The 72,089-nt window shown below is 32.5% G+C and overlaps 1 protein-coding gene across 1 annotated transcript; it reads right to left on the bottom strand.

Moving 5' to 3' along the window:
- Positions 1-24,116: 24,116 nt before the first annotated feature.
- LOC148600698 (metabotropic glutamate receptor 6-like) lies at positions 24,117-69,913 on the bottom strand. The gene is made up of 10 exons (XM_088556274.1): positions 69,544-69,913; positions 60,885-61,042; positions 43,618-43,788; positions 40,342-40,486; positions 39,280-39,422; positions 31,560-31,844; positions 30,595-30,700; positions 28,664-28,803; positions 27,045-28,182; positions 24,117-24,660 (listed from the first exon to the last, which is right to left on the bottom strand). The coding sequence occupies exons 1-10, from the start codon at positions 69,911-69,913 to the stop codon at positions 24,476-24,478; spliced, it is 2,841 nt and encodes a 946-aa protein (XP_088412400.1). The 3' UTR covers positions 24,117-24,475.
- Between the last annotated feature and the right edge of the window lie 2,176 nt (positions 69,914-72,089).

The raw sequence follows: 72,089 nt of genomic DNA, 5'->3' as shown, positions 1-72,089 counted from the left end.
AATAATGGTGAATAGTTTGTAAACTGTTTGTTTATATGCATTTTTCGAGTATTGTAAGAGTAATCAAAGGTTCTAGCAGTAATAAAAAGAATGTAGTCAAGGGACAAAGACCAGACATGGGAAACAGACATACACAACGAAGAACATAAAGTAACTAAAATAATACACACTAAGTGATATAAGCAAATGAGCAACTCTGACTCCACTAAAAACTGGGAGCATAGACCAGATGCACTGGTAGGTGAAGCGTCCTATGCTTTTATAAGAACACCCGCCGAGTAACTCATAAAAAGTCAAGTCCGGGTAGACGAAAGAGGAAAGAGGAACTATGACACGTTGAACAAATCAGTTTTCATGGCACAGATGGATACACCGTAACGATCCACGAGTTCGTGATGACGACCATAAAACTTCTGTAGAGGTTATGTCAATCTTGTAGCAAAATTATCCTGTTCCAGAAGCCTATTTGTTAGAATTACAGGGCGATACAAAAAGTCTGCGTTCTTTCAGCAAGCTCTGGTTAACGTATGAATTGTGATATGAACACTCCATACGCAGACGCTAAAGGGATGTTGCCACACACAGTAATTTATTAAACACTCACCTTTTCACTTAACACCTGTTTATAACTACCCATATTTGTGTCATCTAATCCATAATCCCTATTCCATATTTGGACACATGGTTCGTTCAGAGGTTGGCCAGGAGCCCAAAGGTTTGGATCCACGTCCTGTCTGTTTGTTTTCCACAAGTATTTACCGTTCACGAAATCTATGCCAACGAAGGCACTTTCTAAAATAAAATATATGTTTCTTAGTTAAACCCCTATATTTATTCAACCCAGACAGCGAAAGTTTAACTTTTACATACCCTTATTGGTAAAACGGTCATGGTCGTTTAATCGAGTACAAGCGGTTTTGGCAAAGATATTAACGCAGTATAGGTTCAAGTTCCGCAGAGGGACAACTGCTTCATAGATTTGTTAGTTGGTTACAGCATTTCAATTATTGATACCAAACGGTTCCGTTATGTTTTAACTACATTGTGGACCACTTAAATTGATCGGTATACACCTAGGGGACTTCACTTTAAATATCGGGAGAGGAAGATTCATTTTTCCGCTAAGGTAATGCCAAAACAAATCATTGAAACTGGCATTTTGTTGGCATCTACAACAATTTTTTTGAGTAATTATTTTATTTCGTCCATCTTTTTGTCAAGCCAAAAATGTTTAAGTCTTATACATTTCACCCTCAGAAATTCATGTTACTGCTAATTTTGCAAGACATCCAAGTATCGGAATTAATGTTTGTCCACTACTATTTTTTTCTGTTTCATGTCAAAGTTCATTAGAGGTATGGGGCCAGTTCTAGAATATGGCAAACCCTTACATATACAAAGTATAAAAAACGCTACCAAACAGAAAACTTGATAAACAGTAGGTATCATGACACAGCGTAATCAAGCAAATTATATATTATATATGTCTGGGGGATTTTACAGCGATACCGATTGAGATGTTATGCAATCAGGAAATATAAATAAACATACTATTTTTCAGTCAACTCATGATATTCTTCAGTAACGTAAACTGAATGTTAAGGATAGTAATTGGTTCATGTATATACACAAATTATGACATAAACAAATTAATATATGTGACATATTGATTTTTTTTTATCTATGGTGAAAAACTTTGATTAAAAACATAACTTTAAGACGGTCCATTTTTTTTTTGGGGGGGGGGAGGGGAGGGTTAAAATGTAACTAAAAACATAATTCAAAGCATTGAACAATACATTTTTTTAATTCTTTTTAACGTTAAATCTGAGTTGATGTATTATCCTATTTACACGGCCGACTGATTTACCTCGATCAAACTCGATTATACTTGACGACGGAGTCTAGCATTGGTTATGATATCGTGACTTATCTACAGCGGTTTGCAAATTGAGTTCTTGGTGGTCGTGAGTTATCTACTATGTTCGATTTGGTAGTGTAGTGTAATCTCAGAAATCTTTCGGTGTTATAGAATTCTCTGTGGACGTCTTGCAGCTTCACGATCTAAATTTGGGCCAGTAGAGCTCGGCTTAACTGGTGTGGAAGATCGAACAGTTTGTCAAGAGATCTTGTTTTATTTTATTCTCGACTGTACAAGACCTTCATTTGATTATTCCGACATCCCTGACTACGCTCAATACAAACGACACGTTCATTTTAGTCAAAAGGTGACCGCTAAAGGTATGTAGTTGACCTCAATTTGAGTGCAGGTAGCCTCTGTTATAACCTCCAAGACTTCATTTCGAGCAACATCGACATGTATTCGAGTACACCCGACCTCCAATCTTTCCCGCTCGATCTATATTTGTGTAAACTCGATAATCACAATTACATAAAAAAAATAGTCAGGATGCCATGGTTAATTAATCTTCAGAAATTTTAAGTGGAAAAATTTCATCCAAGAGGAGAAAAATCAATTAAATCTGTTGCTGTTACAGACAAATTTCACAAAAGGGAGACGACCCAATATTTGCATCAGGTGAACTTAATATTCTAAGCTGAAAACGACAGATGTTCTAGCATATGGAAGGACTGAAAATAATTGACAACCCTTTGAAATTCGTGTTGTTCTAAATACACCAGCGAACGTCCGTAATGCATTAATGTCATGCATAGTCTTACACATTTTAAGTTTTACATTCATTCTTTTTCCAGCAGTTTACTGAGAAGAGAAAGCAGTTTCTAGTATACGTATGTGGACAGCATATAACACCGTCTTTTCGGAATGTGGTTCTAAAGCCAATTATACACACTTTCAGATCCCTTGTTTCGTCGCAGTCAAAAATCGAACTTCCCGGCTTTGAAAACAGTAATTGAATTTCATTATAATCTGTATATATGTATTAATATATCCATTCACTTTTTACAGATGCAACAAACGGAGAGAAGCAGAGACCCCCATCCTGGTAGCTACGGGTTCATCCAGCAAGTTCCAGTTGATGCTCTACCACAAGCAGTAGGTACAGCATGACTTCTAAATAGCACTGCAGCTACATCAATACCATCACACCAAGCTGCTTAATGTCAAGCTTAAACTACATACAGGTATACCTCCATCAACATTGTAAGTTTCATCCATCTGCTCCATCACAAGACAGGCAATGAATATGTTTGTTTTTGATACACTGGGGTCTTTGAACACTGATGTAACATTGAGACTCATTGATTTACTTAAAAAGTACCTACAAAATTAAAGACCTCAAAGCCTTTACCTACTCTTCTCCTTTTTCCCGTCAAAGAGTAATCAAGGGAACCAATGTTATAGCGGTAATCAAAAGAATGCAATCCAGGGACAAAGACCAGACATGGAAAACAGACATACACAACAAAGAACATAAAGTAACTAAAATCATACATGCAAAGTAACAAAAGTAAATGAGCAACTCGGACTCCACTATATTTGGAAGACGATTTGGAATTATTTCTTACAAAGTATGAGGAATCTCTACCAAGAACTATATATTTGTATCTAGGTGTACCATCTTGTTTGGAAAAAAAAACAACGATGCATAATGTTTTTAACTCGGGATTTTAACTGAGTATGGGGAATAGAAGTATACAGTGTTGAAATATCATAGGTTTTAATGCTATTATATTCAGATAATAGTCTTGTACTGATTATCTCCAAAAGATCTTCCGAAGTTTTCAGGATCCACATTGAATTAATACCACTACGGGAGTAACAAGTGTTGTGGTAGGCCTGTATACACCCTTTGACAGTTGCAAGTATAGAAGTTAAAAGTTTGGTGGTACAGTTTGCAGATCCAACTATGAAACGTTGTTTGTATGGATTCTTGTGGAGCTTATATCAAGTACATAGACGGTAGGTCACAATCATCGTCATTGATAGAGAGACCAAAAGAGGATAGCACAATTTTTTTACACAATCTCTTCTTTGGAAATTGTGGTAGCAGTATAGATCTTATCACTGCTATTATTTTCAACGTCTACCTATGATAATACATATTTGATGTAAAACGTTTTGCAGACAAAAACAATGTTGTTTTGGGTTTGGTCTGCTGGTACGACAACATACTTGTCATGTATAGTAGACAATGTTTTTGCTACATCGGGGTGTTTGAAAGCTGATGTAGCTTTGGCATTGATTGACTTACTTGAAACTTTCATTCGTTTCAAAATTAAAGACCTCACGGCATTTAACCACTCGGACAGAGAATCAATGTCTTCTTGTTCTCGTTTTATCCATTTTCTTGCATAGTTCTTGACGGCATCCATAAGAACTTTAAAGTTATAATTCCAATTGATGGAGCGTGGTTCATGGTACTTGTGAGTTGCTCAGTTGCTTTTATTACTTTGTATGTATGATTTTAGTTACTTTATGTTCTTTGTTGTGTTTGTCTGTTTTCCATATCTGGTCGTTGTCCCTGGATTACATGCTTTTGATTACCGGTTTCCTTGCTTACTCTCTCAAAACGTTTTCTATTTGGTTGAACAGAACAAAAAGACCATGACCGTTGAGTCGCGCTGATTGAATTGATTAAGTACATATCGGGTTATTAGCGGATAAAACGAATAGAGGTCTAGCTGGTGTGCAGAAGTTGTTGTGCATTTATCTGGAATCGATCTGGTATGGTCTACTTTGTTCTGGAAGAGATTCAGTTATATTTTCGTACTCATTCAAGTAATAGGCATTAGTCAAGGTTGATCCAGGCACTGAAATCGGTGGTTAAACCAGGCACAAGCCACGCAGTTCTTTTATCCGAAATCCAGTTCACTCTGTGTGGATTACCTCACGACTTTGATTTGCATTTTGTTTTAATCCTCGAGACAGTAAATTAGTAATCTACAATGTTTTCCTGGAGAATGTTTACGACCGGATCAAATGTATGTAGCAATGACACATTCTCTATTCTTTAGTTTTACTGTGACAAGCTATTCACTGGAATATTATGCATTTGATGGAAACCTTTTGTTTGGTAGTGTTTTATTTTTATCCCCTTCTTCTAAGCATGTTTATTTTTTGGTTAAGTCAAATGTTGCTTGAAATATTCTTTACTTCAACAAACGCCTGAGACCAAGTGGACTAGATAGTATTCGCTAAGTTAAGTTTGGTGAATGATAGCTCTTGGGCATCATATATTGGTGAGTGTCTGTTGGTTTGTAGTATGGGTCTGTTGACAGAAACTCACCCTCTATATATATTTAACAATTTTTCATACACATATATATATATGAAGTAATCTATGTCCTCTCTAATACAAAAAATCTAATAAATATTTACAACTATGATACATCAGTCACAAAGAATACATACGAAGTATCAAAACAAAAGTAGAAAAAACAACAAAAAATACGGACGAACTGACATACGGATGTCTTGATTACTTCATCTCCATACGACCACAAAATACACCACAACTAACATATTCTGTATGCATTTATTTCATGATGCAAAAATGCACATTTTCATTATTTTAACGATTTTTCATTTTTTTTTTTTTAAAAAGGTGGACATACCCCTAGATTATTTCATTCAATACGGATACAAATTTGTCAACACCTCTCATATGCAAAATATCCCAAATGTGTTATTTCTGGTAAATATCAGGCATGATGTGGTGAAATGGCCTTAATTTAGGATAACAAATAGATAAGGAATCCGTTATTCAAATCGTTAACCAAGGAATGACATGTTAAATTTGTTTTACTACACATGAGTTTCAGACAATCTTAATTGGTAAGTGCAAGGGTAATCAAACCAAGATTCTCGGGCAATCAAAAGAATGTGATTCAGGGGACAAATACCATACATGGGAAACAGATACAAACAACAAAGAAAAAAAATAACTAAAAGAACACATACAAAGTGACAAAAAAATTATGAGCAACTCACAAAAAAATGGGAGCATGGACCAGGTGTACCAGTCAGGTAAACATGCCCTGCTTTTCTAGAAACTCTTGCCGGGTAGACGTAAGAGGAAAAGAAAAGTATCACACATTTAACAAATCAGTTCTCATGGTGCAAATGGACAAACCGAAACGATCCACGACGACGACCATGAAGTGTAGTGATGACTTCAATCTTGTAGCAACATAACATTGTTCCAGAAGCCTAATTGTAAGAAGTCTAGCGAGATAAAAATCATTCCAGAATATTCTCCGGTATTTTGAAACCTGGATAGTTAAAATTAAAACGATTGGAGGTACCTCTATCAAAGAAAATGGGACATTGCTTTTAGAATAACCAGTTTTGACAACAGCGAGGTATACACATTGCGAGCTACATGATACATAAATGGACTCTATGAGGAGAAAGAGTAATTCATACCTGTGATGAACGAATAAGCATTGTCCATTTCCTGAGAATTGTGAAATTCTGCCATAGTACCATTAATGGATTGACATATTTCCTGGTTATAAAATATATTGATTACAGTACTTATACTTGGTAAACTGTTAATTCAGGTGTTTGTAAGCGATGCTGATTGGTCAGGGGAATTGGAATTTGGAAGGGGAATTTTGTAAAGGAGATTAATTTGTGAATTGGGATAATGGAAAATCAATTAAATATTTGTACAAAATCTATGTCCCCTAATTAAATTGTTATGTAATGTTAGGACACCGTACATACCGAGACTGAAATTTGGTATGGAAAATGTTTGATTGTGGAGTATAATAATTATTTGTATTTGTACATATGTTTTACTGGGTACACTTGATCAAAGTTAAAGCAAATAGATGATTTTGGGAGTGAGGAATACGATATCCATGCCCCAGAGAGAAAGTACATTGTGCAAATATTTTTTATACTTACAAGGCTTAAATTGTACCATCATTGCATTTCCCGATATTTCTCGTTCACATTGTATAGAATTATTCTTCTTTGTAAAGAATGTACACTGAATCTCGTTCCCAGAAAACAAAACACAGTTAATATCATTGGAACATAATGCGGTTCCACGTAATATTGTATTACACTGGCTGACAAACATTGGTTCATTTACATACGACACAAAGTCAGTATTGAAACAGTTAGTAAAAAAAATAACAAATGCTCTCCTTTCTAAAGTAAACATTACAATTCCGAAAATTACTACAAATAATCGACGACCCATACAGCTTGGCGACATTTTATTCGAATATATGATAGAAGAACCTACAATTCTAATTATAAATTCGTTTATATCCATATAGTTCACCTTGATGTATGTTATTGAAATAGATTTTTTTTAAAGAATTTAGATTGGATTATCGTGTTTCTTTGAAGATATTGTTTCCTTTACAACACATGACCACGAGCCAAAACTGGCACAGAATTCCAGTATTTTGTTTTAATTTGATACAGTAAATGTACATGAATTTCTTATCAAAGTCATTGCCCCACAACCAGACTTTCTATTTTACTTCTTAGTGCGAACGATATCATGCAAAATCTTGGGTTTATTACAACAGTGGCATTAGTTGTTATTAGATGTTGGCTATTTTTAATCTGTTCAAATTTTTGAAATTACAACCCAATACACTACACTTCCAAATACTCTCATAAAATTAAAATTTGGCATACCTTATCAAATAGTTTTCGATAAATCAGGATGTGAATACATTTGTGCTAATTGATTAAGATCTTTTTTAAGTGACGAAAAACATAAAAACTTTGGTAATTGAACTTCTTTAGATATGCTTTCAGCACTCGAATTCCTGTTTGACAACGTTCCCTATGGCGATATAGCTTATCGTCAAGGTATTGGATTTCAAATGGGGACCAACTGTGGACTACTTGATGCAGACCCCTTTCTTTATTGTTACGACCACAAGTTGAAATAAAAAGAGGTCCTATTATATTATATACACATGTATCTATAACCGAGAAATGACTGCATCAAGGTTTTCAATAGCACAAACTCATAAAGCATTCATTTATTCCAAACGAAACAATGAACTCATTATCAAATACAGATGAACTTGTAAATGAGTAAAGCGTATGGGTATTTCCAACCATATGGTAATATTCTTAACAAAACATTAGAAAGGTCAATACTCACCCAATAAGTTGTTTTTAATGTTGAATAGGCTAATTTGTAAGGGATATAGTTATTATAATGTTTTCAAAGATAAACGTTAAAGATAGCATTTTTTTTTTTATTTTGGTATTAACATTGATTCGCATCATAGGGTCTTCACATAGAAACTAACCCACTATGTATAGCAATGTAGTTTTCGGCATAGCACGGGTTGTGTCCTTACTGCTTGAACTATGTTTTACAGTGGTTCTCAACCTTCCATGGGAAGAATTGAGATCGATATTATATACGATTAGAGCATAACGTTTTGGGAGTTTTTAACTGGTCTGGAGCTGGAGTGTCAGTTACTTGCTTGAAGTCTTTTATTTGCGCTTTTGTGGAACATATTATACGTTTCTTTATATTTTAACGAAGGACTCACACATTTTTTAACTATTTTTTTTTTTTTTGTTTCTCTTTTGTATAACTGTGTACTTTTTTTCATTTTTCAATAATAGCCTATGTGTGACTTTGACCTAATACTATTTTATTCCGGTGGGTTGATGTCTCTATGACATATTTATCATACTCATTCTTGCTATATCTAAAGGTTTATTAACATGTGTCAATATTTCGTACACAATAGTAATACAAGTAAGATGCAACAATTCTTAAACAGATTTTTGGTAATATAAAGTGAACGTTGAAAGATATGGCAAATACAATAGAGAGACAGCAGTAATAAAGAAAACAGCAATTATTAATCATATAGAATTAAGTACAATAAGTTTAATCCAGCCTTGGAATAAAAGGGCACACAGTTTAGGTAAGTCCTTTAATTTTCTAGAACCCTTATACTATTGTTCATAGAATAATGTATGGCAAAATACCACAAATGCATTGAGTATTAAAACATATTTTACATCAGTCCTAAAATAGTGGTCGTTAGCATTTATGGACCCTCAGGTAACGTACTTCAGATACCATAGCATATTTGTAAATCAATTAGTTTGGCATAAAAGTTTTTAAATAATGGATTGACTAAATGGAGATATAATGAATAAAAACTGGAACTGATATTGAAAAAAAAAAACAAACAAATTCTCCATTTTTAAGCAGGCATTCAATGATAAGGACAAGGTATTGTCTATATAACCGAGCACCATGAGGTTAACCAAACATTTAAATTTTATTTCAACCCTTACAAGCAGCACCATCGATATCATCCCTTCTCTGTTTGGTTTAAGATCGGCAGAAAAAAAATATCAGCAGTGGGATAATTCAAATACGTCAAAATTCAAAAGCATGGTCTGAATGTAAACACACGAAACAAAGCCAAAAAAAAAAGTTTACACATAAACACTAAAGAAGAGGGAAACAAGACGTCATACAAAACACTAAAACACTAATTTGCCGCAAGGTATATTGGTGAACCTTTGAAGATTAAGATTCATGAAAGAATATCACTAGCTATTAAAAAGTATTCAACCCCTGCAACGGAAAGCTTGAAAATTACGATTTACGTAGATTTTTTATCCTTTTTACTATCGTTTACCATTGAATACATACACATCAGCAGCAAGGAAAAATAAAACAAGCGATGAAATGAAATAGTCGTTACCTTTAACCTCTGCTGTCCATTTATAAGTGATAATAGTTATCGCCCTTGAAGTACGTGTGAGTTCGACATGATATTTTTGCAATCACGCAAGCAAGCTTCCAGTTTGATAATATATTTTAATTCATTGTTACATTTTAATTCAACTTAAATAACCCTGTTCTTCATAAAATATCAATTTTAAGTTTATACATTTTATTCCAAATGCAAACAACCAAATCTGAATACGACAAAAATGCACGTAAATGATTGACAAAAAAAAATTATACAATACAAAATCTATCCTCTGGCTGTTTATTTTCTTTCATCCTTTTCATTAATTTTAATATGTTTTTGTTACTATGTACAAACTAAAAAGAAAGAAAACAATAAAGTTAATGTTTCCATGCATGATATTAATGTACAGTTGCGATCACTTCTAACCTCTCTTAAATTCTGTCAGAATCTGTCAGGAAAACTGTTCAATGAGAGTAGTCAGAACAGAAATCCTGACAGATCTTCGAACGGTCTGACAGAGGCTGTCCAGGATCAGGTCACATTTTGCCCTATTCCCTGACAGATCCTGACAAAAACTGTTCTGGGTCGTGACAAAGAAAATACGAAAAGCTGTTCTAAACTTTTATACCCCTTGACAGTTCCTGGCACAATTTTATTTTTTATTTTGTGTGACGTAATTTAGAACAGGGAGTCCCCAATTAATAATGGAAAGTGTGCGACTAATGTAAATTAACAAATCCGATTAGGAAAAAAATCCTGATTTCAAAATTTACATTGTCGTGATCATACCACAATCACTAAGTCGTTGTTCATGTTCCAATTTTCGTCGATCACGGCCCAGTCAGTCATCATTCAAAAGTTATCATTGTTACATGTATATTTTTTTTTTACACTCCGTCATAGACCTGTAATTAAATTAAATTAAATTAAATTATTCAGTTATAAAATTGAAGGTCTTGATACTTAATAAAACTCCATCCAGACAATCTCTAGCACTGTTGGAGTAATTAACAGACCATCCTATTTAATAGGCCTAAACATATGTTATGTTTTGGTCACCCTACCGACCCTCCTTCAGACCCCCACCCAAAAGTTTTTATTTGTTATTTTAACAAAATAATAATTATAAAATCTGCCAATTGTCTTTCAGAAAAAGAAGTAGAAAATAAAGTCCTAGATGTTTTTTTTATTCTACCCTAGATAGCAAAACCAAGAAAAATATTGATTTTTTATATTTAGATTCGATTGTAAACACACAGTGTACTCTTGGTCGTGGATAATCCCTTTTGGGATTCGGCACTGGAATTAAAAATATTTGTTGTTTTGACCACCACCGCCAAAACAAAAAAAAAATATCTCGAGCGCCGAATCCCAAAAGGGATTAGGCCGTAGACTAAGTCTATTAGTTTTTGCATATTTGGTTCATTGTATTGTAAGTTTGGTGTCACTAAGACTTATTCCATTTTAAAAAAAGAATTAAATATAAATAAATCCCTACCTACCGACTCGAAAACGTTCTAGAATGGTGATGGAAAACATAACATTATTTTTTCGGCCTTGGAGATTTCTCATCAATTGCATCAATGAGTTGACCTACCTTTCTGTCTTACATGCAAATGGAAGTGTTGATTTTATCCGAAAACGTATTTTGCTGGGTCAAAGATTCAGCAAATGATGTAGGCCTACAATATATGATTTAATGAATGAACGTGGTCACATGACAACTAATTTCCGCGAATACACCATGACTCACATTCATGGGTATGACAATGTCCGGGGACTGTGTAAACGCTTCAATCCGTGAGGGACCCCAAATGACAGCCAAGGGCGTTAAGAAACCCCTCTGCGCGTCATGTATTACAAATGCCCCATATAAGTGCAAACCGGATCTAACAGTATGTTAGCACGAAAACGAAAATTAAACCAAGTATAGGAACAGTCAGCTGAAGGTCGGCGTCACTCATATCGGGCAAATGATTGGCTAACAGTGTCGTACGAAAGATTTTGGGGAATTTTTGTATTTTATTTTCACAAAGACAGTCGAATTATTTGCTGAAAGTAGCGATGTCCTATCTTTATAATGTACGAAATGAAGGGTGTAATTGACATCCAGAAAAAATACGGTTCGAATCTACTATCTCCGGTCCAAGTATCCTATTTCCTATTTCTGTTGAATTCTTATTGGATTTTCTAATTTTTAAATTAAATATTTTATAAAGCTTTTTCTTTAACCAAAGCACACAAACTAACTCGACCCTACCAAAACCGATATGGACTGAGAATTGACGACTGACATTGACGAGAGACACCAACTGTATGTTCTTTCGTTTTCATTCATATTCTCTTTGTCTTTCATTCTTTATGTTTCTTCACTTGATAAGCCAATGGATATTGCTGTGTTCGTCGGTGTCTTATCTTATATTTTTAAATTGCGAATTAACCTTTGCTTAATTATACAATGAAAGAAAAGGTTTATCCATTGGAGCTCTGTTTTTCCATTTACATATGTCCCAAGTAGATTGTAATTTTGATGATTAATATCAAATTAAAGGTCTGTCCAAGTACAAATCAAGCAGATCTTATAATATAGGCGGTACAAGGTATTTGTTACCCCACTAAATTTATTGTTGCAATGTAATATATACCAAATGTATGTATGGCTGGCCCTAAAAAATCATTTAAAAGTTCCTTAACAAAGCTCAAGTAAAAGAGTTATCTCCTTTTGTCAACGAATTTCAATGCTTGTATGTAATTAATTTATCTTTAATCATTGAAGATAACCAAAAAACAACATTCAACTTCGAGAAAAGGTGCGTTTGTGATATGAAATGGTTTAAACATTTTTTATGTGTCACCAACTAGCTAGCTTTTGCATGGGCGCCCTCTTAATACATCAGCGCTGATATTGAATCAATGCCTGATATGTCTGATGATGTACTTTAATAGCAAAGAGTGACACAACCATGCAAAATAACATAGAAAGTCTAATACTGTAAACACTATTCCGTAAATCTTTAACATTCAGACCAAGTAAAAAATATTTGTTTAAGGTGACCTGTTCTACCCTAGCATTTTTATGGACATTTTTACAGAAGCCACGTTAAAATTAGATTTCTTCCCATTTAACTCAAGGTCAAAAGTATTGGAGAAAAAGCTTTGCCATCTCATTTTCAATGTATGAAGCCAGACACAGACATATTGTTCCTTTTGGTCTTATACAATTTCAATTGTCATTTAAGGTTGATTTGATTATAACTGACCTAAGGGTGGTACATGTATGTGGCGTTCACGTTCGTTGGGTCGACAGAATAGCAGGAAAATGTACATATTTTTGTGGCGTTTTAAATATTCATGTATCTGTTTTTACATTCTCTGCTGAAGATCTAAAACATATCTCATTGTTGAGTCCGAATTTTCCGTTATAATGTAAGGATAAAGTTGTTACATATAAATCGTATTAAGATGAAATATTCCATATCGTGGTAATAACACATATTTTCTGCCGAGGCATGCATGACGTAGTGCGTGTTGATTGACAGTTCTCCTGTCTACACATATTTGTGCATTCCTTTTCATTCAAATATGTACGAACACTAGGACCCATGTAAGGTTCTTCATATTTAAAGTTACCTTTCTCTAATAAACATGTATAATTCCTAGTACTTATAATTATGTAGATATGATAAAATATGATTTTCATGCTGATATGCATGCATGTTTTCAAATCATCTTTTGAATTGTCTTCTTCAAATTTTTCTGTTTTTTTTCCTTTATATGTCCTGCAAAATTTTAAATTCCCGTGTTCTCTTTGCTTTCGTCTTCCATCTGACATCCGTCTTTATTGCTTTTCTTTTTTTACCGTCATTATTGTTGGTCATTGTTTTAATCATTTCATTCATACTGTTGTATACATGTACGATTATCAACTTCCAAGCTTTGTTAAAACAAACTACAAGGTAAATTCCCGCTGAATTACGTTTGTAACCGAAACGCATATAACAAAGACTATCAAACTTAAGGACCATGTTAGTATATGAATGTTCAGGAGACTAATGTAAATATTACATTGTCACTTTCACTTAAACATATTTTAGTCGCTAGATTTGTTCTTCCTATCTTGATTTTTTTAATCCTCAAATCATTAATAAAATATCGTTTTTCTTCTGCATTTGAGCTAAACACACGACTTACCTATGAGGTCATCATGGTGGATGTCTCGGCCATACACTTTTACCTTACACAACGTTAGGTAGTTGGTTCCCCTAAGACGAACTCTTACGAATTGTCCAGTAGTACCCCATGGACAAAATGCATTTAGCCCCGCTTCAGAAACTTTCTCAGATTGATAATAGCATTGTTTCTTAACGCCTTGGTCGAAGTTTGTTAATGAAGGTGTCATATTTTTTTTGTGACTGGAATACCTGGATGTGGAAATTATGTAAACGTTCAGCTGGGGGAAAATAATTTAAAAAGATACTAAGGTAAACAATGAAAGTGTACAATGGTTACATTTTTGATACAAATGTAATTTGTATACCTAAAAATAGAAAGAGGATTAATCGTTAGGATTTTACTTACTTTAGATTTGATTGTAGAGAAATCATTCCGAAGAAAAAAATAAGAAGTCTTTGGTCTGACTGAAACTGTACTGTGGAAAATCCAGGAGGGGGATTTCGGGTCGAAACTTTCCAATTTTGTTAACGTTCTTGCAACATGGATAATACAAGCAAAAGTTGACTCCCCTCCAATCCCCTTTGAAAATTGCTGGGTCCGCCCCTGGTGTGCATGATTTTATATCATTTTGCACAATGAAAAAATAAAATACATGTAGGAGAAAACTTTATCAAGCATATTTTTGATTGGTTCGTTGACGATGTTAAAGCAAGTATCTACAACAATGTATTCAGTCATACTTATACTACAACAGTCAGTCCGGCCGTATATAACAACGTTTCTGATGAGTATACTCCACCAAGGTCAGCCACCCCGCTTATTGGGAGCACACCTTGGATAGTCTTTTTGGCAAACATCACCATCAACTCCAAGTAAGGAAGATTTCATCCCATTTTGATATGATTGCATTGTCGGCTTGTTCAAAGTCAGGTTCTTTTCTTGTAATGGAGACAATGCGATTAAAAAATGGACTTATATAATGTCTTTCTGGTAAATGCAGAATTGCGCAACACTAATTCTCATATAGCAAAATAATTCTGCATTACATTTATATATACATGTAGATGTAATTAATGTGTAAAATGAATCACATTTTTCTGTAGTTTTAAGAGTATCGCTAACTGTGCTACGATTGTGTCCGTGTAATACCCCGACTGCATGCGGATACTTTTTTGTACTTGGGTCATGTGACTAACATTTGCACTTTGCTTCTGTAAAGGTCAACTCTTTCAATTCTGTTCGTACAATGTATCATATGATTTATTTACGTATCAAATGTCAAATCGGCTTTCACCAGTAGCTTTTTTGTTGACTTTTTGGAAGAAATTTAGAGTGGCAACGGTATCACCTTTTTCTTGCACATTTTCAGTCCGTGACATAAACCGTTAACGTAGCCTAACATGTATCCACCATGTAAAAAACATAAAATGTAACTTTACATTTGTATTTCAGGATGTTTCTCATTTCTTAATATGTTAAATTTTGTTCATTAAAATTATACATTGCTTGGTGGTCGTAAAATTGTGTAGAGCAAAAATATGATGTGAGAAAATTGTACCCAGGCAAAGTGCCATAGAACGCATTCCTAAATCGTAACTGTTCCCGACACAGTAATTTCCATCATCCATCAGTGTCGGGCTGTCGCATCTCCGTACGATAGGAATCACACCTTTCCCACAGCTAACACTGCAGGTCCCAAATTGTTCCCATTGACCCGAACTGCCATCGACTTATAAAACAAAGGTGTAAACTACATTTCAATGCAACGTTTGGTTCATTTTGTTACAATTCAGACTTTACAAGATAATATTAAAAAGAACCCCCAAAAAATAAATAAATAAAATAATGATAATAATTACAATTTTATGGAACTAAAAACGTATTTAGGAAAATAATATTAGGAAGATGTTTACTACACGTAATACATTTAGATTCTCCTTCAGTGATGAAATGGTTAAATTGAATCTGGATTCGAAAGAGTAAAATCCAAATTATCTCATAGAGAGTGGATAAATAATTCAAACCAAAAATAGGCTTAATCAGTTTTTCCCATGAAATCTGAAAAAAAAAAGTTCGAAATTGTAAAATTACATTTTGAGGAAATTGAATCACCGCCCGATGGTTAAAATGTCATGCACGTGTATTTTAGTCACTGGCATAGAATGGGATTACATTATTAAAATCCTGTTCAACCTTAACACAAAGTGGTAAGAATTTAATTGTAAGCATGAGTTCCTTTCAATAGTTTCCTTTTGTTTTTTTAGCTGAACTACCGAATTGTGTTCCTTTGTAAACCAGGTGTTATTGGACCAAACGACTCAAAAGTGGGATTAGTGAGAAACGGTTCGTAGAAGATAATATTAATTGGATTTATTAAAAACCGAGATCGGTGCATATCAAGCAACCATTCGATATAAATATCAGGGAAGCCAAACATGCTTGCTTACAAATAACAGAGAATGACAATAATGTCATAATCAGTGTGGCAAAAGTCCGACTTTCATTTGGTGTTTTATAATAAGCTTCAATTGACCTTCTTTGCCATTGATTGAGGGGTACAAGTTCGCCTTTTAGAATGTCGCTGGACTTTGTGCAGGCGGTGTTGCCATAGATGTCATAGCGGTACGAGTTAGAGTCCCGCGGAGGGAACGACCAAAATATTTGCACAGCAAACTTGACAGTTCTAACATCGTTGGGAATTTTTCAGACTCTTCTATAAGTTTACATTATTTTATATATATATTCAAGTATTTAAATGCATTTATTAATGACATGTAAATATGTTGACTTATCACGTTTTCCTTTATAAATTGGCCACATGAGAATTCATTCAACAATCATACATCTTTCAAGCTATTACATGTAGCCAATTTTAAGGCATTTTAAAATGTTTTAATTGACAGTGCCATGTGTTCTGTGCTTGTATACGTAACACGAAATGAATATTTAACTGATTCCATTTTCAAAAGGGAATTTTTTTTCTTTTCCCTTTTAGTAGTTGTTAGCAATGAACCACATAAAACTGCATAAAACTGTAATTAAATGAAGTTTTGTCTCTCTTAGTATGATTTCGGTTGCAGGCTGGAGATGAGATGCAATATTTTTCTTAATCTAAGGACTAATTTGGTCTAAAGACCAACTAGAAAGTAAATTATTTCGTTTCAAAACACTGGATATTACAATTAACCCGACGATATAAACTGGTCTGTAGGCCAATAATACATTTTTTTATAGATGACGTTTCTTCGTAACAAATAAAAAAAAAAAACATTTTATGGTCTTTAGACGAAATTCGACAGATTCTTGGTAAAAGCAAGAGGCACAGAAATTGATCGTAAGACCAGAAATGTAAACATAAATGTTATCAAAAAAGTTTTATTTACACGAAGGCTTTGGTCTATGGACCAAACTTTTCATCATAGTGATATTCAATAATATAAATTTTACGAATTTTGTAATAAACTTGTACTAATCAAACCCCTGTCGTACAGGTTGAGAATTGAAATATTAAAAAAAACACTCAGAATCACGTTGAACTAAAACGTTGTTATTAATGTTTATTTTATTTAGTATTAAACATTAATTTTCTAAAATATCAAAATTATCAATTTTAACAACAGCATGTGTATACAGTTCGAACTGATTATAAATCGGATATCAGTGTTAGGAAGATCGAACAAGATTATTTATTTTTAGTCAATAATGAATTATTGATGATGTTTCGATCTGGTTTTATTCTACAACTGTCTGTCTCAAATATTTCGGACCAAGCTCTCTTGTGATTCCATCAAAATCATATTTCACTCCATAACCTGCAAAAGTAATTAATTCTTACTGAGAATTACTATCAATTAGTAAAAATGATACATTTATATTTATAAAATACTCATTAATGGTTGTTAACTCTGGTTAATAGTATGAGCAATCAATACCTTTACAAACACTTTGATGGGGGTTACCATGTGTAAATACTTGGTTAATGATATAAAATATATTTCCTTGTTCATATGCCACACCTTGTACATATATTTATTACCCGATTCTAAGACGGAGAAGTAGTTAACTATAAAGCTGAACTTCTGATTATTAGACATGCCTGTGTATATTTAAGTATCGGTCCACATAAAATTCAGACAATACCCATGGTAAAGTTATTCATGGTGTGAAAAAAAACACCTAACAAACAATGCTTTTTCAGTCTACTTAATATGCTATACATTCACATAATGATTATTATTTCTGCATTCACATCTGCACTTTTTAGAATATCATACATTCATCTCCCACTAAAATCAACCAAATAATTCCTGTAAAGTGCCAATTTTATGTACAATCTATTTGTTTTTATCTCAAAAGCGCAACATCCAAATGAAAAACTATGGCTGGTTATGTGATCAGTAAATGTTTCTGAACAAGAAATAAAACTAATTCAGTTGGTTTTAGACATGCATGAATCACCTTCTGTCTGATTTTATAAAGACTGCTTCTTAAGCAATGTATCATCTACAAAATAAACACATTAAACTGTCTCTGATTATTCAAATAATTCTGTTGTTAATTGAAATGTATGAACAAGGGCATTGTTCTTAGAACGAATGTGTGTGCACGCGTTTCGAAAATAAGATTTATTATTAAGCACCCTAAAACATAGAATGTGTTCTGTCCAGTTCATTACTATTATACTTGTAGTGGTACTTAATCTTAGTATGTGATACATGTAATGTGCGATACTAGAATTGACATTTTATTGATACGTGGCTATAAAATTCGAGTATCATTGTGATAGAAATCAACTGCTTGCAAATAAATCTACCTATTCGTAATGATCTATGAATGATTACTTCGGAAATGAAATCCAAATCTGAATCCAGATGATTCATAAAATACATGTAACATAGTCATAAAAGGCGTTCCCTGTATCTCATAGAAAGGGTACACATAAACATGGAGATACATGTAGTTTTGTACATGCAGTACATGTACATGTAAATGAAAAATAAGTTGGTTTTTTTTGGTGCTATATCATACACCAGTAAATACACACCGTTATATGGTTATACAGGGCCGGATCCAGACACTTTGAAAAGGAGGTTACCTGCCGAGTTTCCTCAGAAAGGGAGTGCCATGACATTATTTGTCATTTTTGTCAATTTTACACATAAATGACCAATTTTTCAAAAATAGGGGTACCAACCCTCTCCACACCCAGTCTTTTTATAGATGGTTTACTGCATTGTGCATGTATTAGTCATAAGAGAATACATGGCTATTTCCTTTAGACTTTTAAATGATACTTTCAAAAAGCTGTTAAAGCAGAGCCAATTTCTTATCTCTTCTAAACTGGTTTCTTAGTTTTATTACTGGGTGTATGCTATTTCATGTAATAGACAGTTCATTTCTATCTAAATACAAGAAAAAAACGTTCTCGGTTACCGAGGGTGCCACCGTCGCCTACTGTGTACTACTGCATCTACTTTTCTCCGTTTTAGCTTCGGGCACGCTGATTGACATCATCACATTTTTGTAATGGGTATTTCTTATATATATAAAAAAAAATACAAATTTTCTTTTTAATTATAGTTTTATTTATCCCTTGTCTCTTAAGTTAACAGATTTTTAATTACCATTTTAAATTGTTTCCTTTATTTTATTGTAAGTAAAACTAACATTCCTCATTTTATTGGACGAATGGCAAATGTAATTTCCATTTATTATATGCAGATATATGTAAAAAAAAACTAGATAAAACACGAACCATTCTAGATCTCAAGGGATTATAAATAAAAACAAATTAATTTTAAAATCTAGCAGGATGCATTTTAAAGCTCCACCATCTAGTAGTGTGGTAAAACTAATTTCATGAGATTCGATTCATATCCTGACACGAAGTCTAGGTAAAAATAATAATTTCATGCAGACAAGTTTAACCACATCAATTTGAAATTGTAAAAAAAGAACTCATAGGTTCTGTTTTTGTTTGCTCTCTCAACGTTAATGGTAACTTTTTTTTCTCCATCAAGCCTTTTTCTTTACGAAATTTGACAGTGGCAATTAATATGTTAGGGACCAAGCATGTCTGGAGAGTTCACAGACTTCAAGGACATACCATTTTTCTGTTGGACGTTGTCAAAGCTCTGGACCTTCTTGCAACACATGTAACTGGAGTTTTGGCCCACGGTCAGAACGGATTACATGTAATATGGCTGATATAAAACTCTTCGCACCAATGTTCTATTTTTGTTCAGATACAGCTGAATGTCATTAAAGTAAAAAAGAAAATTTCAAAATTTGATTTAAGTAATTTTCATCGTCGACTAAATCTATAAGGTAAAAGTCTTTTTCTTTTTTTCAGACAAAACAATATCAAAGAAAATTAGAAGGAACCTTAAAATACTGTACCAAACACATGACATTTTATCTATTTTATCTTTTGCTTGAGTCCTTGTTATGTACTTTTATCTTACAAAATTTACTCAACTAGTAGTAAGGACAAGCCTACAGACATTTTGCTATATACATGGAAAATTATGATTGCATGCCATTAGTATCATGCTAATTGAGAATTTTCTATTCCTAAAAAAGTAGAACTTTCAAATACTGGATTATATATCTTAAAAAGTTTTGCCCATTTTGCTGAATGCAAGATGTCATCAGGGCTAGACATATATTGGAGTAATACCATAAGATTTCTGGTCTATAGACCAAATTCATTAGCAGCATACAATGTATGATATATTTGTATCAATTTTCATATAGTACATGTATAAAGGTTCTGGTCTTTAGACCAAATTATAGAAATAATAGTATTTGTTGTACATGGGTTTTTTTTTTGGTCTTTAGAACAAGTCTATAATTCAGGTTCCTTTACCTACATTAAAACCAAGTGTCTCGCTCAATGATTTTACTGCTTGAAGAAATCTGGTCTAAAGGCCAACAACTGTATCAGAGGAATACACACATTAACAGTCTGATTACTTCGTTTCTGGTCTAAAGACCAATTTATATCACTCGATTTCATTATAATCATATTTTAAGTCATATACAATAGAGATGTACATTTAACAGTAAAAATAAAATTAAAATGATCAATTATGTTAATATTTTATTTGGTTTTTAGACCAAATTAGTCCTGTGATTGACAAAAAGAATAGATTACGTCGCTACTCTGTTACCGAAATCACATAATGTATTACAAAACACTATTTATCTGCATTTTAATACAGTTCGCTGATAACAATTAGTAAAAGGGAAAAGAAAATATATTCCTTTTTGAAAATGGAATAAGTTATTTACGCTATTGGTATGTCTTGCTTCGCAGTAACTACATGTACCGACTCTGGAAAAATGCAGGGACGTGTCGATTGTCAAAAGGCCATAGGGAGAACATACAATTATGTGTAGAAATTATAAAACATGATTTGTGTTCACGAAAAAAAAAAAAACAAACAAACAAACTATAAGTTGTTTTAAGAAGGTAGACCTTGGGTAAGGACACAACTCTTCCGAGTCATTAGAAAGTTTATATTCGGTATTTTACAAAAAAGCACCTGTTTTGTATTACGAAAATTAAAATTTAACTGAATCTGAAATTTTAGAAAACAAACTATATCTATCTTATATTCGACCATTATTAGAATATGTCAGCAAATCCAAACGGAGGCGACAGGAATTATAACTTGGTGACCGGTGTTAACAAAAATTGAAAACATACCAAGAAATAATTTGAACACTAGAAGAACGTCGAAAACGCAGAAAATTACAAAACTCTATAAGTCGATCAAAAGCATGCCCCTTAATATTTGTGAAATCTTGTTCCACCTAAGGTACAGTCTATTTCCAACCATACATTACGAAACGGAGAGGATATTTGCGGTATTGTAGATTGTCTGTTACAAGGGAATCCTTCCTTCCATCTACTATGAAGGAATGGAACGATCTTGACATTACAATAAGAAAATATGATTCAGTATCAAAATTAAAGTCGGTTTTAACTAGGAATTAGGATCGATCCATTGTAACAAAATACTTTTCATACGGACATACATTGTAGAAAGCTAAATATACGGATAACCCAACTAAGATATTCTGCACCTTTTCCCCAAACTGTTTTTCTCTCCAAATGACTTTTAGTTTCACTCTTTACAGTAATGTTTTATAACAGTTCGTATATTGTTAACGCATGTTCTCTTTTTCTATATGTATATATTGTATTTAGGAAAGGACTAAATGAGTACGATTTACTTTTGTCCAATCCATTTTGTTTCAGAGCCAATAAAATATGTTATGATAGCGTGTCGGAAAGATGCATTATTGTAGCAAGGCCCTTTGTTACATGATTACATTCACTGGCAATGTTACATGCACGGGTGCCGCTGGAGGTAAGGACGCGCTTACGTGTCATAGTTTTCCTTTCCTCCTTCCTCTACCCCTGACTTCACTTTTTATAAATAACTCGGCGGGTGTTTCTAGAAAAGCAGAGGACGTTTACCTTACCGGTGCACCTTGTCCATGCTCTCAGTTTTTAGTGGAGTCCGAATTGTTCATTTATTTTTGTTATTTTGTATGTATGATTTTAGTTACTTTATATTCTTTGTTGTGTATGTCTGTTTTCCATGTTTGGATTACATTCTTTTGATTACCGCTATAACCTTGGTTCCCTTGATTACTCTTTCAATATGATACAAAAACATGTAATAATTTTGCTCTTTTATCAATGGGATTATACCAGTGCTTTGTATTTTCTTTGCGTTTTATCTTTTTTTGTTTTGTAGTTTTAGTCTATATATGTTTTTAAAAAAAATGTTCTGAAAAATATGTCAAATATTCTGTCAATTGATGTTAGAAAAATTGCATCTTTAGAAATGTTTAAACAAATAACTAATATTCATATTCCAATTAAAATATGTCTGTTATGTTTTGGGTACATGTAAGTGGACATCTTTTATTTCGATGATTTTTATAATTTGATTTGTGAATAATGTTTATAAAACAAGACCACATTGCAAACAAGTTTTTGCAAATACATGTGCTATATGTATTTATCATATCAAATTAAAAAGAGACATTGTTACAATGTAATATCATTGTAATTATTGTACTTTCCCAATGCAATATATACGTGCAGGGGCTTAATTAAGTAATTTTGTTTCTTAAGGCACGAATGCTGCTAAATTGAATATGACATGTACAACAATGTAATAACTTAACGATTCAATGTTTTCGTCTCAAGACAACATGTTTTGGTATAATTAACGTGGCTGTTTAATTAAGATATAATTTGAAAACGTTTTATGATTTATGATAAATAGGCGGAGAGTTTTCTTACATATGTATTAAAGGAGCACTCCAACTAAGGATCATGCATTCATGGTTGGAAAGCCTACATATTTTTATTTTTGATATTTTGTATAAAATGTTATAGTAAACAGGAATTAATATGTAGCTTTTCATTTAACCCTTGTTCCTAAGAGATAACAATTATATAGAATATACTGTAGAATTCAAAATTAAGGGAGATAATTCTGTAAATGACAATAAAATACAATAGAAACTTTAGGATTTTCAATGTGGATTATTCACTTAGATCGGACAGATTGGAATGAATTATAACACACTTCATAATATAGACCCTTGAAACAACTTAATTTCAAAAATAAAACTATGTAGCCTTTTTTGGGGGTGTATCACATTATTAAGATTTTGCAAGATTCCTACAAAGACAGCAACATAATTTCTTCTGGAGAATTTTGTATATACTTTCCCCATATACTTCGAAATTGGTTTTCAGTTTTATACTAGACAATGGAGGGATATCGAATTTGAAAGCTATAAGAACGGTTATACTTTTTGTCATTAAAACACAAGGAGTTTTCAACGTTGAGAGTCAGTGAAACTTCAAAGGCATATTTCATTAGTTACATGTAGCTGACGTCATTTATGATTCGTATCAATACATGTAACATAAAGGCTGACAACTATTTCAACTCCCTTTTATCTTGTTTTACCACGGGCGGCCCATTTATGTCGCATCGTTTTTTACCCCAACCGATAGCGTGGTACAATAATAATAAAATGGAGTTTCCGTGATATATTTCGTTTCTAATAAGACTAGTTTCTTCATATCTTTGAATAGACGCAGCCTATGTGTTGCATGAAATGCTGGTCGTGTGTTTGTCACTTTTTTGTCATGGCTATAAGAACGATTGTAAAAGGCCATTGGCATGCTGGCTTGGAATCTCATTGACGAAGATTGAATTTCTATGGTCAATAATTTACTTTCAGCAGGACAAAATAAAAAAGTCAATACACAAAGTATATTTTTACTTCTATAATATTTATGCATGTACTTTGAGCGATTACACAGACTACTGAACACCTTCAAAATATAAAATGTATCAATTTAGACAATATGTACATTTAATTTTCAAGTGATAAGGCAAGAACGAGCACGGTGGAAGAAATTATCGATTCAATATAGCATCAATATTTTTTTCATATTTTCTAAACGTATTTGGAAGTTCAGCGATCATATTTTGTGCAATACTCCTACAGTGTAGACTGCAAGAATACATACTCGCATTTTAAGACATAATCATTGTAACAAATGACTTAATTCGGCTTTATTATCTCCATATAAAAAAATCAGAAAAAAAAATATCGGTATTGACTAGAGTTCGACATCCATATTCTGTAGGTTTTGCTGGTCATTTTCTAGTTTGAGCTTGAAAGGCAGGTTTAATGTCTGAGTACTAATACTGATACCATTAGCTTGTGTCAAATTCGTTGAGCGACTACACAAACTATTACACGAGCCTGAAGTCCGAAGGCGATGTGTCAGTTCCATTTCTGAACCTGAAAAGAGAAAATGATCAATAATAATTTCTGAAGAAATAATTTATAGCACCAATTCATACACATGTGCGTGCATGTACAATAATTTCTTTGCAAATCCGTGGTTTCTTTTGTCAATTTTTGCACATGTGAGCAAAACATTTATACGGAAGCGTATTCGGGCCATCTTTTTGATATATTTTTCTTCAAATTGTTGACTTCAATCTTGGAATTGTCAAATTTAATCTAGGAATTTCAAACTTTGATCTGGAATTATTAACATTAAATTTGGAATTATCAACTTTAATCATGGAATTATCAACATTAATCTTGGAATTTCCAATGAGTGTCGAATTTATGAGTGTAGGACTTATCCTCGTCGGACTTATGAGTGCCGGACCAACGAGCGTCGGATTCACGTGTGTCGGACAATCGATGTTATCTATAACATCATCAAACCGGAACAAAATTCAAATTCGTCTTTATGAAACTACATATCGCATCAATATCTTCACGACGAAAATTAGAGCGAAAAAACGTTTCGCCAGCATACTTCATTTCCTTCTTAAAACAGATATAACCAATGTCATGCAGATTTTGATATGTTTTAAGTTATCAATATATTAAAGGACGATTTATTGTTTTTTGCCTATTCTTCCTATTTTTAGTCAAGGCTAATCTCCCTCCCCCGTCAATTGTACATTCCCGTAAAACCTGGATCCGCACCTGAACGTCATAATATTCTCTTATTTAGTGACGGAAAACCGAGATAATGTCATAAACCCGATACTCATTGGTCCGACACTCATAAGTCCGACACTTATTGGTCCGACACTCATAAGTCCGACACTCATTCGTCCGATGCTCATTAGAAATTACAAATTTAATGTTGATAATTCTAAGATTGATGTTGACAATTCCAAGATTAATGTTGATAATGTTAAGATTAAAGTAGGAAATTCCAAGATTAAAGTCGACTTTAAAAAAAATAATAAAATAAAATAAAAAAAAGAATGGCCCTAATACACCTCCGTACATTCAGATGGACATGTATAATCCTTTAAATGTTTTAATACATGCACTTGTATGCAATTCTTGATCTAAAATACATCTTCATAATTTTTCACTGATGCACATTATTCACCAATATTCAGCGCTGTAATAAAAAAGTTAAAACAATACCTTTAGAGATGAAGGTCTTCCATAGTTGGAAAACACCTTCACTGGCCTAGTATCTAATATTACACAAACTTGAGTTGTGATGTACATGTACATGTAGAAGTGTATTCGGTTCACATTCAACGGTAATTAACTCTGCTGCAAATGTACATGTGGGAGAGAGAATTGTTATGCGTTTTACATTTTTGCATAGATTAGGTCGATTTGCGTCTTTTGTGAATAGTTTCACATTACATATTTTGGGGCCTTTTACAACTTGCTGTATTATAACAGAAAACAAAACAAAACAAAAAATTAAAGAAAAAAAAATAAAAAAAAAAAATAAATAAATAAATAAAAACCCGAGTGTGTAGGATGGACGGGCTGACGGCGAAGAGAAAGGATAATCATTCAACGCGCCCGCAGTAGCGGGGAAATAGACTGTCAATTTATAGAGAAGATTCTTTTTAGATAAAAAATCAATGAATGTTGTATGGTGGCGTACATGTAGTTAACCGTGCATATAGAAATCGGCAAACAAATAGTGAAGCGTTAGCAGTTGCATGATTCAAATACGACAAAAGCATCAAAACGCAACCCTAACAACAGTTGTCAAACACAGACAATCTAGTACACACACAATGTAGCGAACCGAATAAAAAAAAAGATAAAAAATAATATAAGGGAAACAAGATGCAAGACAAAAACCTGAAGCACACTATTAATACGAACTCTAAACATTCAGGTGCCTCTGGAAGGGTTAGTATATCCTGCTCCACCAGCGCCACCCGTCATATTGCAAGTGATCCGTTTTAGAAACTTCACGTCGAAGTAAAATAAGCAATATGTGCATTAGAATTGAAGCGAACAGTGGCGTATTCAGTAAATTAAATGATCCGTATAATTAATGTTTACCCATTGGCGAATCGTAACTTGCGAGTTCAAGGACCACAATAACATTACTACATATACATGTCTATATTTTCAAGATAACTGATACAGTGATGTATATTTCACGGCGTGAATTAAAAAGTTAAAATTAAAAAAAAAAAAACAACAACAACAACAACAACAAAAAACAGAGATAACATACAAGTTCGTGAATCAGAGGCCACTAGTATATGTACATGCATTAATGAAATTTTCATCTATGGGGGTTGTTCATCTGTGTCGATCCACACTTACCCTACATACATTGTATGTAACAAAAGACCGTTCGCCTGTGTCCATATGTGTGTTTCACTTACCCTGATTAGACCTTTCATCTGTGTCCACGCGTATATTACATTTGGTTGCTCTATAATTATTTTGAACTACAGGACCCGACATTACGGGTTTGGCTGCCATGAGGGATTGTCGGACATTCCTTTCAGGATGAAATACAATTATGTACAATTTTGGTGCAAACATGCACGCTAATGCTACGGTGGCACTTAGGCTTATTGCAAAAGACATGGTTGCTATTCGTATATAAATTTCATCCGCAGTGCTGAAGTATATTGGTACAAATGCTAACCATATAATGCAAGTTGTATACATAGTCAGACCTATGTGTTTTGATTCATTAAAAGCTTCTGGAATGTTCCGTGTCAAAAAGGCATAAAATGTACAAATAATTATTAAAAATATGGGATAGGTAAATCCGACCATATACCATGCTTCTACAGCGTCGTTACAGACTAGCTGATGATCATCTCTGTTTGAGAAGTAAGGTTTTGTTTTTGGTGGTCGTAAGAGAACCCACACAATACCCACTGCGTTTTGTACAGCTACTAAAGATCCACAAATAACTAACTGAGATTTTGGACTTATGAACTTAGGACGTTTTGTAGTTCTCTTTCCAGCTGTGAATATACGATATATTCTATTTGTTTTTGTTAGTATTGCTGCATACACTATCGCAAAACACAATCCCATTCCGAATTTTTGAGCACCACAAGTTATTTCTGAAGGTTTTGATACTAAAACAAACGTCATCGCAAAGCACATAAATATCCCCGCTAGAAGTACAAAGCTAAGCTCCCTTCCAGAAGCTTTAACAATAGGAGTATCGCTATATCTAAGAAAAACAATCATGGCAGACACAGTTGCCGCCAAACCTAGCGTAGCAACGCACATAGCTGTCATGCTTATTGTATCACCATAGTCCAGGTATCGTTGCGGAATCGTCTTACAGTAAGATTTATCCTCAACAGGCATCATGCCCCAAGGACACGTGACACATTCTGATTCAGATGGCATATATTGATATAGATGACATTTCATACACGTCCAACAGCAGGAATCTCCTTCCACGAGTTTGATTGCCTCACCTGGACCACACGGATGACTACATACTGATTGTGGATGTAAAGGTTCGTCTAAACGGAAAGTCAGATTTCCCATCTAAAGAATAAAAAGTAATTAATTTAGCTAAATACTTGTAATCTGATTGATATGTTATATACACTCTTTTTTTGTTTTTATTTTTTATGTTTTCTATTTTCTATTTAAAGTAAAATATGTATTCCATTTGATGCCGAATATTGCAATATGCTCATACAAGTATACACGTACAGTTGTCACATGGTGGTCCACAAACAACCCTTGAAAAACACATTTTGATGCATGCATTTACGCATAGAAATACATGTACGCCATTTTTTGAAATTTGTCAAATTGATTTTCGGGGGGGGGGAGGGGGGGGGGTCCTCACGTCCCCACCCCTTGGATCCGCTTATGGACATTTTAATGTGTTCATTTATGTACACCTGTAAGGTAAACACTCTCTGCCTTTCTAAAACGACTATTTAGTTGCTTATATATGTAAGTATGGTATAATTTGATAAACAAAATAGGCGATGTTTTTTATTTGCAAAACATGTACTTCAGTGAGATTGCCGTCCTTGAAGAAACCAACAGTACTCCAGGTATAGCTGCCTTTTTCTGTTTGATGGAAGTTGAGTATGCGGTACCGAGCCGGACCGTCTCCGTTCGACAAGAATCGGAAATCCTCTCCAGACAGCCCTGAAAAGATAGAGCCGAAATAAGCAGACCGACTTTATATATGTATTTGTCGTAGAACCTGTAAGCATAAGTAACTTATAATTATAATTTATATATTATATGATGCTAAGAGTAGGGGTATACATATAATTTACTTATCGTACAGGGTATACAGATATTTACTTATCATATCATACAGCCTGTAAGCATATACATTGTATGTATGTAACCTTTCTGGTGAGTTTGTCTCCGTTTGGAAAGTAACATGTACACACTGGAATCTCCGTGATACAGTTTTTACAAAAATGTAGTTACATGTATTTAGAATATTCTTGTCATACACGTACATCCGTTTTTAAAATACATTTAATATAAAATTAATTAATGTATGACACATAATGGGATTTCCTTATATTTTGTGTATTTGTATTTATTTTTAATAGTTTATTTAACAGTGTTTTTTTTGTGTTTTTGATTGTTTTTTTTTTAAATTGTACAGTTGATAGACGCAATCAAAGCATTTTTCCGCTCCATTGTATAACATATCTGCAACAACGTTCATGCCCAATTTTAAATGCATGCGTCAATACTATAGTTTTATTATTTTACATGATATCCGCATGAATTTCCCCCGAATGGAGCACATCAAATTTATGACAAATTTTATGTGAAATTACCTTCACGTAAATTTCGTGTTGAAATTTCACGTGATGTACGTGTAAAGTGAATTTGACATGCAAATTATATCAATTTCATGTGAAATTAACGTAGATGTCACGTGAAGCCCGATGGTTTTTGTACAAATATTATTGAGTTTACATCAGAGTTTTTTTCGGTTTATAATTTTTAATTAGGATTTATATGGTAAATACTAGTATGTCGAAGAAAAAACATCCCCCCAGAATGAACAATGTCAGTTCAAACTTAAGGTCACCCATGAGTCTTTAATGAAAGATAAGGAAGCTCTCACACCACACTGTATTACCCCAAAACAACATTATACAACAAAATCGCCTCTTCAACGGTTTTGTTGAGCTTTCCGTGTTTTGTGAAGAATATCACCATAAAAATATAGGGTGGAAGATATCCGCACGTATCAATTGTCTTCAAGTGCATCTGTATTTGAGAATGAATTCCTTGTTTGGACTAAATAAAACATGTGAGTGCTTTTACGAGCCTTTGATATCGAAATCATTGATGAAGTAATTTCTCGGTTATATAAAGATGTATTCCGTTAAAATCCAGAAATACAAATACGAGCAAATCGAACCAATTGTAATATGTAAATATGACATGCCGTATTTATATCTATTCCAATTTGTAAATATCTTATATAATTTAGTAGATATCTTCTATGTTTCAAAACATGTTTTGGCTTTGCGAACATGAGGTACTGTATTTCCATTTTGAACATATGCCGGGTTCGGTTTCAATTGGGAGGAAAACAAGAGTTATCGTTCTTATACTGAACTCCCCACTAGTCATTATAAGATTATTTTGATCGTATAAATTACCAAATATAAATGCGTGATTTTTTCTCTCTCTCTCATGATAATAGTATCATGGAAATCTGCATTGTATCATGGAATTGTCACAAAGGTTTTGGTTCATTTTGACATTTTATATAACGGTTAATGTATTTTTGACATTTACTACTGGAGTCGACAATTTTTGTTAGGAACATCATTTTACTACGGACGTTTTTTTACATGTCTGTCTTTTGAATTAATTTTCGCTGTTTTAAAGAAGTGTCTTGTAGACATGATTAACGATTTCCTTGGAAAACTTTAAACAAGAAACAATTTGACTTACCATTAAAGTTAACAGATAAAAGATATTCTTTTAGTATTTCGCCATCAACAGGTACCATTGCAGAACATAAGGTCCTTTCTCCTGGGCACAGTGACTTGTGCATATTCTAGAACAATTATTACATGACCATCATATATACATATTGATATAAACGTGTTGTTCCTTCGACAATTAATTACATCTTTCGGAACACGATTTTTTTCACATATAGAAGGGCTATACTGATTGTGATTTATTCGTTACATTGTTGCTAAGATTGTTCCCGGATTACACTAACTTGCAATATTTACGGGTGCCGATGGCGGAGCAGAACATGCTTACCCTTATGGAGCACCTGATGTGACTGCAGGTTTTTTGTGGAAGTTCATATTTTAATACATTGGTTTTTGTATGACACCTTGTTTCCCTTACCTTAGTTTTATGTGTAATCTTTATTATTCGGTTCGCTACATTGTGTATGTAGATTGTCTGTTTCATGTGTTGACCTTTGGGCCATGTTTGTTAGGATTTTGACGTATTTGAGTCATTCCACTGCTGACGCTTCCATATTTTTTTTTGCCGACATTTTTTTGATACTTCATGTATTTTTGTTGTGTTATGAATGTATAAGGAGAATATAGATCACTATAAGCAAATCAATTTTCGTTGTGTAAAGATTTGTGCTATTTTCGCGGAGGACAAATTATTTCACATATTGTAAAATACCACGAAATTGATTTTCTACATTAGAAAACACTCATTATTTATATTAACAAAGAAAAGCAATACCCACGATTATTTCCATTTTCAAAATCCCCGAAAATGAATGCTTTTACATTACAACTTGTCAGAAATTAGTTTGGCTTGTTATAAATTTCCAAAAACATGCTTTCCAACTCTTCTGGATGATTAAGACGTTATGTATCTATTCCATGAGTTTTTTTAGATTGATATAAAGACTTATTGTACTCATTACTTAAATGTACCTTTAGTGCATATGCAAACGCCATTACAGCATCACTAACAAACTGTAGCTGAGCTTCCATATCGAACGTGGCTTCATCAAACGTTTCCCGTCCCGTGCATCTCTGTGTAAAATCCTCATTGTAAGGAGTCCAGGTACTTCCCGGATATTTACACTGAAAATGTTGTTCCCAGAATTCAATGAACCATGGGTTCCGGTGGTTATTTTCTGGTGTCAGCTTTAAGAAGTAGTCTTTGAAGCCTTGTACTTCATAAGCTAGAGGTTGTACTGTTATCGCACCTTCCACCTTGAATTAAAAAAACAATACATAAAAATAAGTTTATACATGTGTACCGACATTTAGGTCACCTATGAAATAATAAAGAACAGAAAAAAAAAAATAGCTGGCGAAGAAAACTAAAGTACTTGTTATATGGTTCAAGCGTAGGACTTGGTAAATCAGTGAAAACTCTAGAGATAGCAAACTCCATGGGTAAAACTTACACAGCTGCTTATCCTAGCAGTACAACTATTGGTTACATTGAAGGGGTCGAGTAACAATTAAATAAAAAAAGAAAAAAACAACAACAACAAAAAAAAAACAAAAAACAAACAAAAACAAGAAACAAAAACAAAATCAAAAGAAACACTGACAAATAAAAAACAAACAAAAAACAAACAACACACACACACACACACATAGACAAAACAAAACGTAACAATCATCAAGACTACATACTATAACAACGAAGAATGTCTCATATCCCTCATATTTATTAGACTGATCACAAACTAATCAAATACAGATAGAAATTAAAACTTGATTTTTGAATGTTTTAAAATAAAAGCAAATACAACATGTACGTTGCTGGATGTTTCAATTTCATTTATTTGTTGACCCCATTTAGTTCTCTCAATTATAAATGCTAACCTCGTAATGAACTCGAAATTATATGCTATGTAATTGAATTGGAAGTGGAACAATTCACATATTTGAGAATGTAGAAAACATCAATCGTTCGTTCAAATTTCATTTTTCACGTTGTGACATCGGTAGACATTTGACAAATTGTAGATATAGGGTTGTAAAGGCCAAATGCTTACTTTCGGTAGTTAATGAGTTTAATTTGAATCCACTTACTTCATACAACGATGGATTTAAATCAAACTCTGAAATTAGAACAGTGAATGTACATATACATTTTTTTTTGCATTATGTACAATTACTAGGATGATGATGTAAGCGAATTAAAAAAACAACTTAGAAAAAGACAGGAACAAAAAACAAAAACAAAACAAAACAAAACAAAACAAAAACAAACAAACAAACAAAAGCAAACAACAATAAACAAACAAATAAAAAACAAAACAAAACAACAACAGAAAATTACAACATTATGACATTGTTTCATATGTATTGTTTTGGCGTTGATCTTTATCAACATTATCATAATCATGTTTAATATTTTTGTTATATATGATTCCTATTATCATTTTGCTTTTAAATTATATTGAACACTTTTTAATCATTACAATGCATATGCTGGGAGGCCAGCTACTTTGCCGTGTTCACCAGTCATATCATGGGTTTTCAAGCGTCTTTTGATGAAAAAGGAATTTAGGGCATAACATCAAAGCTGGAAAGTCGATGAGATCCAATTATGTATATATTAATGTCGTCTCGTAGAACAGTGCCCCCTGGGAATTAAACGGAATTACATAAAAGCTTTGATCACAATATTCAAAGATTAAAAGTATGAATGGTGACGTGAGCTTTCCTAAAAAGATATTTTGACAAAATACTGTTTTTGGTGAATTGTTCTTTTTTTATATAACATTGAATGTAGTCTGGCATTGACATTATATCATAATACGGATATTTGTTCTCTCCGGATTTATCTTCTCGTTTATTTGGATTATAATGTCTTTAGTAATTTCGCCTTTAACGTCAAAACAATTTCAGAAACTTTCGATAAGAATAACTACACATAGTGTGAAGTTTAGTACTCGATGTTCATTCATGTGTAAACTAGTTTTCTTTGCTTAACTTGTTTTCTTGTTCTCAGAATATTTTACCCACTGGTCGTGGTTAGCTATCAAACATACCTATGGATGCTATGCTTTTGAAGCGGATGGTGAAGACTCTAGATGAAACTTAAAGTTAAGATAAATTGTTTAGATGCAAGATAAGAGTAAATGTAGGATACATAGAATTTTCATTACAAAACACATGGTTTGTTCATGTTTTTTTGCCGCCACACAGTTGAAATGTTTTTGTAGAGCAGTTTTGTTCTGCAATAAATGATGATGATGATAATGATAACAATAATAATAATAATAAACAAATGAAAACAGACGGGATAAAAAAAACAAACAAAACAAATAGAAAACGATTACAGAAATAGCTTATTTTTTAATGAAAACAATTTAGCTTCATGCCATTGAGTTTATGGTTTGGCATTGAAGAACATCTTTTCCACAGATCAGAAAGACGAATAACTTTATAGTATCTTTTGATTTAACTTGTATCTTGATTCACAAAACAAAAGCTTTAGACTAAACTCTTTGACCCAGGCATTCTTTATCGCCGATTTATTTTACAACAAGCGTTTTTTCCTTGGCCACACCATTGGTGCTTTATTTGAACCTTCAGTACATTTCTGACATGTCGATGAAATGTCAGTAAACTTTAGTTTAGTTGTTTAGAAGATAAATAATAAATTGATACAGTACAATTTCCAATGATTTAATTTGATTTGCAACAAATCCCTGGTTGGTTGGTTCTCTTTGAGCACACGAGGTTGTTTTGTATAACATGACTATGACGTCATTAAGGTCGATTGGTCCGTACTTCGCGATTCAAATCGTTCCAATTCGAAACAAGGCTATGATTACTAATCCTTTCTGGACTAACATCCATACAAAATTAAATTATGAGGAATGTCTCTCACTTTTGTACAGCTTTATAAATTAAAATTGTCAAGGAAAAAAAACCAGCTTATGTCTTACTAAATGTTTATAAATTGGAAACATCTCTAAAATGAAAGAACGAAAGAAAGTCTTGAAATTTGAGGTTGATCCGTATTATATTTATATTGATAATCAGAATGTACGTGATATTTACAAAGTATTGTACTAAAATGGAACTTCACGACTCAGTGAAAGAGGAAGTTAAAAGAAGCGGAGAATTTATCCTAAATTGGAGCTTAATCAGTTTCACTAAGAATCTACAACGCTCTAGCAGAAATTTTATATCCTTTCATTAAGCTATGGATGACAGTTCCTATTCTTAACTAGACAAGTCGTAAAAGAGCAACGGCCTATAAGCGATAACAGAAAGACTTATTCCATGTTTTGTGTCAATTATTTAAAGTTGAAGATTAAATGTATATTGTCAATGTAGTCATAACCCCTCCCCCCAAAACAAAAATATAAAAAAAATAATAATAAAAAATGAAATAAAAAAAACAATCGTTAAAAAGTGAAAATATCAAAACAAGTATGTTTTAAACAGAAAGCATTACTTTTCTGGCGTATTTAGACAGTTGTAATTGTCTAAAACAATAGAGCCCATTTTGCAAATCTATGCATTTCAAGAGACACTCGCCTATCCGCTTACGTCATAACCGATATACAATGGCTACCGAAAAATGTGATGAATATGTCGTTATAATAGAATTGTACATACATGTAGTTCGTTTAATGTTACTCAATCGAATGCTTTAAAATCTAAAAAAAAGTATGAAGTTAATGTGATCTAATACAATACTCATTATTCTTTAATAGCATTTGTCGGCGCATTGTGGTCATTTTTTCGTGATTTGTTTTTACTTTTTCATAAACTCCACAGTTAGCACCAAAGGCTTATTGTTATTATTGTGTCAACTGGTATTATAATTCGTTTGAGTTTTATAAATTTTCGAAAATTAATTCTTAAAAAATATTTTTGTTTCAAAATAAATCATTTTTCAATGTTAAGCCTACTACAAATGTTTGTTTAATGAGGTGAAATTCTTAAAATATTTCTTTGAGTGTGTACATTGTTTGTGAAAGTTTAGAAATATCTTTCGAAGATTTATATAACTCAAACATACTATATGAAAGGTAATCTTCCTATATAAAGTGGGTTGTTGATTTTTTTAGGCTAAGCGTTACTTTGTGATGTTTGGTGTACGCATGTCCACTTTGTATATTATTCATTTAACAGAAGTTGAATTTGCTTTTGTTAATGTACATACTTTCTTTAATTAAAAAAAAATAAGCATATAGTAATTTGTTGGTAATGTGCTTGGTTTTATAATTATCATCGGGGAAACTGTGTCGTATGAATTGAGTGTATACGTATTTTAACACACGTAACGCACGAAACTCATCTCTAGAAGGAGGGAATGGTAATACTACAAAAACTTATATAGAGAGAAGTTATACTCCTTGTTTTACCCTAATCTATGACTCTAACATTGGTATTTTAATTACACATTTTCGAGCTGATAGATCGTAGCGTTAATAATTCATAACATTTTCAGGAAATTGATTTCTACAACAGCACTCTCGGAGTCAATGTCCTGCGAATCGTTGAAGTAGAAAGCCTATGGGGATACTGTATTGTCAATATGAAGAAAAATGGTAATTAGGTTTTGAATAAAAGGTTATTGTTAAAAAGAGCGTCGTTTTGTTCAAGTACATGTATTTGTATCAAAATTACAATTAACACAAGCAAAACCAGTAGTATATTTTGAACCAAGCCGATGTCGTGAAATATAAATAAGGAAATAAATCAAAATGAGCACAAGAGAGTATTTTATAAAACAAAAACTTTAAATGACATCTGTAACATTCCAAAATGTCGTTACTTTTAAAGAAAGTTTGACGATTTTTGTATTTTACTAAGTTTAATACTATAATTACAATGAAAGAGTAATCAAGGGAAACAATGTTATAGCGGTAATCAAACGAATGCAATCCAGGGACAAAGACCAGACATGGAAAACAGACATACATAACATAGAACATACAGTAACTAAAATCATACATACAAAGTAACAAAAGCCAATGAGCAACTCGGACTCAACTAGAAACTGGGAGCATGCACCAGGTGCACCGGTAGGGTAAGTGTCCTCTGCTTTTCAAAAACAACCGCCGAGTTGCTCATAAAAAGTCAAGTCTAGGGTAGACAAACGAGGAAAGGAAAACTATGACCCGTTGAATAAATCAGTTTTCATGGTGCAGATGGATATACCGTAACGATCCACGAGTTCATGATGACGACCATAGAACTTCTGTAGTGATGACAGTATATAATTAACGCAGTTTAATGAAATATTAGTCAATAAAGACTGGCTACAATTTTCCAATGCAATCTAAATGCCATATTTCAAATAACTTTTATCTTTGTTCTACAAAATGTTTATTTTTTCGAACGTTGCATAACAATAAACATTATTGACTCTAACAGTCACTAAAGAAATTTTGTAGGGCAAAAGAGATGAGCACTCAAGATCAAAAGCGGGATTATGATTGTTAGCAGGAAACACAACATGCATTTCTTTGCTTTCTGTCTATTTTAAAATAAAAGATTAAGTTTTGTCAATATAAATATTAATCAAGCAACATGGTAGGCAACCCATGAATTCATTTCTTAAATTTAAATGAACTATGTTTGTTTTTATTATTTTTGCATCGACCAAAACAACACCCTGCGAAAAACATATTAAGATGATAAATATGAGTTTATTTGTTAATGATAAAAAACATATTGAATTGGTAAACAGCAGAGAAAGCTAAATGTAACAAAACGTTAGTGCTTAACCTAATTTAAGATGTGAGTTAAAATAAAATACGTTATTCTTGTATTCAAAATAAAATGTAAAGTTGTGCTGTTTAAGTGTTTTCAAAGAAGCGGTAATCAAAAGAATGTAATCCAGGGACAAAGACCAACAACGAACATAAAGTAACTGAAATCATACATACAAAGTAACAAAAGCAAATGAGCAACTCGGACTCCACAAATAAATTATTAATAGAAGTTTTGAAGTCAGATAAGATATACAACAATTAAACCTAAGTGTGCATCAAATGTACCATCAAGACATAATTACGATAAGGTTTAGTATACATTCATCACAACACTCACTTTAGATCGTAGAATAAATATCTTGTTACATGTAGTATGGATGTAGACATATACAGTTTGTAGTTGCAAGAATGTCTCAACATTTATACGAATGTGTTCTTAATATGCACATACTGAGTTTTGAACGCAAACTACAAACATCATGAACTCGTGGATCGTTGTGGTGTATCCATCTGCACCATGGGTCATAGTTTTCCTTTCCTCTTTTGTTTACCCCGGACTTCTAATGAGCAACTCGGCGGTTGTTTCTAGAAAAGCAGAGGACTCTTACCCTACCGGTGCACCTAGTCCATGCTCCCAGTTTTTAGTGGAGTACGAGTTTCTCATTTGCTTTTGTTGCTTTGTGTGTATGGCTTTATTTACTTTCTGTTCTTTGTTGTGTATGTATGTGTTCCATGTATGGTCTTTGTCCCTGAATTAGAGATTGTTTATTATCGCTATAACATTGGGTCCCTTGATTACTCTTCCACCAAAATACTCACTTTAGATCGTAGAATGAATAAGTTGTTACAGGTATTAGGGATGTAGATATATACATTTTATAGTTTCAAGAATATCCCAACATATGTACGATTATATTCTTATTATTTACATACTGACTTTTGAACGCAAACTACAAACATCATTTTACTAAGGACTACATTCCTCTGATACGACAATTTTAAATATAATTGTATTAAAACAAATGTGTAATCATGTTAGACAGCTTTTATATTCAACTCAAAATGAAATCATAATGAAAAAAAAACAAAAAAAAAAAAAAAACAAAAACACCAGAATTTGAAATTACGGAATATGAAATTAAAACTTTATACGATATTTCGAAAATGCTTGTTTAAATTTCATTGATTGAAAAATAAAGAATTGCTTTTAAGATTAGATGAATAGTTGGAACAGAGCGGGTTTTGCTTCAAATAATTAAAAATAGGAAATGTAAGATTAGTAATATAAATGTAATCTTTTAATTGTACCAAAGTTTGTAATGTCTATCCTTTTAAACTTATTTTATTTCTCACTTATGGCCGTCAAACATGAGCTATTGCCATTAATCTTTTTGTTATCTATATAGATAAAATGAAGTTATACACAATGGTATATACATTGCATACAAACTTTATTGCTAGCATTTTTAAATTGTAATTATTAATCTATTTTAAATTAAATGTCGACAAAAGTTGGGATCATCCTTTATCTGGTTAACTGCAAAAAGGTTTCTGTTTTTTTTTATTTTAATTTATTACTCTAGAAAGTATCAATATTCAAAACACCGACGTTTACTTGATTGTACAAAAATGACCGTAATTGAAACACATTTTTTGTTCAAATTGTGACAAACAAAACACATGCAATAACATTTAGTGATAAGACGATTGGAGCAAACATCATGCAAATGATAATAGTTATGAAGGAATACATCCTCTTAGGTTATGCTCCGTTATTACATTCGAGCCACTTTACTTAACCAGCCAAACCATGAGGTTTGAATTGACTGAAAGCTAACAAAACGACAAGTGAAATAGGGGTGAACTGACAAAACAATGAGCAAGATTTAGAAAAATACAACATAATAGACACGGCCTATCAGATTCTTGGTAAACAGTATACACACCTGCTCTTCCTTGCCCTGGTAAGCTAAACCACGCCCACCCCAACCGTCACTTCCGATCCAGGTATAAAATCCGGTTGCATTACGTCTCTTAACAGCCTCCATGAATTCACCAACCTCTTGATCGGAACCAAAGATTATCACACCTGCATAATGGAACGATATTTCTTTCCGTTTGAACATCAAAATTTATGCCAGACAAGAATTGATTTATATCCTTTAAATATTACAACTAGTATTGAAGCCACACAAATAACTAATTTGCAATAATGTATTTTATGTTAAATGCTGAATACCATAGTTCATTAACTAGCATAATTTCTATGTACGATCTTGGTATTAATGGGGAAGGCTCTATCAAAGTTAACACATTTTAGAAAGTTAAAATTGCACTCATAACATAAACACAATTTTAGTAACTGTTTTTTTGTTTTTGTTTTTTTTTGTGTTTTTTTTTTTTTGTGTTTTTGTCTTTGTTTTTGTTTGTTTACTTGTAAATTTCTTTCAGCGCGTTATACCATACTTGACATGTATAACGATATCAACAATCTAAATTAAAGGTGGGGTTCTGAATCAGCTAAGAAAATTTGATTATATACTATAAAGTATGATTTTTTTAAAACGAGGACAAGAAAAAAATATAATAATAATAATAAAATAAAATAAATATATTTCCAACTATTGTAATATGGAATGTGAAAGTGAAATCCTACGTTTTTTAAAATACAAAATATCAAACACATTTATGGATAATAAAACATACAACCCATGTAAATTTTAGTCTATGCTACCCCTTCTAATTATGTTGTCAACACCATATGTCAATATAAATACTAATATGTTTGGAGTAAAAAGTATATATGTTAAAATAATTTTGTTCTGGATTTTTTCGTTGATCACTTTTTAATTTTTTGCTTTGCTTGCTTTGTCTTTATATGTTGCGAATCAGGAAGAAAAAAAAAACAATGATTTTATTTTATACTAAGATAGTCTGTTCAGATCGGGGTATGATAATTGACAGATAATTTTTCTTGTTCTCGTTAGAAGATACAGCATTATCTGTACCTCTAGCATTTGGTTTGGATTTGAGTTTATCGACGATATCATCGTAGGTATCCTGGCTTGCCACACCAGAATCCTTTGGAAGTTTTTCTGTCATAGCAATACAAATGTTGGCCTTCTTCAACAGTTTGTCAAGTTCATTGAAACCCTGCAATTAAGAAAATAAAATTAAACATTTTTGATAACGTACAAATTTTGAGTATTTTTTCTCTACTGTTTTGGAATGGTAGGAAAATTTTAGCTTTGGATGTGACAATTTTTGCACTGTTTATTAAGCACAGAATTAATGATAGATATTTATAGCTTTATTGGCAAAAACATTTAAGTGGCATACATAATTAATGTAATAAGAAGCATGCAAACAGAAGGCCAGTGATTTGACGTGTTTTTCACATTTTACTTCTCTAAATGGTTGTTATTAATTTTTCTTGGTCATGCAACATTACACGACAAGGTTATGCAATTTCTGTGGAATATGGCCATACAATCTGGACGGATTTCATTTTATAGCAATCATAAACAAAACAAAACACAGTCGTTTGATTGTATACTTATCGTTCAAGTTGTAATGTTACGATCGGTATCGGATCTTACAATACAATTTTTTTTCAATGTTATTCATGATACTGTTTGTAAATCCCTTTCAAGATACCAGAAATCAAGGTTAAAAAAATGTTAGAAGAACTGAAAATGTGGATGTCAAGATTTTCTGAATGAATTTATCTCTTATCAATACATGTTTAATTCAGAAACATCGTTGGTTTTATTACGGCTGTGGTCTATAAAAAGCTTTGAAGCACCTTATATTTGAGTAATCGAGGTAACTAAGACCACAGCGGAAGTCAAAAGAATGTAATCCGGGGACAAATACCAGACATGGAAAACAGACAAACAAAACAAATAACTTAATGTAACTAAAAGAATACATACAAAGTAAGAAAAGTAAATGAGCAACTCGGACTCCACCAAAAACCGAGAGCATGGATCCGTTGCACCGGTAGGGTAAGCATCCTCTCCTTTTGTAGAAACACACACCGTGCTGCTCATAAAAAGTCAAGATTCTGCTTTAGAGATACTGCCTGCATTTGTTGCATTACAAGACAGAAACAAAAAAAAAAAACAAAACAAAACAAAAAAAAACGAAAATAATCTTAGACCCATATCATGTATAGTTTAATTGATTGAAATTTTCTGAAAAATAAATCTACTTCTATATTTCAATATGTACATTTTCATCGATGAACTAACCATCATAGCCAGGGCAACATTTGAAGTTGTCCACCGAAAACCGACTTGTACTCATCATAAGAAAAAAAAAAAAAAAAACACCGCCTTCATACATAATTAAAATAAAAATACTTTAATTATACATTTTTTCCAAGAGATAGTCATTATAGTCACACAAAACAAGGGAAGTGTAAAATCAGATTTAGATACAGAGATGAAGTAACTAACTGGTGTGATGGATTACATCTGCATTCTTCTGTAATAACAATGTGAAGGATGATACAATGTCATGATTAATGATTAGATCTTGACAGAATTAAATATCTTGTTTGTAAAGGTAAAATATAAAGATAATTCAGCATTATTGTAGGGGATTTCAGTTTCATAAATTAAAATATCTTCTTCATCATTTTACGAGGGACGATAACGGACTATCAGTGAAGGAACAGCGACTTGAGTTCTAAACTAAAGTACATATCTTGTTTAAAAAGTCATGGAGTCCAAAATTACGATTCAAGAAGTGGTCGCGAAACAATAACCGAAACAATCACGTACTCACAAAAGAATAACAGTATAAGAACAAATCGTACACCACACACACACACCGAGTGCATTTCTACCATGCAATTGGGTGCTCCGGGGAGGCCCAACAAATTCAGTTGCTGCTGGTTGTATGTCAAGTCCAATGAAAGAATAATACAATCTCTACCAGTTTTGAAATATAATCGGTCATTTACAAAACGCACAGTCCATACCCGTCAATAAAGTCATGATGACGAATGTAAAACGGTTGAAATGGAAGTGCCATGATAAATTTAATCTTTTACGAGGTCATATGATATGAAGTTTAAAAACAAGATCCAGCGTTTAGGACTCAACAATGTTTCGAACAAACTATTGTGACATTATTCATCCGATTCATTATCAAATAAAGTAAACACCTTGACTAACATAGTAAGCCGTAGATCCAATTACTGTGAATAAATCAAATTTAGTCGTCACAAATGTCCATCGATGGTCAGAAATGGGACAAATGAGCAAAAGGAGAAATTTAATTTCCAAGTAAATATCTTGCGGATATAAACCGATAATAAAATATCAATTTTTGTTCGATGCGGAACATCTAAATGAAGATTAATTGGAATGGTCCAGACAAACACTAGAATGAGATCCGGAAGCGACAAATCGCTTACAAGAACAGGTATTAAGAATTTATATCTTATGACTGAAGAATAAATGTCGAAGTTATTATTACGAACAGCTGTGGTTTATCATATTTGGACAAGTGTTTGACCATAAAATAGCACAGAAGTACATGTACGATAAGAATTAAACATATAGTTAGAAAAAGACGTTATCATTTTGATGCAACTAAAGATATTGATGAAATTGTTTGTTTGTTTGTTTGTTGGGGTTTAACGTACGAGCAGCAATATTTCAGCTATATTCAGACGTTGAACATGAAATGGGTGATAAAATGAACATGAAATGATGATGAAATGAAAAAGGGATGGGACACAAGGACAATGGGGTCGATAAATTTTGATTGCCATTGGAAATAAGGAGAGGTGGGTAGGGTCGGGCAATTTAGCCTCCTGCGGCGGAACCCTATGGTTCCTACTCCGGGGGAATACCACAATAGGGTTTCTTAACGTGCGAGGAACGTGGCATCTTTCCCTACACGGTGCACCACTATGGTTTGCAGTCAGGTTTTCCGTATTATAGCCTGACAACCCCAGCATGTAACACGCCAGGGGTACCCAATTCCACCACCTGGGGCACACATCACAGTTGCTCTGTGGGGAGATCACCCTAGCCCCCGACTAGGGTTCTGAGCACTATTTAGTCGCCTTTTACTACAAGCTTAACGCTGCTGCAGACCTATTCTTTTAACACACGGACCTGCACTGGGATTGATAAAATTGAATGTAATGTTTGTTTACGTTTTATGTAAACACAAATCTAAGTATATATAACCCCTTTAAACATTAAATGTCATAGATAATTTATATTTCTTATTTATATTAACTCATAACATACGTATACATGTACCTGTATTCCATAACTTGATTCTTCATACACTACAGAGACGTAGGTCCAGTTCAACATCCTGACTATTTCGACCATTGCCTGCGCCTGATTCACATCTGATGGTATAGTTCTTAGAAAATAAGGATACCTTTTACGGCTGCTCAGTACGGGGCTGGTTGAAAAGAAACTTATCTGAAATAAATTAGATTTGCAGACTTGTTTTTATTTTTGAGTGCAGTATGCACAATAAAATGATGCATTTTTGCATGTAGAAGAGAGCTAGTCGAATCATGAAACAAATCAAAATGTTTAAATATACCTATACTTAAAGAGTAATCAAGGAAACCAAGGTTATAACGATAATCAAAAGAATGTAATCCAGGGACAAAGACCAGACATGGAAAACAGACACACACAACACAGAACATAAAGTAACTAAAATCATACATACACAGTAACAAAATGAGCAACTCGGTTAAACCTTAAAAAAAGGTATACCTATATGTACATATGTAGTTCTTGGTAGAGATCCCATATACTTTGTTAAAAATTAATCTTCCAAAAATACCAAAGACGATGTTTTCAAACTGCTGGAATTTTTGATCGACATACTGTCGCCATTGCGATGGGAACAAATTGTGCTCCTGTACTTGTTGAATTACTTTCTTCAGTCTTATGAGGCTGACTGTACAGCTGAACTGATCTGAAAGAAGGAACATCGCTAAGCTATATCCTTTAATCTCAGTTTTCGCTGTATAGATGTATTATCGTTAACAATCCTAGTTTCGGGGATTTTGATACATGTCATCTACCCCCCAAAAATACTTTAGATGAAGGATACAAAAGACACTGTTAAGTCAACCTTTCTTGTTATACACTTAGAGATCGACGGTAAAGGAAAACTACTCATCAAACTATACGACAAACGTGATGAATGTTCGTTCAGTATTGTCATCTTTCCTTTCATCTGTGGCAACATTCCTTCAGCACCTGCATATGAAATTTTCATATCACAGCTCATACATTATGCCAGAGCTTGCCGTAACTACTTTTTTGTATCACCCTAGACCTCTCACAATAAGGCTTCTGGAACAGGGTTATATTGCTAAAAGATTAAATTCATCACTGCAGAAGTTTTATGGTCGTCTTCATGAACTCGTGAATCGTTAAGGTGTACCTATCTGCATCATCAAAACTAATTTGTTCAATATGTTATAGTTTTTCTTTTTTTTTGGTCTACCCCGGACTTGACTTTTTATGCGCAACTCGGCGGGTGTTTCTATGAAAGCAGAGGACGCTTAACCTACAGGTGCACCTGGTCCATGCACCCAGTTCTAAGTGGAGTCCAAGTTGCTCATTTACTTTGTTGCTTTGCATGTGTTGTTTTATCAATTAAACGTTCTTTGTTGTATTTGTCTGTATTTCATGTCTGGCATTTGTACCTGCATTACATTCTTTTGATTTTCGCTGGGGTCTTGGTTCCCTTGAATACTCTTTATATCCAACATTTTATTTTTCTAATAATCGTATATAATTTGAAATATAAAAGTACCAATCATATATAAGAAATGCCTTTCTATGGAAGCATGAAATCTCTATTGTAATAAAATAAAATCGAGGGCAAAGATAATTGACCCACAAAGTTTTTAATGCCAAAAAGGCTGCTTGTGTTAAATATAGATAAGAGAAATTTAATTATATCCCAGTTATTGTTCAGTATGTACTTAAATACGTTCTGGCCTATTTCCTTTAAAACTGATAGGAGTAAATTTCTATTAATTTTTAACAAAAAGAGAACATTTTTAGTTTATATCTACACAAATCATATCAAATGTGAGCATTCCCCTGCCACCCGCGACTCATAATCTATCAGTTCATAGTAATTACATATTTGGCAATATAATTGGATGGTATCTTACGACTCCCTAGTGCCTTCTTATAACAGAAGCCTTTTGATTAACTTTTTTGATGTCACTAAGACGGTTGTGCCTTTTGGCAATTTTATGTCCTTTGTACACTCATGCCATGGCTAATAATATATACTGAAAAAAATAATTTGACAAGGTTTTGTTTTATTAGTCCATTTGTTTATTGATCCCATTTTTTTTCTTTGAAGTTATAAATTGATGGTATATTTATGGAAAATAATGTTACTTTTTTTTTAATTTAAATGTTTCTTAGTGGTACCGCTCAGGAATCAATCAAACCCTTCGTCGGTTTATAGCAGATCTGATATCCTTAACATTGATTTCCGAAATTGTGTCCTGCCTGCTGATATAATTTTTATTGTTAATATTTCATTTTCTGTCAATTTGTGTTGAAACACATTTTAAGGCCATTTTGGAAAATTAATAAGGAAAATAAAATTGCATATCAAGAATTTGGTTTATTTAGTTAATATAAAGCAAAATTGTTATAGATTCATTTAATTTTAAATTAACATTATAACCAAAAAAAAAAGTATCTTACCCTTTTTTGAAATGATTGATTTGATGAAAAGTTAAACTTCTGTTCTGATATAAGAATATACATAGATGGTTTTGAAGTCACATTTGTTAGAATGAGGTCATTATCTTAATAAACCATAAATCGTTACAATAGATAGCAGAACGGTAGAAAGGAGTACTGCGTAAATTTAAACGTTTCAGTAAGAACATTATTCACACCAACAGCTTAAATATCAATGCAAAAATGAAAAACAAAAAACAAAAACAAAAAAACATCTTTACATCACGTGACCGGTGATTGGTTTATATATTTTACCGCTCGGTTTGTTTTGGTTTTCTATTTTACACACATCTAATAAATTATATAAATTCGCCATTAATGATTCAATTTACTTGTCTATTAAATGTACTATTTTTAATAAAATATAGAATGTTACTTTAAGCTAAAACACATGTAATATGGCACGTCATTTGATGCATTCCAATCAAAATTAAGACATGTACATGAACCGATCGTCAGTCATTTACATTTTACAAAACTGCGATGAGATTGTTAACTGGTCATCGGTTTCCGATTTGTACGTGATCATTCAATCATCGTTAATCGATCGATCGGTCAAATAGTTGCACGGATCAGTTCAGAGACTGTACAGTACACTCCGACTGCAATACCCCCTTAAACTGCTAATTATTCTTTCAGGTTGAAGAACAGTACGCAGTTTCTATAAGGCAATATATTCTGAGTAAATTAGATGTTCATTATTACTATTATGGTTCTACCAATGGATCTTAATAATAATATTAATAATAATAATAATAATAATATTTTTATTTGCATTTTTGAATCCTATTCCAGCAAACAGAGCTGAAACGAGCAACAATGTGTTTAGTGTTACCTTTATATATTAGTAAGGTTATTGTGCCTTCGACATCCAAACTTTATGATGAACGTGTAGTTTCATTTTTGGAAAGAGATTAGATGGAAAATACACATTTTATGAACACTGTAATCCTTCTTAATAACTCATTGTGTATCATTTGTAGCAACATTTTTGTATTCAGAACCTAAAATAATTAATCAAGGTTGTCCATGCAGATATCGTAAGAAAAAGGCAAACAACCACTGCTAACTTCATGGATGAATGATGAACCATTTATCAGTCTGTATTTGTAATGCAAATAGTTTTGCGTTAGATGTATGGCACCGGGATGCTCAAATGGCCTTTGAAGAAATGAATATAAAGGGCAAAATGTCAACATAAATGTATAAGTATTTGCTCTGTTTAGTTTAATTTGCCTCGTACGTGGAAAGATATGGTGATTTTTTATAAATATACTATTTTAGTTCAGGTTATTTACAGAAAAATATCTTTTTGAGATTAACATTTTATTACGGGTTTGTTAAATGTTTTTACCCTATATTTGTGATTGGTTTATTTTTATCACCAACCAATAAACCGTTCAATATGCATGTAATCGAACTTGGTTCATGCCCCCGTGTAAGTGGAGTCAAGATTGCTCATTTCATCCTATCGGTGTACTTAGTGCATGCATTCAGTGTAAGTGGAGTCCAGGTTGCTTATTTACATTTTTATGTGTGTTTTACTTCATAACCATAACCATGATTATTTCATGTTATTTATTTATTTATTTTATCCATTGTCCATGTCTAATCCTTATTCATGGATACTATTATTTTGATTACTTTTCTAGCCCTTCCTGGTACCCATGATTTTCTTTAAAAATCTTCTGAAAATAATGTATGACTTGCTGATCAAGGATAAATAAAATTAGACATCTAAAAATATTGTACCGCTGTACAATTTAGTAGTTCGAAACGGCCACTTATTTTTAACCACAACCAGAACATTACTAAAATAATTATAATACCGTGTACATTAAGATTTTTTCCTACCAATGTCATGTAATCTTTTTTCAGAAACGACAATAATGCCGTCTAACTAGATAAAATTATTTTCATGCCGACGTAAACAATTTGGCTCAATTTAATAACGTTTCGCTTTTCCTATTAGAAAACATCATTTTACCATCTAAAGTCTTAAATTTCAAATTAATTCTTCAATAAAATGTAGCAAAGACTTGGTAACATTAAATTCGAGTTTTGGTGCCTAAAGAAACGTCAAATATCGAGATCTTAATTTGCAATTAAGAATTCAATTTTGTATTTGCAATTGGATCTACCATTGGCAATGACATCTTATACCATTCCATCCGTCAAGGAATAATTTTCCTGTTCGATATTCATGATATGGCTTCAGTTTTGGAAATGAAGACTGTTGTGTTAGAAACAACATGCACTTAAATTCGTTTCTTTTTCACCTTAATACTGGCAAGAAAATACTAAAGCGTCAACAATTGGACAATTCAGATGCATCACAATTCAAGTACGTGACTTGGACATGACGAAATGAAACAAAAACGATCTGCATAGCTATACAATTTATCGAACGAAATAAATCGGTTTTAATGAGCGTTTTTAATAAGCAAAATTGTTTAAGAAACGACAAAGTCTGCCTTCGTTATCTCTTCCTTATTGTCTAAAAAGTCAAAGTAGGAAACCTTAAAATATGTCTACTCTTTTATGCCAAGTTTGTAGAAGTCAGTCACCAGTATCTTCCTTAGACTAAAGACGCATATGTATACATCCTGTACTGCTAATTGATCTCACTATCCCAGCGAACAGAGATAATTTGTTATAAAGAAATCGAACATGCTAATCCGATTAAGTAAAGAAGGACATGCAATCCATACGTAATAAATAAGAAATATTACAAACAATTGGTAAACATGAAATTGTAATCAAATACTGGTGCAACTTCTCTTAAGCAGGTAAGAACAATTAAATAGAAGTTAAATTAGGAAGCCGGTCTAGAGGATTCACTAAAAAACAAAACCTAACATTGTCCTTGGTTTTATGGCGATTCCACTCACTCCTTATTTCAAAGCAATGTTAAGTAAAACAAATTCTACTGACATTTTTTTTCCATTTGAGATTTTCCTTTATGAAACGGAGACCAAGGTTTAGTTATAACCAATATGTTATAACTATATATTATTATGTTAGTGCTATTAGTACAAGCTTATGATTAATCTTTCAGGAAGTACGACATTAAAATTACCAATAAATGCAACCGAAAATATATTTAATATCGGAACTCTAAACATGAAACAAAATAAAAAAAAATAAATAAATAAAATCTGCAAAAGCACAATCACTATGTCAACAATGAGGAAGAATATAAACGTTTTGATAAATTACGTTTAGTGCTGGAGGTAGGAGAAGTGAATGATAAGGATTTGTACCTCCGTCTACCATTTTATAAATCACAAAGTCCATGTTTAGCTTATGTGATACCCCAAGTTCGTTTGGTTTAAAATCTATGCAAATATGTATTGAAGAACATGTGAATGTTTCATAAAATCCCATGCAGTGTTACGGGTGGGGTAACTGATAAGAGATTAGTCCACCACTCTGAATGAAGTACGGGACTACCCTATCAATGTATACCTCATATTTGCATGTTAGGGTACCCGGTATAAAAAGTAAAACAAAGGTCATAAATGAAATACGAAACTTGAATCTACGACGGATTTATGAGACGTTTCCCATATACAAGATTTGATATAAGACTACGAAAAATGTTCGTAAAGAGAGCAGTAAGTCGTAATATTTCTAATGTAGCCTTGCATATTTGATAGAGTCGTGACGGACGCTGATTTAAAGTTCATTATTTCCATCCTCTCAAAGTTACATAACCAAACTAATATGTAAATTAAACGATAACGGTAATGATACGTCGACAAAAAACAGGAAAGGAATAAAACAAATGTATACATTTACATGACATTGACAATGGTTAAACAAAATACTTCACTGAGCAATGAAAGCTGATTTTCTATTCTGTTTTTTTTTCTCTAGGTTAGTGAACTTCAAATGAGTGTATAAAACAGGTTAAAGGTTAAAATATGTATATATAAATGGAAACAATAAGTAAAATCGGTACCCAAAACGCGAAATTTCAAAGATAAAAACAAACAGGAAAAAAAATAATTATGCAAAGAAATGAAATGTTACGATATTTGTAAAGACATATTTAAAACTTATAATACGAACACTAGGAACATATAAACACAAACATCTTTACAAATTAATCCAACAATGATATCATCGAAACTTAATAAATGAGCGAAAACACAGATGGAAAAACACAACACAACAAAAAAATTCGGAGGAACAGAAAGTGGTTCAGACTACATATATTCACCAAGTTCCCGATATGATTTCAACATTGAATAGATAAAATATAAATGAAATAAATAAATAATGGATTGATTCAAGTCTATTTTATCTTCCAACACTTCATGATTAGTTTCCAGTTGTATTCTGTGGCTAGTAAGAACTTTTAACACCCTGTTTTACTTATAAAATTTTCAACAAATAGTCTTATAAAATATGATACGGCAAGAATAACTATAACGTGTAGATATCAAAACGACACTTGAATATATTTCATCAACAACGATATATATTCGTATACTAGCATGAATAGGGAAAACTGAACTTTCGTACTGGGTAATGACGAACATTGTCTAAGCTAGATAGTGACTGTAATTTGAAATCATTTCATGCAATTTCCCATCCTCTATAGCGCTTTGTTCATTTCCAAGTATTAAAAATCACTCATTTCATCTACGCCGGAAAAACGTTCCTTCAATTCAATTAAAATCCAAACTAAGTTTTGCCGTTAGCGGTTCTGCTCTTTAAATTGCGATTTAGACATATTATTTCACCATTTTTGACAACAATGGTATTTTACGACATAAGATGATTCATTAGGTCTTAATACTTCTACAAAAAAAAGATCGATAAAACTTATATGCAGTTAAAAAAGATTTATATAATTCACCAGGCTTTACCGTTTAAAAATGAGCAGGTAATATGTGTGAACGGTGATAACAGATCAGATAGCAAAAAATACCGGATTTGACCTCAAAATTTTACAATGTGTACCCCTTGCCCTGTATTTTTCAGCACGCTAAAGTTTCCACTTTATTATGGTATTTTATTTTTAAATTCAAAGATTTTAAACGTCTATACAAACCGTCTAAGATTGAGTACACGTAGACTGATACGAATTAATTACTTTACACCAAACATTCCATACTCATATCAATTTATTAGCGTAAGCAGACTACGAAAGTCAATACAATTGAGATATGAAGAATGTATCAGTCGTATTAATGCTACAAGTTAACAAGCTAGTTTTTATGTACTTGTGTCATTGACAAGGAACTTATATACAACAGTCACATTCAACCAAATTTTTATAGAAGGTGTTTGTTTAAAACAACAAAACTTTAAAAACAAATTTAGAGAATTTTCTCTTATGTGTTATGCATGTATTCAGCAACTTTTGAAGTTGAAATCGTGTCACTTTTAGGTGAACGAACGAATCATGAAATTGACAGAAATTTATGTTGTGTAATTTATTCCATTGGTAACACTGTTTTTATACTGGATATTATTATAAATTAATTAATTAATACGTAATCGAAGGTGACTCAAAGGCACTTACCCTACAGATACATTAAGTAGCTGTCTTTGTAAGAGTAATCAAGGGAACCTATGTTATAGCGATAATCAAAAGAATGCAATCCAGGGACAAAGACCAGACGTGGAAAACAGACATACACAACAAAGAACATAAAGTAACTAAAATCATACATACAAAGTAAACAAAAGCAAAAACAACTCTGACTCCTCTAAAGACTGGGAAAATGGACCAGGTGCACCGGTAATGTAAGCGTCCTCTCTTTTGCTAGAAACACCCGCCGAGTTGCTAATAAAAAGTCAAGTCGGGATAGACAAACGAGGAAAGGAAAACTATGACCCGTTGAATAAATCAGTTTTCATGGTGCAGATGGATACACCATAACGATCTACGATTTCATGATGACAACCACAAAACTTCTGTAGTGATGACGTCAATCTTGTAGCAACATAAACCTGGTAAGCTCTGGCATAACGTATGAGTTGTTTTATAAACACCCCATACGGAGGTGCTGAAGGGATGTTGCCACAGATGAAAGGAAAGTTGACAATTCTGAATGAAAAGTCATCACGTTTGTCGTAAAGTTTGGTCAATAATTTTCCTTTACCATCGATTTCTAAGTGTAGATCAAGATATGAGGTTGACCCTACAGTGTCTGTATTATCCTTTATTTCAAGTTCTTTGCGGTAGCTGCGGTGTATCAAATCCCCGAAATTAGGATTGTTTAAAGATAATACGTCATCTATACAGCGAAAACTGAGATTAAAGGATCGAGCCAAACGATATTCTTTCTTTCAGATCAAATCAGGTATAAAGTCATCATCACAAAAGTGAAGGAATACGTCAGCCAGAATACATTTTCCTCTGTGTATTTGGAAGATGATTTGGAATTATTTCTTACAAAGTATGAGAAATCTCTACCAAGAACTATATATATGTATCTAGGTGTACCATCTTTTCTGGAAAAAAACAACGATGTATAATGTTTTTAAGTCGGGATTTTAACTGAGTATAGGGAATAGAAGTATACAGTGTTGAAAAATCATAGGTTTTATTAATATGATATTCAGATAATAGTCTTGAACTAATTTTCTTCAAAAAATCTTTTAATTTTTCAGAATCTACATTGAATCCAGTACATAGACGATAAATCACAATCATCGTCCTTAGTAGAGAGACCAAAAGAGGATAGCACAGATTTATGGTTTTCCACAATCTCCTTGGGGAGTGTGGTACCAGTAAATGTCTGATCACTGCTATTATTTTCTACGTCTACCTCTGATAATAAACATTTGACGTAAAACGTTTTGCAGACAAAAACATTGTTGTTTTGGGCTTTGTCTGCTGGTACGACAACATGTTTTTCATGTATAGTAGACAATGTTATTGCTACTTCGAGGTCTTTGAAAATCGATGTAGCTTTGGCACACCATGACCTACTGAAAACTTTCATTCGTTCCAAAATTATCTCATGGCCTTTTACAACTCTGACAGAGAATCAATGTCTTCTTGTTCTCGTTTTATCCATTTTCTTGCATAGTTCTCGACGGCATCCATAAGGACTTTAAAGTTATAATTCCAATTTATGAATGTTAAAATGGCTGATTCTTTAAGAATCATACAAAATCTGAAAAATGTGATACACCACAAAAAAGGCTACATATTTATATTTTTGTAAGTAAGTTGTTCTATGGGTCTTTACTATGAAATGTGTAATTATGCATTCAAATCTACCTGCTCTTAAGAGATACTTAACATGGAAAATCCAATAGATTCTATTGTATTTGAGCGTCATTTACTGAGTTATCTCCCTTAATTTTGAAATATACAGTGCCTTTTATATATTTTTGATCTCCTAACAACACGGGTTATATATAAAACGGAATGTTAATTTCTGCTTAATGTGGAAATGTAAACAAAATATCAAAAATCAAAATGTGTAGGTTTTTTACCCAGGAATCACATTTTGTATAATTCTTAGCTGGAGTGCTACATAATGTACTTAAATGTTTATTATTGTTTTTACTTTGTTATAATATGGCGTAGCAAAAGGCAATCGTCCTTGTGCATTTCACTATTTACTATATCCATAAAAAAAGTATATTTAATATGAAATTTATAAATATATCAATGATGTTAAAATGATTTTTATTATATCTATACAATATGAGAAAGAACCATATACATTGACTTTATGAAATTTTAAAGCAGTCGAATGTAAAAGTGAAAGACAAGGAAATACCTGATAAAAAAGATTAAAAAAACATCAAACAAAAACAACAACTTTTACTTTACATTTCATGACGGAACTAAACAGGAATTTTTTTTAAATTATGAATGTACAGCTGTGCTTTTTACGATTTTTTAAACTAATATATGATTACGGCAATAATTTTGAAATCGCACATGTGTTTCATAAGTAAAATTGACAACGTATGAACTAATTTAAGATTACTTCCAATGTATTTTTCTTTCTCTAAGCTAACTTATTATTGATGATTTTATCGAATTCGAGGCGTTTTCATGTACAAGAGTCAGACGGAGCTTGTTGCAAGGACGGTTATTGCACCAAAGATAATAGAAATGTTTATGATCCATTTACAAATGTATTCTCTTTATCTAAACTATGCATTTAATACAAGTTGATATTTTTCTTTTCCATATCACAAATGTCTGATATTCTTTATCTTATTTGTTCTGATTGGAATGAACTGATTCGTTCAACGTGTCATTGTTTTCATTTCCTCTTTCGTCTACCTAGGACTTGACTTTTCTTGAGCACCTCGGTGAGTGTTTCTAGGAAATCAGAGGACGCTTAGCCTACCGATGCACCTTGGCCATGCTCCTAGTTTTTGTGGAGTCCGAGTTGTTCTTTTACTTTTCCCATTGTTTTCTCTGGATTACATTCTTTAAATTTCTGCTAGAATCTCTGTCCCTTATTACTCTTTACAAAATCTAAATAGATACAATGTTTTTACAAAACAAGACTCATTGAAAGTACGAGAAGATAAAGTGTCTCAGTACCGAATGATCAATAAGGAATTGGTAGAAAGGATATTGAACTTTGAACTTAGAAATATAGATACAACCTTTGTAATGCAAGCGTTTAGTAGCAAGACAATCTAAGATATCGAAGAAAGCACCTTCATAGAAAGATTCAGTGACCAGATTCAAATGATAATTGGCGATAGAACGGATGGTTTTACTATACAGTCTTTCTGAGCAACACTGTTTTGATAAGCAGATAAGCGGTAAAACATCAAATCAGGGTATCAAAATGAAATTAAAACATACTTTACAATTTTAGGAAGGAGAAGTGAAGCCTTATGAAAATTATCCGAGACTTTCGCGTTGACAATAATAAGTGTTTTGCATATAGCTGAAATACGAAAATAGATTTTCTAGGAAGAACAGATACAATTAGCAGAGAACAAAGACAAAACGAAACGAAAAAAAAAAGGCAAATAAAACGTCAGTAGTTATATTTTGAAATTGATATCAGTTGTGTAAATGATTCTTGAAGATATAAGAATAAAGAGGTTTATCAGGCAGAAACCTACCCGAGTTGAATTATCTCCCATTTCATTGTGATTTTCGTCTGTCGTGAGAGAAATTGGATGCGATAGGCCGTTCTTGGTTCTGATACTGAAAATGCCGAATATGAGCGACATTCACATGTTGATAACACATGACTTGTAAAACGTGCTTTCTACATGTATAGTGAATAGCAGACAGCTAATGTGGATCGTGTCGTTTGCTTGACAGATATGTAAAACAAGGATTTCTCGGGATGGATAAGTTTTGAAAAAAATCGTAATCTGGTTGTAAATTGTGGTGCACTGATGATATATTTTGGTTTAAAATTGAATCATTTACATTAATTTTATGGTAAGTGTTTCTAGTTCCATAAAAAGTAAAAAAAATCCTTCCGATGTTTTATATAGAAAGAGTAATCAAGAGAACCAAGGTTATAGCGGTAATCAAAAGAATGTAATCCAGGGACAAAGACCAGACATGGAAAACAGACATACACAACGAAGAACATAAAGTAACTAAAATCATACATACAAAGTAACAAAAGTAAATGAGCAACTCGGACTCCACTAAAAACTGTGAGCATGGACCAGGTGAACCGGTAGGGTAAGCGTCCTGAAGTTGTATATTTAAACATACAATTTTACTTGAAGACACAGCACACATACATTATTAAGTATTCATGTGAATGTAAACAAAAAGGGTCAAAGGTGGTAATGTGGAACGTACATGTACTGTCCTATAGCTTCATTCTTAATTTCAATCGTCGCACAGTTATCGTGTATTAAAATAAGAGAAGGATATAATTATTACAAATGAAGGGTTCTCATAATATGACAAGTTACGAATTATGGAAAGATTCAATGCAAATTTTATGTCAAGACACTATATGTTCTATCGCGCGGATGTGACACCCAGCTAGATTTGAATTCGTCACAAGTTTTGTTAGGCACCATTTTTTATAAGTGAGGTGAGAGCGTTTTTTTTAAAAAATAAAAATGGAGTTCCAAATTCTGTGATTTTTTAATCATATTTATTGAATAAAAATATTATATTTTGACATCAAATCCAAGCCCCAATCCAAAGTTTTATTTTGAACTATCATTTTTTCTTTAAGTGTCTCCAATATTATTTTACAGGGAAAGTACAGATAAGTGTGATTGGACAGTTCTTGTGGATTGGATCAACATGTGTTATACCCAGTCGAACAGCATATAAGAACACATTTATCAAATATTTGAAGACGACAACAACTGGATAAAACGAAAAATAAAATAAAATTCAATATTATCGTGCTGTTACTACAATGAATTCCGCTTTAATCCTTGGTTAAGTTATTACCAACAAAACGAAAAATGTAGAGTTCTGTAGTATCAAGTTTGAATGCTGTGTTGATACTTGCCCAAATTCATACGGTCGCATCAAAACTGCAACCTGGAAAGCTTTACATTCCTTGTCGAATTAGAATTGGTTACTATTAGGTTGTATTTTACTTGCAGATCCAATATATGGGATTTTCAGGGGTAATAAGTAGGAAGTACAAGCTGGTAACCCAGGCAATGTTTTATACTTTCTGCATTTTATTTAAATTTTATCCAAAATTTGGTAGCCCAGCTCAAAATGTAGTAGCCATGGGCTACTGGGCGACTGTTAATTTTTATCCCTGATTTTTGTTACACAAAGTTGACCCGTCTTTATTAAGTAAACTTCAACAAAAAGGATGAAAACTCATTGAATTTAAATTGTGGTTATTATAGTATTTATACAAATACATAGATAGATTCAATACGTTTGTTGATAAAAAGGTGTGAGATACATGCTGTCAGCTATACGGAAAGATCCAGGTCTACACAAGATTGAGTTGACCTTGATACAAATTTTATAATATGCAGCTAGGGTAAAAGAAGGTTTGTATTGGGGTTTTGGAGGAATGTGGTGTAGTCCTCTGATCAACCAAAGTTATGTCGGCATCGGGATGTTTTCTTGATGTTGCATCCTATACACTGTGTGCACGTGTGTAGTGTATTTGCCTTTTCTATTGAAAAAAAAAACGGCATAGTGTTAAAAGTCCCGACTCAATCAAACTTTTTTTTCTATTTTGATTTAAAAAAATCCACAATTTGGCATGCTAGTAGATACAACTTTGACGGACTTGTCTAATTTTCCTAATTAAACGTACCCCTACTCAACATTATTTGTAAAGAAGATCGTGACTTTGTCTGATTATTATTTGAGACAGTTTTTGTTAATAGTACAGTGTTTAATAATGATATTCATAATCTAAACAATCTAAACATAATCTAAACATAATCTAAATTGAAAATAATAAATTTTTTGTCTTAAAGTAACTTTTAAAGTCATTAGCAACGGCAAAAATACAACAGTATTAACTTTTCAGCCTCAACTATACGACAGGGCGATTTCTATTGTTCTCGTAGCTGTAGGTTTCTGCCTATTATGCGTAAAAATTGACATTATATACATATTGTACATTTTTCATCGTTTACTTAAACAAAGCCTTCCTCTGAAAATGCGTGCGATATAAATACAAGCACTTTTTTTTTGAGGACGCGAATCCTTACAATGTAGTTAATGGATATCTAAACTATTATTACTCTGCTAAAGGGAAGAACTCGAAGGAAGGCGGTTAACACTAGTTAATTATCAACGCAAAATAATGTCGGTGATATCGTAGGTTTAATAATTGATATATATGAATATGTGTCTCAAAAGAAATTGAATGAATAGTTTTTTTTTGTTTTTTGTTTGTTTGTTTGTTTGTTTGTTTGTTGTTGTTGATAATTTCAAAATACTTTATTGTTACATAACAATATGATATAAGAAGGAAAAAGATAGATATTTAATAACAAAAATCAAAGACAAAATTAAAAATTAAAAAAAACCTAGAATTGTTTATCAGATTGTACTTGTATCAGGGTGTATGTCATGTATCAGAAGTCGGGAATGCTGTTACTGTAAACAAGAGACCCTGAATGTCTTATAGTTTATGCGAACATTATCGTATGGAACACATCAACGTTTATTAAATCTAGATGTCTTTTGAAACTTATTTCTGAATCCTTATTGGAATTTATTATATACTAGTTTGTAGCACTAAAATAACTATATTATAACAACAACTTTACATATATTTTACATACTATAACAATTAATATCAATTACGCGCAAAAGCGTGCGGGCAATTATGAAAAGAGGGTAATCTTCACGGCAGTCTCTCTTAAAAATGCAAAAAAAAAATCCGCACATTGTGTCGTAATGTCATTATCACGCAATTTTATATTAACATTGCGCTAGCTTCTGGCTTCTGGATGATACCTTAACACTTCAAATACTTACGTTCATGTCCGTAGATACGTGTATAAAGATGATGCATACCTGAAGTACAAATATTATCTAAGTTTCCCACATCTACCTGTTGGTTGTACAAGATACTGAAGGTATAAAATGCTTCAATATCTACTGATATAATTTGTCTGAATATTTTTTCTCTCGATGTTAACCCTATAATATATATTGTTTTCACAAAGAATATGAGAAAATCGTATCATTTCATAAGTGGAGAGTTCTAACCATTGTAAAACCCTACAGGTCATAAAATTTATATATATAAGGGTCTAAAACATTCCAAACGATGTTAGAACTCTCAAATTTGCGAAGCAAATTTTTGGTCGTTCCCATCCGCGGGACTCGAACTCGTACCGCTGTGACATCTATGGCGACACCGCCTGCACTAAGTCCAGATATATATATAACGGAATTTGAAAATACTTTTTTAAAAATGTTCAAAGCTTTTTTTTCCTTTCCATATTATTTTCCTCCCAACAAGAAATTTTAATCTCATCTCTCTTATTTCTTTAAAGATGACGTTGTGTTGGTGCTAGAATGTGCCTGACGTTCACGTCACGAGGAATTGTTAACTATATGTACATCCGGCAAAATTGCCCGGTAACACCCGGATATATAGGATTGTAAAAACGTGTTCCTAGAAATCAAAACGATTGAAATTTACTCATACGGAGTAAAAACATGTTTTACCAGAGTAATTACTTAGTATAAGGACACATAGTATATAGGATAAAGGTACTTTGCAATTAATTCAAGTTTTGCGATTGGTAAATTAATAAAATTATACATTTCTCCATTCCGACGTGTTTACATCCTTCCGGTTATTTCCAACGTCAATTTCGTTTGTTTAAATTTCATTATTTATAATTGTATTCCAGCAGGTAAATGTTAAACCAGGCAGGCCAATTGAAAATTTAACTTATTCCAGTTATTTTCGCTGTGTGAGTTGGTATGTTCAAGTGTCATCATTAGAGTATTATATATTTTTCTAAAAAGAATTTCCACACATTGAAATAACGTAACTGGGCTGCATTTTATATTGTTATAATCTGCATGGAAGGAACCAAATATTTCTTTAATTGTATTTATCAATACTAAACATCAAAACATCGCTTTATTCTTTTCTAAAAGCTTTTGCTGACTTATGGCGATATTGTAGAACAAATCATGATAATGTTATGACAAATCAACACAACTAATGTTGACTCATGGTTGTATCTCTTGAGGTTATTTGTAGTTGAAAAAAATACATCTATGTCAGTCTTAATAGTAAATCATATCGGCATATAAATTGATGAGTGTCATTTTTTAAAGTAGTGTTTAAACGTAGATCCAATAAAAATAAACAGTTGCAAACTACATGACACGACTTGTGGACACAATTTGATGCAATATTGCTAGGATCATTACCACACCGCCTTGGTGCTCTGACTTTGATTCAGTGTGAATCAGTACCACAACGTTTTGTTGCTCTGACCTTGATTCATTGTGAATCATTACCACACAGCCTTGGTACTCTGACCTTGATTCAGTGTGAATCATTACCACAACGCCTTGGTGCTCTGCCCTTGATTCAGTTTGAATCAGTACCACAACGTCTTGTTGCTCTGACCTTGATTCAATGTAAATCATTACCACAACGCCTTGGTGCTGTGACCTTGATTCAGTGTTAATCATTACTACACCGCCTTGGTGCTGTGACCTTGTATCAGTGTTAATCATAACCACACCGCCTTGGTGCTGTGACCTTGATTCTGTGTCAATCATTACCACATCGTCTTGGTGCTCTGACCTTGATTCAGTGTTAATCATTACCACACTGTTTCTTGGTTTTACCTTGATTCAGTATAAACCATCACCCGCTTCCATTTTGCCATTACCTTGCTTCTATTCATACATTTGTACAACTATTAACAATAAGCAACGTAACCCATAATGACTCCGCCTATTGTATTGTTGAATCAACTTTAATGAACATAATATTCATAAAGTATTGGAATTCTAAACACAGTTTTTGACAATTTCTCTCTTAATGAAAACAAACTTCAACAAGAACGTTAATTGGTTTTATTGTAACATAATTTATATTAAGCGATAAGTTTGAAAAAAATCTGGTTGAATTTTATAATAAATTTGGTAAACACATATGCAATCAAATATTCCAATAAAAGGTCGTTCTTACACATTTTGATTGTATTAATTATCTCCATTTAGGATATTTATGAGTCAGTGTGGCGATTCCTATAGTTAGGACAACAACAACAAAAACAAAAACAAAAGCTATAGCACAACAAAAAACGGACACAAAATGTAAACATTAACAAATAGCACAAAACACACACAAAATTAAAAAAAAAAAAAAAACTACCTGAGGAATCTCAAACAGTTTTAGGAGTGTAGCCACTTGAATAGAAGTAACACTAGATGGCGCTCCAATGACACCTGGTATAACAGGTAATTGAACTACTGGTGGAGAGTTATCTGCACATTTGAAGACTTCCGTTCCTCCAACGTTTGCGACAGATCCTATCAAAATACCAAATAAAGAGTACATGTACATCGTATCAGCAATTATTTATATAAACAGATATAAATAGCTATAGACGAATTTATCAATTAAGGTTAAATTGCGTTTCCTTTTTAATCCTGTTATTGGGTTGAACATTTTCTATTTATTAGAAATTTGTATTGAAAATTCATTATCTGTATGAGGAAGATTGAAGATCTATAATGAAGTAAAGGTATTTTTACTATTAATTAGAAAGATTCAAATACATTAGTATTGTTTGTTTGTTATGAAAAATGCCAAAGCTGGCCGTGTATTGCATTTGCCCTATACCATGCAAACGACATGACCATGCTTAAATGTTTGGATTATAATGGTTGTATACGATGTTGGGATAGCGATATCCCTCTTAGATTTAGTTATTCAAATTAAAAAGATTTTGTTAACGACACAAATACAGACTGCATGCATAGGGAAACATAAATTTTGCTTTCTAACCCAGGACAATTGCTTCTAAACCGGGTGTGTTTGCCTCAATTTGTTATTCTGACTATATGTGTCTAGATTTGTCATAATGACTCCCGTTTGACTCGATTTTTACACTGACCCTCTTTTCTGAATCGATCTGTTATACTCATTCTACTTTTAACCGTTTTCCAGAGTTTATCGGTTATTGTGTTATTTTTGTTTTATTTATTTATTTATTTTTATTTATTTATTTTGATTAAGTAAATGGATGAAGATAACTTTTTTAAAATCAAAACTAACGGACAATAACTATCAACGCCATTTCCCGTTTTCCGAACTAGTGGTTAGATGCGTAGACAACATCGCTAGGTACTTCTTTTTCTATACCCCTTTTTTATAAAAAAAAAATTAAACAACTAAATAATTAAAATGCTTTTTTGAAACGCGAAATAGCATGTGTTTACAAAAGTTTTGTTGACCTCTAAGTTAATAAAATAGATTTTTTATCGATTGACGTAAGTTTTGCAATTATTTTAAAAGAATGTTTGTATGACACTTCCTTGTTTCTTCTGGAAAAAAAATTACTTTCATATTTCTTTTATCAAAATATAAACATATATACATCATCGTGCGTACTGGTGGTTGCATACGTAACGCTAGGTGGTTAACGTGTATATATGTGATACGATTACCATTTTCTCTTTTTCAATGCTCTTCTCAGCACGTTGATATTATAAATATTGTCAAAAAAGACGGAAAATTGTTGTGTTTTTTTTTAATATATGAAGGATTTAAACTTGTCACCACGAGAAATAAAGTATTCATCACTCCTACAAACAAAATCTTTCTGGAGTTATAGTTAATCCTTTTATCGTCTTTATGCATGCTCTAGTCGTAATGAAGCTAAAATTCAATTTCCCTTTAGCATCCGTTTTACATTGATCAGAAATGCACTTGACTTTACCAACAATTCAAATCCTTTAAACATCAATGCATTAGACTATTACGGAACAACACGTGTGTCATTATTCCAATAATTATTTCCGTAAATCTGATAAAAGACGAGAAAATTAAATTAAAATGAACTTGTTTTTTTCTTTTACACCTATTTCACATGATTAATCGTTAAACATCAAAAAGTTGTAGTATAATTTGATTGTTAACACATGAATTTATCCTGTTTTGAAATACTTCGTACAATTTAAAGTAGATAACAGGCAAAACGTGGCATAACCAGTCAATAGTATGAAAGCATCCACATGCTTAAGGAAATAGCGTAATCAGTTTCATCTCATAAATGCCGGACAATTGTAACTAAACGCATTTCGGACCATACACATTCGAGGCTAACGTTAGGAAAATTCAAACCGTATACCAGAAAACTGAGCTTACAAAATGAAGAATGTTATGAATTAAAATTGTTTGAGCGTTTCCGGTGTTACCTATCTTTTGATATCAGGTACTGTAAACATATTAATTTTCGCGGTTGCTAATTTCCGCTGCTCCTGTCAAAGAACATATTTTCGGGAATCAATTTTCGTGTTTTCAAAAAAGACTAGCGTTATTTCGTGTTGAAAATCAATTTCACGGGTACCATCTTTCGCGTAGGTTCTACTATTTTTTAGTAGCACATATATGGTAAGTAATTTTAAAAATACAAGATTGTAGGCACATACTTTTAATGATGAAGAAAGTAGCACCAGTTCAATTGACTTAGTGTAGCATTGATGAGATTTTAGAAACTGGTAACAAGAACAGCCATGCAGGATGGTTAAACTTCTTTTTCGTTATCATCTTAGAAGAGCAAACCTTTCTTTCATTAGCACCTTAAAATGCTAGAGTTTTCCTTTGTTACCAAATACTTTCGATGCAATATGTGAAGTATAAGAAAGTGACATTGACAAATACAAAATGATTGATGGTTACACTTTTTATCTAAACCCGGTCTTTTTGCAAAAAGTAATGGTAGAAAATAAACAAAATTTTTCTGGTTTAAAAAACAATTACGGCAATACGTCTAAAGTGTTGTAACTGGACTGTGAAGACTGTAAAGCAAGGGGTAATTAGTACCAAGGCTGACAATAATTATAGAGTGTGTAAGAAAAAAAATGTTTTACATTCAACATAATAAACAAACCTTTAATATATACAAATCAAATGCAAGATAAATGCAAATCACTTATCTTTCAGTCTAAAGAAAGAACGTGTATCCGTATAAACACATGTCAATTTGTTCGTACATGTAACTCCATTTTATGGGCTTTTATAAAATGGACGTCTAGACAAACTCCAGGGGACATAAAATCAATCTGTTCGCTAAATCAGCTCAATGTGCTGATAATTGTTATAAATGCATAAAAATAGGAAATGAGTCTGAAAGCTGCCAGTACGGTAAATTGAAATCCAAATTACCATTTATAACCATTAACTCGAAATTCTACTCTTCATCATACAATTCTGGAATGCCTTAACAAAATGGCAATTGTTTGCTTTTATATAGCAAATATTCCATTTTCGTAGTTTTTAGTTTGAATGACATGTATGATATTGGAATCATAATAGACGTTAAACACCATAAATAATGCTACCTGTTCATTGTACTCCAAGTCTTTTTTGAAACAATGAGTACGTGGTATATAAAAATAAGAGCTGTGGTATGATGAATAATGAGACAGGTCATCCGCCAAACGATAAAACTTCTACTGGTTACTCTACAGTTTTCAATGATGGGAAAAACCCGTACTGTGAAGAAAGTTATAAAAAAAGCCCCTACAACAAATGAACTGAAACTATTAATAAAAGGCGAAAATTAACATGATCTATTTAGTAAAAACGCAAAACGAAAAACAAAGAACATAAAATATCAACGACAGCCACTTGTTGCAAGCTTGAGACAGGAGTACAAGTTATGTGGGGGAGTTAAACATATTTGTAAGCGTCCAGCCCTTTCCCTAACCTGGCAGAGTGGTGGGAAAATACAACAATAAAACGAACTATTAATATCTATCCAATGTGGATTTAACTTTTTGAGCATTGCTTGGTTATATCCAGGGACAAAGAAAACATTATCTCATTTCATTTAAACGTCAAAGAGTAATCAAGGAAACCAAGGCCACAGCAGCAATCAAAAGAATTTCCAGACACGGAAAACAGACACACACAACAAAGAACACAAAGTAAATTAAACCATACATACAAAGTAACAAAAGTAAATGAGCAACTCGGACTCCATTAAGAACTGGGAGCATGGACCAGGTGCACCGGTAGGGTAAGCGTCCTCTGCTTTTCTAAAAACACCCACCGAGTTGCTCATAAAAAGTCAAGTCCGGGGTAGACAAACGAGGAAAGGTAAACTATGACCCGTTGAATAAATCAGTTTTCATGGTGCTGATGGATACATCATAACGATCCACGAGTTCATGATGATGACCATAAAACTTTTGTAGTGATGACAATTTTAAAACAACATAACCCTGTTCCAGAAGCCTATTTGTTAGACTTCTAGCACGATACAAAAAGTCCAGGACCTGGTGCACAGGTAGGGTAAGCATGCTCTGATATTTTCTAGAAACACCCGCGGAGTTGTTCATAAAATGTCAAATGTGAGGTAGATGAAAAAGAAAAGGAAAGACTGTGACACGTTGAACAAATCAGTTTTCATGGCGCAGATAGATACACTGTAACGATTTTAGAGTACATGGCGATAACCATAGAACTTTTGTAGTGATGACTTCAATCTTGTAGAAAACATAACTCTGTTCCATAAGCCTACATGTTAGAAGTCTAGCGCGATACAAAAATCTGCATAGTTTCGGCAAGCTATGGCATAACGTATGAGTTGTGATATGAACACTCCATACACTGGAGCCGAAGGAATTTTGCCATAGACGAAAGGAAAGTTGACAATTCTGAATGAAAAGTCATCACGTTTGTTTTAAAATTTGGTCAATAGTTTTCCTTTACCATCGATTTCTAAGTGTAGGTCAAGATATGAGGCTGACTTCACAGTGTCTGTAGTATCCTTCATCTCAAGTTCTTTTGGGTAGATGCGATGTATCAAATCACCGAAATTAGGATTGTTTAAAGATAATACGTCATCTATATAGCGGAAACTGAGATTGAAGGATCTAGCCAAACGATATTTATTCTTTCTGATCAAATCAGCTATAGAATCAGCCTCATAAGAGTGAAGAAATAGATCAGCAAGTAAAGGAGCACAATTTGTTCCCATTGGAATGCCGATGGTTTGTTAAAAAACACGTCCACCACACTGGACAAATATTTTGTCGATTGAAAATTTCAGCATTTTGTAAACATCTTCCTCTGTATATTTGGAAGATGATTTGGAATTATTTCTTACAAAGTATGAGGAATCTCTACCAAGAACTATATATTTGTATCTAGGCGTGCCATCTTTTTTGGAAAAAACAACGATGTTTAAAGATTTTAAGTCGGGATTTTAACTGAGTAAGGGGAATAGAAGTATGCAGTGTTGAAAAATCAAAGCTAGTGCAATCATTATTTTATTTTTTTTTTTTTTAATTAATGTTCTCTGTGCGACTGTAATATATTTACATCCTCATTCCTAATCATCCACCGAAAAAAGAAAAATTAAAACAAACAGTCAAACTACACAGCGAAATAGATAAAATATAAATACGTGTAATACTCAGAAAGCTTTCGTTTTGAATTTAAGATTACATTGTAAGTACAAAGAACAGTTTGAGTTCCTTGACTGGTACAAGATTGTAAATGATCTAATAAAATGAGATCAAGCTTGTTTTTAATTCAAAATACAAAATTCACTTATTCCAAATATATTTGGGTATCATGTTACAAGCAAACGATATATACAATGAGCACCATAGCATAAAATAAAACAAAATCCTACATGAACTAATCAATGGATACCTGTCAAAACGCTGCGATGGGAGACGTTAAAAGGGGGATATAATATGAACTTGTAAAACAATACTGCTGATTATAGACACAACGTTGGTACATACCTAATTCAAGAATCGCATTTCGTGATACAAATCATCAAATATTAATGAAGGTGTTCTTACCGTAAATCAATGCAAGGCCCTTTAACAACAGTGCAAACGCAAGCTATTGTGTTTTTTTTTCAAGGGCCAAGGTACAGGAATAAAAACCAAAATAAAGTTGAGCGATATCGATAATGGAAATCAAGAGTTTATTAACTCCTTTAGACTACACTTCTGTACTTATCAATACCAGCAATAAATGCGTTATTTACTTCTTAGTCTTCATCGGGATTGACCCCAATCAACAAAGTTTTACGGCGAATGAATAAACGGAATAATATGTCTTCATTTATTACCATGCTGTCAGTATCAAACTTTCCTATCTACAGCAGATGTGCGTTTGTGATGGTCTTAGGAAGATTGAATTACCGATCCACAGACCTTAAGTAGTACTTAGTGAAGTGGAATGAATATGATGCAATAGTTTATTTGAATGAAAATAATGTAGCGCGATACACTATATGGTTGCATCACATAATAACTGGCTCTATTTCGGATTCTTTTTTTAGATATAAAACACATTTCTTAACAAATAATATATCTGTTAGAAATGTAAGAGTAATGATGCTAAGTATTTTCTCGCTTACTGATTACTACCATTAAATCTGGCGACATATAATCAGAAAACATACACAACTGAAGGATGAAAATTAAATTCATTTGAATATCAGGTCGGCGTACGGTTGAAATAATTCATTATGACATTTACGCATTGATGGACATTATCGAAGATACTTCATTTATAAATTTGTTGCATAATAAAAAACAGACAAAAAAATAAATAAATAAAATAAACAAATAAAATAAATAAATATAAAATATAAAATATAAAACATAAATAAATAAAAATAATAATAATAATAATAAAATAACAATAAAAAAATACACTCAAAACAAAAAAATAAATTATAGGCATTGTAAATCTAAGCAAATGATCACCACACATTAAGAGGAACGGCGGTTGAATATGAGATGTCAAACTCGGTGAAGATGATAAATAATTTGTTACAGAAAGCTTTATTCTACCGTCAATGTGATGTAAACCAATTAATTATTGGAATCAAAGCACTGCTTGTGAGAAAATCCTTTTACTATCATCAGTTCTGTTGTGTCTTGTCGATTTTTCAATTTAGTAGTACATCCAATATCTGTTCGTTCAACATGTATTTTTGTTTATAATATATAAATTGTACAGTCAAACCTATGTAAATCGATCCCTGAATAATCCAAAAACCCGTCTAAACCGAACCCTGAATAATCCAAAAACCTGTCTAGCTCTGCAACTTCTTTAAATTCCTATATATTAGCTTAGATGTAGTTTGAACCTTTGTAATTCAAATATCTATTTCAAACGAAAAATAAAAAAGTCCTAACGGGTTGGTTAAAATTGTATCCATGTATTTATAACCTCGATTATCTCAAGGACGCATAGTAGATTCAAAAGCAGGATACCGCAGTACCTTTAATAACAATCAATCAATCAATATACATATCAAGCCGAAACTTTGTTTCTAAATTTATAATAATTTGCGTTTAAATTAGATTTATCATTTAAATTGAAAACAAATGACGAAATGTTTTCATTAGTTAAGAATTGTTTCTATAAAAATATTTTGCACAAATGCCCATTTTAATAACAATATCAATATAAATGGTTTACACAAATTATTTTTTGAAGGGAATTTTTCTATGAATCAAATCATACCCTAATATTGTTTTGTATTAATATTCATGAACTTAAATTGAGAAAAACGAATAGGGAGATCACAAAAAAGACACTTTTGATAAAAATCTATCATTATTAAAGCAGAATGTAAGACACAGTAAGTATATTGCGTTAATATTCTATTGCAAATGATTAAGTGCTGTTTGGAGAAACTTACGCAAAATCGACATCATGACGAAACCAATGGAGTTGTTTTGTAGTATTGAAACAATATAGCTAAAACACACAGTGTTTTGAAAAATAAACGACAGAAACAAGAAAACACAAGAAAAAAGAATACAATAAAATGATATAAAAATCAAATACAAATATTAAAAAACCCTTGCAATAACAAAGAGCTTTGTAAAGCAAATACTTTCAAGACAAAATGAAGAAAACGGAAAACACAAGTATGAAGCAACAAAACATGTTCTTAGAAGCAAATATTTTTGTTAAGAAAGTTAAGTTTATGCATCTCTGGGTAATTCAACCGATCTGAGGCAAACAAATCTAATAAATTCTGACAATATTATAAACCTTTCACTCATAGAACATTCATATTGTTTTGGTACTTTCACGGTTTTTTCTTTGAATCTTTTTATTCGAAAACAAAATCTTAACAAATGGATACGCGTTGTATATTCTAATGTTTGTGTGTCTTTTCATGCGTAAAATACTGAAAATAAAGAAAATAATGTAACCAACTGTAACTTTTGTCATGCATTTTTTTTTCATATTTATATTTACATAATTAGCGTGTAAAAAAGTACTTGAGGGGACTGGGACTCGAAAGTCAAAGGAATATTCTCGCTGATATCAATTTTCTTAGTTTAAAAATAATTAGTGTTACACTGTGTTACAAATTAATATATACAACTGGCAAGTAATAGGTTAAATCTGCTAATAATCGGAACACCATGCACAAACAATGAGATGTGGCATTGCGGCCCAGAAATTTGAAAAGATTATTTTGTCGACTGTTCAATATTTAGTTTCCTTCATAGATTTATATTCATTTGTTATCTGTCATGTGTCTTCTTGTAATAAATTGTCTTTTCTTTGTATACGATGTAAACAAACAGATATCCTCACTTTAAAGAAAAATGATCGTAAAACATTACGCTAAATAATTTCTCAAGCACAACATACCTAATAATAGGGTAAGGAAAAAAAAAACATTTTATTTCTTGTTTTATAGACTGCGGTAGGATATTATGCATGCTGTTATAAAGGAATAGTGTACCACACCGCAGCTTTAAATTCTTTAAAGTTCAAGACACGACAAAATATAATGTTCCCTTACCTCTAATAAAATCAACAGCCTGTTCAAGACCGTAAATATCTCGATCACAATCGTCTTTTGCTAAAACTCCGATTGTAAAGCCAGGCAGAAAATGGCCTTCGTTTATTTTATCTAATGTAAACATCATACATTCGAGGGCTTGAATTCCGCCTTGTGACATTATACGTCCGCATATTTTGTCCTCGCTACGCTCGTGTACCATGTGTAATGCTCCAAGAATGATGTCCCCAGGTATTTCTGCTTGCAGTTCATGTCGGGGCCACGTGTAGTTGCCGTACTTCCCTTGATGTAATACACCAGGTGATTTGGTAAAAGATGCATATACGATTGAATAAAACGCAAACAGGAAATATTGTTCATAGTTTTTCATTTCTAAACATAAAAAACTCTGCTGAATTGTTTCGTATATGTTTACAACATATTTCATTTAAAGTTATCGGATTTTATCAAAACTATGCACACATATTTATGTTTGTACATCACATTATGATACTTAAAATGTTACTTAAATTTTGCAGGAATACGATTATTGCTTAGGCAACTAACATGAAATATTTTTTGTCACAAAACACCAGTCAAAATTCCTCTCTGCTCAGCATAGTGAAAATAAACACGCGGTATAGTCAGGTTAAGCCAGTTGCAAAGTGTCAAATCGATGATATATTTAGTTCCATGCTATAAATGGTATCTATTGGTGTTAAGGCTGGAATGATCAAAGATTATATGAAATTGGAAAAATCCAGTTCCCTGATATAGAATGTAATCAGTTCCGGCAATTATAATCAGATGGTCGATATTCTTCTAGTAATTAATAAACAAATCCTTCAAATATAACCTAAGTGAACACATTAAGATGAACAATTCGATGACAAAGCTTTGGAATTACCAAGAGGTTAATGACAATTTCGATTGAGCTAAAGTTCTTACCTATATAGTATTTCTGCTGTTAAATCGCATGCATTGATACGTCGTTGAATTTCGAAAAAAAGTAAATCAAGTCCTTTATTTAGTCATGTAGCTTTTATATTTGAGTTCAATTATTACCAGGGGATATACAAAAATAAAAATCCAGTCAACTATTTAAAGAGATTAGGAATGATATCAATAATTGTACTTTATGTAATTGACATTACTCTCTATCGCTTTTTTATATATAAAGAAGGTGTTACTCTTTGTTACAGGGTGTTCTTGGAATATTAGGTTGATTTTTATTTTTGAACATAATACTTAAACTAGAGTAACCTCTTCAGTAAAACCTATAATAAATGAATGGCGTGTCATATTTATTGGTTGATCTCTTTTATTTTCACGACATTTCTTTAATTGAATCATGTTTTGGTTCTGTAGATTTGCTTTCCGTAACAATTAGTTGTGTTATGTCTGACATTGACCACAAATTAGAAACCAAACACCTTACAATGACATTAGTTTTAATCGCAGTTCATGAATATCTTTGTTTAAAATACAGGCTTGATAACTGACTTGATAGATGACTTGAGACCTAGCATTTGATGTAAAAAGTGTTGTTCTTTTATTTAATCAAGTCATGAATTAGGAGCTTGTGAGTTTCGATGCATATCAAAGCTTTTGCTACTGACTAAAGATATGTTGGAGTTGAAAATTACAGTATCAAATAATCGATATTACAAATTAAAAAGAGAAACTAGATAAAAAGAAATAAGTTTAATGAATAAGTCTAGAGAATAAGTAGTAATGAAACAAACTATTCATGTTATTGTCAAGGAAGGAAGACTTAACCTCCGATAAACAATAAACGAATTCGTTAATTATAGTGGAGACTTAAGTTACTGTAGACAGACATAGTTGTGTTTTCATTGATAGGTCTACACAAATAAAGTTATCCCTGAACTTTTAGCTGATAATAGGATAATCTAAATATATTTGAGTTCAGTCAATCGCATCCGTGGGATACTGATAACGTATTAATTTTTGCGTTTCATAATTTTCTCGGATTCTGTCAAAGTAACATATTCGCGGGTATCAATTTTCGTGGGTTTAAAAACAGATCAGCGTTATTTCGTGTTGAAAACCAATTTCGCGGGTAATATCTTTCGCGGTTATCTGTGCACCATGAACATGGCGATAAATGGTACACCGCAAAAATTAATACGTTTACAGTACATTCCTGAAACATTTATTTATCTTATTAACCCTTTCATGCTCGTTTCTAAGCACGTTCTTCTGCAATGTTAATGCGACAATCTGTAATCTGTAATTTTGAACGAGAAAACTTATAATCATGCATAACAGACTTGAATATATGCAATAATGAAAATCAACCTAGGTTACTTTAGGCATGTAAAGTAGGTTTTGTTATTGAATTAAGAAAACTTGAGACTGGGTAATTATAGGTTTTAATCACCAGTAAATAAATATGTTCTTATACTCCATGCTACTGAATAGAATTTAGTGAAACAAATATTTAAAAAATGACCTTTTCATCGTTCAAGGTTATTTTTGATTTTTTTGTTTTTTTTTTTGTTTTTTTGTTTTTTTATTGTTTTTTGTTTTTTGTTTTTTTGTTT

The sequence above is a fragment of the Perna viridis genome, chromosome 12 (assembly GCF_037379345.1).
Source record: "Perna viridis isolate PV_CMFRI_1.1 ecotype Kerala chromosome 12, ASM3737934v1, whole genome shotgun sequence".
NCBI lineage: Eukaryota > Metazoa > Mollusca > Bivalvia > Mytilida > Mytilidae > Perna > Perna viridis.
Note: the sequence above shows the minus strand (reverse complement) of the source record. Positions and strands in the feature narration are given on the sequence as shown.

Coding starts and splice junctions, on each gene's coding strand:
- LOC148600698 (XM_088556274.1), bottom strand. CDS start 69,913: ATGAAAAACTATGAACAATATTTCCTGTTTGCGTTTTATTCAATCGTA. Junction 30,701..31,559: donor CGTTTGCATATGCACTAAAG/GTACATTTAAGT, acceptor TAATTGTTCTAG/AATATGCACAAGTCACTGTG. Junction 24,661..27,044: donor AGATGAAAGGTCTAATCAGG/GTAAGTGAAACA, acceptor TTCTCTTTTCAG/GTTCAGAAATGGAACTGACA.